This window comes from Peromyscus eremicus, chromosome X (genome assembly GCF_949786415.1).
Source record: "Peromyscus eremicus chromosome X, PerEre_H2_v1, whole genome shotgun sequence".
Classification (NCBI taxonomy): Eukaryota; Metazoa; Chordata; class Mammalia; order Rodentia; family Cricetidae; genus Peromyscus; species Peromyscus eremicus.
Window position 1 is genome coordinate 100,901,642 of NC_081439.1, and position 72,089 is coordinate 100,973,730.

Here is a 72,089-nt window from a genome sequence, read left to right on the forward strand (position 1 = left end):
TTCACAGACCCCAGGCATGTACATGGTGCACATACCTATATGCAGTGAAAACACTCTTACACATGAAATAGGACAAATCTTTTTTTAAAAAAAAAAGATGCTGATGTTTATTCTATTGATTTTGAAACAAATGTAAAAAGATGGCCAACTGTGAATGAGCCTGAATTGTTCCATGTTGATAAAGGGAATCAAAGGTTCAGGGAAATTGGAATGCTGGCATCGATTTGTCCTCTAACACAGACTTCTGCATACAGGGAAGGCCCTGAAGATTGTTTGTGAGGAATACTACAGAAAACGGACTTGTGAACCAGTATGACTGAAGAGATCTGTCATTGCTGTTCTCTATACGCCACACTTCACAGTGGAAGTCAGAGGTCACAACTGGATAAATCAAATACAACAAGTCTACTTGTATCCCAGAGTAACAAGGGCCACGTGGCAGCACTGAATCCCCAAAGGCAGGGAAGTGGTCAACAGAGACAAAGTAATGGTTACAGTAGAGAGATGTGTGTAGACCTATCGTGCTGGCACGTGCATCCAGTGTTTCCAGAAGTGAAACACATAGAAAGCTCATAAATTACCCTGTCCGTACAAACAGTGATGCTCTAGAGCAATAAGGGTCTACCCAGTAAATGGGCAAAGGGCAGCCTTGTCAGATTGCCAAGGCTTAGTAAGAGACAGTGCAGCATGCCTGGCTGAAGCCCTGACTAGTGTCATGTAATCAGGCGTGAGAATCATACCCTCATCTTGTACATAGGGAAAATAAAACAGAGGTCACGTGACTTTCTCTAAATCACGCAGCAGGCTGAGAAGGAAATACAGCAGACCTGTAACTGTAAGGAATGTGTAACTCAAAAGAATGTGGACTATCAGAGGGTATGGATGACACCAGGAGAACCAGACTCACTGAATCAACTAAGCAGGACTCACATGGGCTCATAAAGACTGGAGCTGCAAGCAGGGGTCTACAAGGGTCTGGACAAAGTCCTCTGTATTTTGTTATGGCTGTTAGCTTGGTGTTTTGTGGGACGCCTAATAATGGGACCGGGTCACTCTGACTCTTTTGTCTTCTCTTGGGACCCGTTTCCTCCTACTGGGTTGCCTTGTCCAGCCTTGATATGAGGGCTTTTGCCTTGTCTCATTGTATCTTGTTTTGTCCTGTCTGGCTGTCCTCTCTTGGAGGCCTGCTCTTTTCTGAGGAGGAAATGGAGGGGAGTGGATCTGTGGGAGAGGATAGGTGGAAGGGGTAGGGAGCGGAGGAAGAAGAAACTGTGGTCAGGATGTATTGTATGAAAGAAGAATCTATTTTCAATAAAAATTTTAAAAAGAACATGGATTGCACCTGAAAAATTACACCAAAAGCTACGCTTATTCTCCACATCCATTGAGCATACCCATAAATGAACTCACACCAACAACCTACATCCATGCACATGAACATGCACCTACATATAAAAATAACATTTCACATCCAATAGTTTATTCAGTTCTCCAAGTTCAGTTTACCTTAGACACCTCCCAACTTTCCATCATTTTCTTGTAGTATTTATATTGGTATCAGCTTCTCTAATGTACAATTTGCCTGAGTGATTTTCTGGCTTCTTTGGCATGGATGAAAATTCATGGAGAGTTCAGAGACTGAACAGAGGAGACAAGCGTCTTCAACAAAGGCCTCCCAGGATTTCTGTGTATCCTTTCTTCCACACTTCCCCAATCTCCATGAAGGACACTCTCCCGGAAGAAGTTTGCTGCTGGGCCCTCTTCTTGCCCTGAAGCTTCAAGCCAGATTTACAAGATCAGATTTATTTCTATTCATCAACAGCAAAGAAGCAGGGACAGACAGAGGACAAGGAAACTTTGGGAACAATAGGATACAGGAGGAAAAGAGAACAAGATTCCCTAAAATCATATCCCAGGCCACCTCAAGAACTGCAAAAGTCACAGCAAGGGGCAGAGGACACTGTCAATCCAGATGACTCAGGCAGCATGATCTGCTGTCCAGAAAGCCCAATGCCACGTGACATACACAAGGCAAAAGGAAGCTTAGCCGATGACCATGACCCCTAACTGAAGCTGTAGGAGTGAGGACCTGTAAATCAGTATCCTAGTCCCCTCTATCACCTCCAGGCTGTTTCGTCTTACAAAATAGGGGTTCACTTACTGGGGTACATCACTAGTGCACAAAGCTCCTGTCCCACCTATGATGTCAGGGTAGCCACAGCATATTTGCTGCAGTTCTGGCTCAGCTATCTCAAGTCCTGTGTCTTGTCTTCTATTTCTGTCTGAAGCCCTGGGACTTGGGGGAACCTCTTCTAAAAGCAAGATGAGAAAGGACGTGAACACTTATCACCCTTCCCACTTTCTTCCTGGTCCTCAGTGCTCTTTTTGTTCTCCCCGCAGGAGATGTTAAAGGACACTGAGAGAAGACGTACAGATGGAAAGGATGGGGCCACATCCTCCCATTGGCTCCACCCCACCCCAGAAAGGCAGCAGGAGGACAGGAAAGCTAGGCTTCCAAGTTCAGCAACACTAGCAGCTTCTCTTCCTGCTCAGGCTTCCCACCAATGGGACCAGAGTCACAAGAAGTGGGAAAAGGCACTGGACACTCAGGACACACCCCAGCCTTGGTAGAGCATCTCCATTTAGTCCACTGGTCTGTGAGTACACTCTCACCCTGGAGGGCTTCAATGGGGGTTGGGGAAGGAGTAACAGAGAGAGGCACCTGTTCTCTGATGGTGGACTCCGAGCCTGAGGAGGTCACTGTTTGCAGTGTTACTCAGGTAATGTGCCCTATGACTGGGGAGGAAGAGCTATAACTACAACAGGGAACCTCCTAAGGCTTGCTGTGTGTGTGCTGCAAGCAGTTCTTTTTTTGATTTGGCCCATTCGGCCTTGTTGTACCCCATCTCGTCCTCCAGAGGGAGACAAATGCTGCTGGCTTGGTCTCCTAGGCCTGCTTCTGAGGTTCCCATGCAGTCAGCTGTCTGGCCCAGACCTCCCTGCAGAATTTCTCCAGGCTTTGGCCCTTCATGGGACCCCTCGTGGAACTTCTGCATAGGTGCAGTAGGGTGCGTGGGCCTTAAAGACGCATTCAACGGGAAGCAGGTGGCAGTTTAAGGTTCCCCGTTCTTCAGTGACCACATTGGGGACAGCTGCTGCAGGAGATGTTCTGGGGTTACCTTAGATGAAGAAACCAAGCAAACACGGAGGGTAGGTCTTGGAGGTGGCCAGAGGGAAGTGGTCTGGAGGAACTTCCTCAGACAGGGGAGGATCTCTGGTTACATGATCTCTCCAACAAGGGCCCCCGAAGGGCCAGGTTGCCCCAAGGGCTGGTGGTACTTGAACCCTCTGCTTCTAGATATTTCATTGAAGTTATTTTTCCAAGACCACATTTCGTGGACTCATATACATAAATGTGAGAGATTGAATTTCCTATTTGAGTTGTGTGCTGCCTTGAGAGGTGGTTTCCAGTCTGGGTTAGGATGTGATTTTGAACTTCCAGAAAACTTTATTACTCCGCTCTTCTCCGAGTAGCTGAGAGGGAGGAACACTAATGACTGTTTCCTGACCCAGAACCACCTGCTCTAATATTGGACATTATTACTTCTGCCACTTGCACAAGCCTCATTTCATCACAGCATCACACATATGGACTTTTATCATGTGAACATAGAGGATAAAGTCAGTCAAGAGATGTTAGTGGGGTAAACAGAGCCAGGACCAACTTACATTGTAAATGCTTATAAAATGGTAGGGAGTGAAAAGCGTTCAAGAGGGAAATTAATCTTTAAATCACACAGTCCGGACCCTTTCTAAAGCTGCCTGGTGCTTCAGAGCCCATTTATACTCTTGCAGTCCGTTTCCTAAATATCAATGTAGTGGACAGGAAGAGACTTACAACATCCAATACACAGAAGGAACCAAAATACCACGCTAGCAATTGGACAATTGGGTGCAGGATCAAGTTGCTGTGCAGGCAACTAATTCACACAGGCTTCTAGATTTCCAAGTCCAAAGCATTGTTGTGTTTCTCTGTCTGAGGGGGCTACTGAGGTATTCTTTCAGCAAAGTGATAGAGGCTAATGGTTCTGAAGGGTCCGTTCTGTGTGACTCTGTGCCCCAGACATCACTCCACACCCTCTTTAACCTTCTCTACCCTTGGATGGTTAATCCTCAGGAGGATTCCATATGCGACCTCTAGCTACTCAAGAAGAAACTTTTCCTATGACTTCAGTTTGATGCTGTGGAATGTTCTGGTTTCTGTGCCTAAGAGCAAGGCCTCTTTCCAAGGCTGCTAAGCCCAATACAAGAGTCTTTCCTGAGGTGGAAAAAACGGAAGCTCTGTCCAGTCTGAGAAAGTAACTTTTCTGTTCACTCCTGAACTTGCCATGCACAACTGTCCAAAGCAGAAGAACCTATGCAAACAAAACCATACAGATCCAGCAGGTTTATCACAGGGTTTGGGGCCTGGGGTCAGACTCTAGGTATGTGTCTAATAAAGTTGTGGAAAACCTGTCTCCAAGTTCTGTCCCTTACCTGTGCATCTCCTGAAGTCCCTGCTCAAGAATAGATCACATCGCCCCAAGCCTCTTCCTGAGACTTAGAGGCCGGCCCCCAGCTCCCATCTTGCCCCGGACTTCCCTTCTGGAGCACAGGTGAGTGCCCTAGCTCGCCCGGACCCCATCCCTGGGCACCAGCCACTCCGGGGAAGACCTGCCCAATTTGGCCCCAGGTTCTGGCCACTGAGCAGGTTCCCTTCTAGCCCCACCGGGAAGGATCCTCTTCTCCAAGACCCCCGGTAGACCCTGTAATCTCCACACCCTGCCCCCACGCCCATCCGCCCGAGCCCCCAGCCTCTTCCTGAGACTTAGAGGCCGGCCCCCAGCCCCCATCCTGCCCTGAACTTCCCTTCTGGAGGAGAGAGAGAGAGAGAGAGAGAGAGAGAGAGAGAGAGAGAGAGAGAGAGAGAGAGAGAAGAGCTCCCATCCTGCCCCAGACTTCCCTTCTGGACAAGAGCTCCGATCCTGCCCCAGACTTCCAATTTGGACAAGAGAGCTCCCATCTGGACAAGAGAGAGAGACTTCCTGAATCTGTCAGTTCTGTCTGAACCAAGTGTGTGGATAAGGCCAAGAATGAACCACGAGGAGATGGGCAGACGTCAAGGCAGAAACACATACAACAAAATGAATAGCAATACAGCATCACCAGGACCTAGCCCTCCTCCAACACCTAGACCTGAACATCAGAAATTGGAAGAAGCAGAAGAAAACAGCCTTATGAATGACATCATGAAGAAGCTAGAGGCTTGTGTAGAGGAAAAGACAAAAAAATGGGAAGAACGCTGTAAACAACTAGAGGAAAGGGCAAACAAATTAGAAGAAATCAATAAAGTCCTGGAAGAAAACAATAAAGTACTGAAAGAAAATCAAGAAAAATCAATGAAACAAATGAAGGAAACAGTCCAAGTCCTGAAAAGGGAAATAGAAAAAATGAAGAAGACAGAAACAGAGGGAATGCTGGAAATAGAAAATCTGAGTAAACGATTGGGAACTTCAGATGCAAGTATAATCAACAGAATGCAAGAGATGGAAGAGAGGATCTTTGGCATTGAAGATACAGTAGAAGAATTAGATTCATCAGTCAAAGAAAACACTAAAGCCAACAAAGTCATGAACCAAAATGTCCAAGAAATTTGGAACACCATGAAAAGACCAAACCTACAAATAATAGGGGTAGAAGAAGGAGAAGAATACCAACTCAAGGGCACAGAAAATATATTCAACAAGATCATAGAAGAAAACTTTCCCAACTTAAAGAAGGAAATGCCTATGAAGATACAAGAAGCCTATAGAACACCAAACAGACTAGACCCCCAAAAAAAGTCCCCTCGCCACATAATAATTAAATAACTAAACGTACAGAATAAAGAAAGAATATTAAGAGTAGCAAAGGAAAAAGGCCAAGTGACATATAAAGGCAACTCAATCAGAATAACACCCGATTTCTCAATGGAGATTTTGAAAGCCAGAAGGACCTGGACAGATGTAATGCAGACACTAAGAGACCATGGATGCCAGCCTAGACTAATATACCCAGCAAAACTTTCAATCATCACAGATGGAGTGAACAAGACATTCCATGACAAAGCCAGATTTAAACAATACTTATCCACAAACCCAGCCCTACAGAAAGCACTAGAAGGAAAATTCCAACCTAAGGAAGTCAGATACACCCTTGAAAACACAGGCAATAGATAAAGCCACAGCAGTAAACCCCAACGAAGAGAAGTACACACACATCACCACCAAAAAATAACAGGAATGAACAATCACTGGTCATTAATATCCCTCAATATCAATGGACTTAATTCACCTATAAAAAGACATAAGCTTACAGAATGGATACGAAAGCAGGACCCATCTTTCTGCTGCATACAAGAAACACATCTCAAATTCAAAGATAGACACTACCTAAAAATAAAAGGCTGGGAAAAGACTTTCCAATCAAATGGTCTTAAGAAACAAGCGGGTGTAGTCATCCTGATATCCAGCAAAATAGACTTCAAACTAAAATCAATCAAAAGAGATCAAGAAGGGCATTACGTACTCATCACAGGAAAGATCCACTAAGATGAAGTCTCAATTCTGAACATTTATGCCCCAAACACAAGGGCACCCACATATGTAAAAGAAACATTACTAAAGCTTAAATCACATATAAAACCCCACACATTAATAGTGGGAGACCTCAACACCCCACTTTCACCACTGGACAGATCTCCCAAATCGAAACTTAACAGAGAAATAAAGGACTTAACTGATGTCATGACTCAAATGGACTTAATCAACATCTACAGAATATTCCATCCTAACAAAAAAGAATATACCTTCTTCTCAGCACCCCATGGAACCTTCTCTAAAACCGACCACATACTTGGCCACAAAACAAATCTAAACAGATACAAAACAATTGGAATAACCTCCTGTGTTCTATCAGACCACCATGGTCTAAAGTTGGATTTCAACAACAACAAAAACTACAGAAAACCTACAATCTCATGGAAACTGAATAATACCCAACTGAATCACCAATGGGTTAAGGAAGAAATAAAGAAAGAAATTAAAGTCTTCCTAGAGATCAACAAAAATGAAGACACCACATATCCAAACCTATGGGATACTATGAAAGCAGTACTAAGAGGGAAATTCATAGCACTAAATGCCCACATAAATAAGTTGGAGAAATCTCACACTAGTGACTTAACAGCACACCTGAAAGCTCTAGAACAAGAAGAAACAAAGTCTCCCAGGAAAAATAGATGCCAGGAAATTATCAAAGTGAGAGCTGAAATCAATAAAATAGAAACAAAGAGAATAATAGAAAAAAATTAATGAAACAAAGAGTTGGTTCTTTGAGAAAATCAACAAGATAGACAAGCCCTTATCCAAACTAACCAAAAGACAGAGAGAGAGAGCATCCAAATCAACAAAATCAGAAATGAAAAGGGGGACATAACAATAGACATTGAGGAAATCCAGAGAATCATCAGGTCATACTTCAAAAACCTCTATTCTACAAAACTGGAAAACCTAAAAGAAATGGATAACTTTCTGGATAGGTACCACATACCTAAGTTAAATCAAGACCAGTTAAACTATTTAAATAGTCCAATAACCCCTAAGGAAATAGAAACAGTCATTAAAAGTCTCCCAACCAAAAAAAGCCCAGGACCAGATGGTTTCAGCGCAGAATTCAACCAGATCTTCAAAGAAGAGTTAATACCAATACTCTCTAAATTGTTCCACACAATAGAAACAGAAAGAACATTACCAAACTCCTTCTATGAGGCTACAATTACCCTGATTCCTAAACCAAACAAGGATACAACAAAGAAAGAGAACTACAGACCGATCTCCCTCATGAACATTGATGCAAAAATACTCAATAAAATACTGGCAAACAGACTCTAAGAACACATCAAAACAATTATCCACCATGATCAAGTAGGCTTCATTCCAGGGATGCAAGGATGGTTCAACATACGAAAGTCTGTAAATGTGATACACCATATAAACAAACTCAAAGGAAAAAAAACACATGATCATCTCACTAGATGCTGAAAAGGCATTTGACAAAATCCAACACCCCTTCATGATAAAGGTCTTGGAGCGATCAGGAATACAGGGAACATACCTAAACTTCATAAAGGCAATTTACAGCAAGCCAACAGCCAACATCAAATTAAATGGAGAGAAACTCAAAGCAATTCCACTAAAATCAGGAACGAGGCAAGGCTGTCTGCTCTCCCCATACTTATTCAATATAGTACTTGAAGTTCTAGCCAGAGCAATAAGACAACATAAGGAGATTAAGGGGATACAAATTGGAAAGGAAGAAGTCAAGCTTTCCCTATTTGCAGATGACATGATAGTATACTTGAGTGACCACAAAGATTCCACCAAGGAACTGATACAGCTTATAAACACGTTCAGCAACATAGCAGGATACAAGACCAACTCAAAAAAATCAGTAGCCCTCCTATATACAATGGACAAAGAAGTAGAGAAGGAAATCAGAGATACATCACCCTTTACTATAGCCACAAATGACATAAAATACCTTGGGGTAACACTAACCAAGCAAGTGAAGAACCTATATGACAAGAACTTTAAGTCCCTGAAAAAAGAAATTGAAGAAGATGTCACAAAATGGAAAGATCTCCCATGCTCATGAATAGGCAGGACTAACATAGTAAAAATGGCAATCTTACCAAAAGCAATCTACAGATTCAATGCAATCCCCATTAAAATACCAACACAATTCTTCACAGACCTGGAAAGAATAATACTCAACTTCATATGGAAAAACAAAAAACCCAGGATAGCCAAAAGAATCCTGTACAATAACACAACCTCTGGAGGCATCACGATCCCTGACTTCAAGCTCTACTATAGAGCTACAGTAATAAAAACAGCTTGGTACTGGCATAAAAACTGACATGTGGACCAATGGAATCGAATTGAAGACCCTGACATTAATCCGCACACCTATGAACAAATAATTTTTGACAAAGAAGCCAAAAGTGCACAATGGAAAAAAGAAAGCATCTTCAACAAATGGTGCTGGCAAAACTGGATATCAACATGTAGAAGGCTGCAAATAGATCCATATCTATCACCGTGCACAAAACTTAAGTCCAAGTGGATCAAGGACCTCAACATAAATCCAGCTACTCTGAACCTGCTAGAAGAGAAAGTAGGAAGTAGTCTTGAACGCATTGGCATAGGAGACCACTTCCTAAATAGAACACCAGTAGCACAGACACTGAGAGAAACAATCAATCAATGGGACCTCTTGAAACTGAGAAGCTTTTGTAGAGCAAAGGATATGGTCAACAAGGCAAAGCGACAGCCTAGAGAATGGGAAAAGATCTTCACCAACCCCACATCTGACAGAGGACTGATATCCAGAATATATAAGGAACTCAAGAAATTAGACATCAAAATGCCCAACAGTCCAATTAAGAAATGGGCTATAGAACTAAACAGAGAATTCTCAACAGAGGAAACTCAAATGGCTGAAAGACATTTAAGGAATTGCTCAACATCCCTAATCATCAGGGAAATGCAAATCAAAACAACTCTGAGATATCAGCTTACGCCTGTCAGAATGGCTAAGATCAAAAACACTGAAGACACCTTATGCTGGAGAGGATGTGGAGCTAGGGGAACTCTCCTCCACTGCTGGTGGGAATGCAAGCTTGTACAACCACTTTGGAAATCAATATGGCGCTTTCTTACAAAATTGGGAATCCATCTCCCCATAGATCCAGCTATACCACTCTTGGGCATATACTCAAGGAATGCTCAACCACACCACAAGAGCACTTGTTCAGCTATGTTCATATCAGCATTGTTTGTAACAGCCAGAACCTGGAAACAACCTAGATGCCCTTCAACTGAATGAAGAATGGATAAACAAAATGTGGTACATATACACAATGGAATACTACTCAGCAGAGAAAAACAATGACATCATGAGGTTTGCAGACAAATGGATGGATCTAGAAAAAAATCATCCTGAGTGAGGTAACCCAGACTCAGAAAGACAAACATGGTATGTACTCACTCATAGGAGGATACTAGATGTGGAACAAGGATGACTGGACTGCTACTCACATCACCAGGGAGGCTACCTGGAGAACAACACCCCAAGAAAGACACGGGGATCACCCAATGACAGAGAAATGGAATGAGATCTACATGAACAGCCTGGACATGAGTGGGGGTAGTGAAGGGCGAGGGTCGAGGGAAAGAGAGCTTGGGGGAGCGGGAGATCCCAGCTGGATCAACAACAGAGAGGGAGAACAAGGAATAGGAGACCATGGTAAATGAAGACCACATGAGAATAGGAAGAAGCAAAGTGCTAGAGAGGCCCACAGAAATCCACAAAGATACCCCCACAACAGACTGCTGGCAATGGTCGAGAGACAGCCCGAACTGACCTACTCTGGTGATGGGATGGCCAAACACCCTAATTGTCGTGCTAGAAACCTCATCCAACTACTGAGGGATCTGGATGCAGAGATCCATGACTAGGCCCCTGGTGGATCTCTGGGAGTCCAATTAGCGAGAATGAGGAGGGTTTATATGAGCGAGAATTGTTGAGACCAAGGTTGGATAAAGCACAGGGACAAATAGCCAAACGAATGGAAACACATGAACTATGAACCAATGGCTGAGGGGCCACCAACTGGATCAGGCCCTCTGAATGGGTGAGTCAGTTGATTGGCTTGATCTGTTTGGGAGGCATCCAGGCAGTGGGACCGGGTCCTGTGCTCATTGCATGAGTTGGCTATTTGAAACCTGGGGCCTATGCAGGATCGCTTGGCTCGGCCTGGGAGGAGGGGTCTGGACCTACCTGGACTGAGTCTACCAGGTTGATCTCAGTCCGCGGGGAAGGCTTTGCCCTGGAGGAGGTGGGAATGGGGGGTGGGCTGGGGGGAAGGTGAGGGGGGCGGCAGGGGGGAGAACAAGGGAATCCGTGGCTGATATGTAGAACTGAATTGTATTACAAAATAAAAAATAAAAGAATAGATCACATCATCCTCAGCACAGCACCTGATACACCTGAATGGGAAAAGGACATAGGGCAGAAAAAGCTGTGTAACAAAACAAGTGTTTGTAACTGTTTGGGGTGCTACCTGGGTGCGTGCACATATGTAGAGGAAGTGCTCGGCATGTATTTTTCTCCTGGAACCCTCTTGAATCACAGGTAGATATATATTCATGGACTAATTCCAAAAGGTACAATTGTTCAAGCTCGTTGTAAATCAAACAATGGCACATCAAATTTACAATTGTAGTTCTACTAGAGAACCATTAAGGTATATTTAAAATAGAGGTAAACAGTTAATGCATGGTGTTAAAACTGAGCCTCAGTATATAGCCCAGGCTGACCGGGTACTCTAGACTATCTGCCTCAGGATCCCAAACGCTGGTACCACAGGAATGTGCCACTACAGACAAAGATTATTCTTTGATGTGATTCTCCATACATTATTAGAGACATATTTATGCTAAAAAGAATTATGTGAGGGGGTGGAGAGATGGCTCAGAGTAAAGAGTACTGGCTGTTCAAGAAGATCTGGGTTCATCATTCACATAGTAGCTCATATGAATCTGTAACCCCACTTCCAGAGGGATACACCACGCCATTCTGACTTCCATAGGTACCAGGCACACACATGGTATACGCACATGCATGCAAGCAAAGCATTCATACACATAAAATAAAATAAGTGTGAAGGTAAAATTTAAAAGAATTTCTTATTTGTAGCTAAAATTTACCTTACTATCTAGCATATCCTTGCAATGACTTATTCCTTCCCATACTCCAACATTTCAGGAATGGAAAAATGCATTTTTGCTGTTCTCCAGAATTTTTTTCAATCACTCTGCAGTTGTAGGCACAAAAAGTGTCACCTGTCAATGTTAAAGCCAAAGAAAGGTGCTCACTAAAACCAAAAGAGGAAAGAACAAATGCATCACCATTGTATTGGGAAGAAATAACCAGAGTGGAGGTGACATACACCCCCACAGCCATCTCTGTGAAATCTGCAGCCAGAAGGGAAGCAGGATGCATGCCTGCAGAGAGGGCACTGGGTGATACAGAAGCGTCGGATTTTAACTGAAGAAGATTTGAAAATGGGATATAGGAGGGAGTGCGAAATTAGACAATTATTTAATCACAGGAGATGTCGCTGCCATGAGATGCTGATTGTTGCTCTGGGCAGCCCTGACTTCACCAGACAGTTACCTTATGAGGTAGTTTTCTTGAGGTGCCCTCAGGCTACGTGCATGTGTTGTGTGACAAGATTTTTCCTGAGGAGACGAAACACACTCATCTACTCACTCCAGACAGGGAGCCCATGATAGACCAAAGTGCAGATACCACCAAAGTCCAACTTGGTGAATGAATGGGTTTTACTGGGGTTACTTAGAGGATATAGGTGGGGGGATACAGGAGCAGAAATGACTCAGACAGTTGCATCACCAAAGCCGACCCCAGCATGGGTGACAGCTCAGAAAACCTGGGAATCTGGAGTACACTGCACAGCCTGCAGGCAGCTCAACAGGTTGGAACGTGTCCTTTCCAGGTGCCTCAGCTGATTTAAACCTCTTCTAGGCTGCTTAGCTGGGCTTGTTTCTTCTAGGCAGCTGGTCTTGTCTCAGTCTTGTCTGCTTCTTTTGACCTCTAAGAGTCTTCTTAGCAGCTCAGCTTTTCTTCCTCTGACAGGGACTCTCAGCTTTCACTGTTGACTCTGGCAGGAAGGGGCCTAGTGAACCTGGTCAGTATCAGGGAGTTCTTAGAATTATTTGGAGTTATCTCTCTGGTTAAGGAGGTCCCAAGCCTGCATGGTGCAATGTTTCCATCTCAGAGGAAACTGTTACACAACAATGGGCCATCAGCATGGGCCAGAAAGAAGGTTCAGGCCAGCAGTGCCCTGAAGCCACAGCGTCACTGTAAGACCTCCTGTCTTGGATCCCTGTGTTAGTGGTGTTCAAAGGTCAGGGTTTTGAGATCACATCTGGGTGAACAGAGGAAAGACGTCATCTCAGCAGATCTATGAGAGTCACAGCCATGAGGCCCAGCACGTACAGGAGGATAATAAAGCACTACCTGAAGCTGTTGTGAGTTAGCAAAGATCAAACTGGAAGGAACAGAACTTGCTGGAAATCTGATCTCTCTAATCCAGGCCTCCTAGTGCTTGGCTGCTGTGTGGGCCTTGACAAAGCTGGGGAAGGGAGGCAGATGCTTTCCCCTGGGAATCAGGAAAATAGATACTCTTAATTGATACCTTCTTTAAAGTCTGAAACCTGTGCTTGTCCAATGACAATATTTAAACTTTCTCCATGGAACTAGACATTAAATCAGGACCTAGTGCAAGCTAGGCAATCTCTACCGTGCAGCAAATGAATTATTGTATGTAGAGGCACTATTAGTCATTACTATTTTGTTATTATTATTATTATTATTATTATTACTATTCATTTATTGGGGTGACCCTTCCCAGTGTGGAGATAAGAGGACAACTTGCAGGGTCTGATTCTCTCCTTCCACCATGTAAATCCTGGGGATGAACTTCAGGTCAGCTGTCTTGGTGACAAGCACTTTACCTTCTATGATGTTTTGCTTTAATTGTCAACTTGACACGACTTACAATCACTTGAGAAGAGAGTCTCAATGATAAACTATCTACGTTGGTTGACCTGTGGGAAATTGTCTCAAGTGAGTTGTTATAGGAAGATCTAGTCCACTTTTGGGGCATCATTCCCTAGCCAGGGGATCTTGAACTGCATAAAAATGAATACATTTCCATGAGTGAAAACAAGCAAGTAAGCAGGAATGCATTCACTTCTCTCTTCTCCTGACTGTGAAAGTAAAGTGTCCAGCTATTTTAAGTTCCTTACTATAATGGTCTATAACCTGGAATTGTGAGCTGAAATAACCCCTTTCTCCCATGAATTACTGAAAGGGAAAAAATCAGTACCCCTCTTAAGAGATGCTCCCTCCCCACCTCCTCTAAAGGTATTTGCTGACCAGAGTTTTATAGCTGACCAGAAATTAAACTCATTGGAAAATAGGACCAAAACAATAAATTTTAATGTATATATCCTGGGCTCAGCAAAAACAGGTTATAGGGAGTAAAAAACTTACGTTTCTGTCGATACCCTGCATCCTGTTAGCCATTAGTAACCTCACGCTTATAGGTCAGCCAGTAACTTCAAAGAACAACCTCACCCCGAGCCCCCTCGTGCAATCCTGAGATATGTAACCCTCTGCGCATAAACTTTTCCTATATAAACCCCTTGAAGTGGGTGCTCAGGGCTCTCCTCCATCCACTGTGCTGAGTGTTGGACATGGATCAAGCCTGGGCTTGTTTTGCTATTAACAAACCCCTGTGTGCTTGCATTGGATATTGGCTCCATGGTGGTCTTGCTTGGGGGTCTTGTGACACGGGCACAACGTTACTTTTTGTCAGGGTATTTTGTCACAGCAACAGAAATGAAACACCTGCTGAACTTCCTAACCAGCCATGTTCCTATTCAGATACATGCATCAAAAACACCTTGCACTAGGCATATGCTGATGGTGGCAGGAACAAGAAGGATCCTGGGACACAAAGATTCATGGCTGAAGATCTGTTGTCTGGAACTCTCAATCTGGACTTTCTTTTTGAAATCTTATTTTTAATTATGAGCACGAGTCTGTGTATGTATGCAAACAGGTGCCTGTATAGGCCAGAGGAGGGTGTCATATCCCCTGAAGCTCGAGTTACAGGAGGTTATGAGCCAACATAGGTGCTGGGAAATGAACCATAAAGAGTATGACTGGGTCCATAATTGCTGTGCCATCTCTCTATGCCCTTATTCTGGACTTTTCCCCAAGAGATGTGTGTCATGTTTTGTCGTGGGGTCCTGGGAATGGCACTCTCTGGATAAGGAACACAGATCACAATGAGGTCACCTTCCCATTTGTATATTGACTACATATACTTTCCCCTCCCCTGGTATGTGGAGCTGTGGGTGCTCACTCTGGTCCCACACCAGAACCTGTTTTTATTAATGGGCCCCTTCCTCATTGTTCATTGATCTCTATGGAAAGAAGCTTTCTCTGCATTTGTTGGGCCTTCATCCACTAGGCCCACTTTGTGTGGCCAGTCACTTTCCAATTCTCAGGACTCTACTAAGAACCTGTCTGCATTCTGTGGTAGTAGACCCCAGGGAGTCTTTCTCACTGTCTCCACCTCACACACCCCACCTCTGCCTGCAAAGGCATCTGTCTACTGTTCCCTTTCCTTCTAGGTCTTGCACATGTCCCTAAATCCAGCATCCACCCTGGTGCTTATAACTCCAGTATCAGTGCTCCCAGCCCAGCTTGGAGTGGAAGGGTGTTGTCTTGGTCATGGTTTCTGTTGCTGTGACAAAACACCACGACCAAAAGGCAAATTGGGACAAAATGGTATTTGGCTTACACTTCAACATTGCTGTTCATCACTGAAGGAAGTTACGACAAGAACTCAAACAGGGCAGGATCCTGGAGACAGGAGCTGATGTAGAGGCCATGGATGGATGCTGATTACTGGCTTGCTTAGCCTTTTTCTTTCTTTCTTTCTTTCTTTCTTTCTTTCTTTCTTTCTTTCTTTCTTTCTTTCTTTCTTTCTTTCTATCTTTCTTTCTTTCTCTTTCTTTCTGGTTTTTCAAGACAGGGTTTCTCTGTGTAGTTTTGGTGCCTGTCCTGGATCTCGCTCTGTAGACCAGGCTGGCCTTGAACTCACAGCAATCCACTTGGCTCTGCCTCCCAAGTGCTGGGATTAAAGGCTTGCACCACCACTGCAAGGACCACCATCTCAGGGATGGTCCCACCCACTGTGGGCTGAGTATTTGCTCACTGATCACTAATGCCTTACAGTTGGATCTCAACTGGGGCTCATTCCTCTCTGATGACTCTAGCTTGTGTCAAGTTGGCACACAAAACCAGCCAGTACACATGTTATCTGGCTTCTAGACACCCTGCTGTGTGGATCCATGTCTTTCATCTTTCCCCAATGCCTCTACCATCCATAAACTTCCCTAAATACAAGGCTGTACTTACTCTATCTGCCCCTCCTCTGTCACACCAGAATTCTAGATGTGTGTCTACTGAGTAAACAGCCCTCTTTACCCATCTTCTCTATTCAAGATTCCAGATTCCCCCTTACCTGTGGTCAGTTTCCAAAGAGGCTTTCAACACATGCTGCTGGACCCCTCTTTTTTAGAGTCTGTCACAGCTCACAAATAGTCACAGCATCAAAATCATCTCATGTCGTGGCCACATTCTTACAGGACCATTATCTCTACTTCCCATGCCATACACTGCCATACTAATGTCCCTACACCGCTGTACTAACGCCCCTTTGATGTGTCCTCGTGCTGGAACTCAGGCATAAGCCTCTCTATACACTTCTCACACTGCCTCTCCTCCAATTACCCTTGGGCTAACACAGACAATTGTTCCCTGCATGTCCCAAACCCTATATCCAATGTCTCCCCCTAACCTGGGCTGGTGCATCTACTGAGAAACCTTTGCCTCTCTGGTCTGACCTGAGAGGAATGGGTCAATATGCATCTTGTGCATAGAGGTGGGAGAAGAGAGGAAACTTCCTTCGAGTCAGCATGGGATGGGCTCTTGTGTTTTCTTTGAAACAGTAGGACCTGAGGCAGAATGACTCCTAGTACCATGACTGAGCCATTGAAAGGAAGGACAGTGAACAGACCTGGGGGCAGCCTGGGTGATTGTTCACACTCCTCCTCCCATGAATGTTCAGAATCTCCTCTTTGTATATTTGGTGCAGATAAGAGTGAACTCCTAAGTATTGGTGGAACTCAGCTGTCTTTGTGAACAATCTTCTCACTGATGATTTGTCCTGTTCCTGTTTTTATGTGTTTGCTCATGTATACAGGGTCAACCATTAAGGTGAGGATAGCACAATGTGACAACAGAGAAGACTATGTGTCTGAGTGAGGGTCTCTGTGGCTCCTGAGAAACTTTGTGATTTATGGAGTAATAAAGATGACTCAGGGTTTGTCACCTCTCTTTGTCTTTCAAACATGATATTTTCTCAATAATTGACACCCACAACTTAATGCCCCCTCCAAAAAAAACCATGAAACATATTGAATACACATCTCTTTGTTGCTGAAGGGATAAGGTTTCACAGCCATTATGAGCGCTTGTCAGTGACACCAGAATATCCTGTCTTCATCCAGTGCTGGGACAAGATGATGCTTCAGGACTCCTCCAAAAGCTTTACTGCAAGGTGTTCTGCCCGTCAGCAGATTCACACTTGAGCATTTGAGACTGCTGAGTTTTCCTGTACTTGGCTCTTCTTCTCTTAAACCAACTCTGCAATAACATGGAGAAAGAGATGCCTTTAGAATATTCAACAGTCAATAACACAACTGGAAAAAAAAAACCTCTGTATGCCAGTGAGGCTTTAGACCGAATAGAACAATCTCATACATATGGGTTTTTTCTTTAAAATTATTATATAGAATATATTTGATCATTTCCTCTCCTGAACACTTCTCCCATTCTCTATACCTCCTAACCCACCCAACTTCATTTTCTCTCTCTCAAAAAATAAGACAACGACAAAAGAAAAAAATCAAAAGAAACTGAAAAAAAGACAAAACAAAAACAAAAAAAGAAAAGAAACAGAAATTCTTCAGAAAACATGGCGTCAACCAGAATTATTCCTGGGTATGGGACCTGCCGCAGAGTATGGTTGCTATACCCAGTAACACTCCATGCAGAAAACTCATGTTCCCTTTACAATCAGGTATCAACCACAAGGAGCTTCTTGGTTAGGGGTGGGACTTTGTGCCCACTTCCCCTTCTCAGTGCTGGAATTTTGTCTGGTTTTAACCCTTGCAGGTCTTGCACCTGAAAGTGAGAGACTTTGTGCCAGGGCAAGACAACAAAAAGGTTCCTCCATTTTGTATTCTTGCTGAGGCCACTTCAGATTTAACTGGAATGTGATCTCCTTGTTGGAAAACCCAGAACAAATTATCCAACTCTATTATTCTGGGGACCAGAGGTCAAGATGTCCTAGCTACCTAATCTTAGCTTCTGTTAAACTACCTGCTTGTGCAGAACACTCCCTCCAGCTAACGACTTAATTTGTCTTCTATTAAAACTGCTTGTTTCAAAGTACTTACTCTGCAAAGCCCCCCTGCAGCTGCCGAGTGTGATGCCAGGGTATTTTCTGCCTTTAAAATCCCCATGCTCTGTACTATTGGAGCTACACCTAGGTCCCCAAATAGTGTGGATGTGATCCCAGCCAGCTGGAGTAAATACTTTCAATTGGCTATAAATTGTTTGAGTGGCCATCTCTGATGGGCTACGGGTAAAATTTTGGAGGTCCCTCTGAGATCCCAGAGATTGGACTCAGACACTTAGATCTTTGGGACCCCCAGGAACAGTGAAGAGTGCACCAGCTGGAGAGGACACTTAGGGGATGTGCTCGGCCTGAGACGGTCCAGGATCCCAAGAAAATCATCTCTGAGCCATTGCTGCTGAGCACTCTGGAGGCACCCAGTATTGGTCACCACCCAAAAGAGAAACAAACAAAAAAGGTAAAACAGAAGTCATCTGCTCTGAACACCTCTGGAGGTAAGTTTGGTCTGCAAGGGGTGCCATCTGGTTAGGACACAAGAGGAGAGGTCAGGCTCGACCATAGATCCTGTGTCTGGGATCTGTGCGATATCACTGGATTGTTGATCTGCAGGTGTATGAACATGTGGTAGCCACCCCTAATTGTCATTTGTCTTTTCTATGTGTCTCTCAGCATGACTGTGTCTCCCTGTGTGTTTCTGTCAGTTCTGTTGGCTGAAGAAACAGATTGAAAATGAAAGGGGGGGCTGGAGAGATGGCTCAGCATTTAGGAGCACTGGCTGTTCTTCCAGAGGTCCTGAGTTCAATTCCCAGCAACCACATGGTGGCTCACAACCATCCGTAATGAGATCTGGCACCCTCTTCTGGCACACAGGTAGAACACTGTATACATAGTAAATAAATAAATCTTTAAAAAAAAGAAAATGAAAGGGGGAGTAAGTCATCTAAGACCACAGCTAGAGCTGCCCCTAGGCAGTGCACAATTTCCTGCAAGCTCATCGGCAATGCCAGGCAGCAGCTGTGGCTGTGCCTCGTGGCAGCTGGCTCCACTACTGCTATGACTATCTGGGTGCTTCCAAGCCTCATCTGTAATCACCAGTTCCCATGTAATAACCAATGGCTTCCTCTGATGCAAGGCACCTCACCTTGGCTTAAGACCTGTGTCCTCTCCTTAGAAACCAGAATCCTTTGGCCCTAACCGAGTAACTCAGAGAAACCCCAAACTTCTGCCTGTTCCCTCAGCTGGGAGACAGGAATAATTCCCAGAGCCAGGTGCTGGTTGCTCAGAGGAAGGAGAAAGTTGAAGGGACTCTAGCCAGCTTGAGCATGGCAAACATGGCTCTGGCAGGCATTATCCATCTCCCCATTCCCTCTGCCTTGCTAAAAACTGTTAGATTACATTCCTAAAGCTAGCCACCAAGGTCTGTTCCCTTATTTCGCAACTTCCTTCCCCTGATGCTCACTACCAAGTTCTGTATCAGAGTATTGAAGTCCAGGAATCAAAATACCCTTGTGGCTGCCCTAGTTAACACGTCCAATCAAAATGAAACACCTCATCCTAACGTGAAGTTTCCCCCTTTACCTTTATTGTCACTTATAGGGTTAGGGAAACAAGACCAATTTAGACAAATCATTCAGGTATCTTGGCTGATAAGCAACTCCTGCTTCCATGGAGTTCAGGTGATGGGGGAAGCTGCTGTCAACTATGGACTTCTTGCCCTCTTAGGTTTTCTGGGCTCAGGACAAAGGCAATGTTCTCAATGAGAGTTGCAGCATGAAGATATTGATGCCCTACTTCCTGCCCGACATGAAGGGCATCCTGAGCCCTAATATTCTTCCAGGACATCCAAATCCTGAAGGCAGAGCCTTAAGGTTTAACCTCAACTCAGGAAAGTGATCTGACACAGAGTGGAGAACATTTAACAGAACTGCCTCCTCCTCAATACATTGTCTAGCTATGGAAATACAGTCACAGTTAACTGTTAGATGTCACCATCCTCTCAGGCTCCTAGTGACTGAGGGTCCATTGTATTGGGAAGTTCTCAAACTGTACATTTGTGACTCCATGTACTTTCTCTCCCTGCCTTGGGAAAGTCACACTGAAGAGTGTGCAAAGAGAACATGGGTGTTTTCTCTTGTGTCCTGTGTCCAGCTTCTCTCTACAGCTGCAGTGTATCAGTCTCAAGAGCTGTAGTGCATCAGCACCTCTAGAGCTGCAGTGCAACAACCTCTCTAGAGTTGCAGTGCATCAGCCTTTCTAGAGCTGAAGTGCTTCAGCCTCTCTAGAGCTGCAGTGCATCAGTCTCTAGAGCTACAGTGTGTCAGCCTCTCTAGAGCTCCAGTGCATCATCCTCTCTAGAGCTGCAGTGATTCAGCCTCTCTAGATCTGTAGTGCATCAATCTCTAGAGCTGCAGTGATTCAGCCTCTCTAGAGCTGCAGTGCATTTATACCTAGAGCTGCAGTGCAGTGGCCTGTCAGCTCTGAGAGGGGAAAAATCCCTCACACCTTCATCTTTTCTTTTCCTCTCACTCTTCCTCTCCACCTTGGGGAAAACCACTCTTCATTCCTCCAACTTCTCCCACCTGAGCCTAGTTCTACTGTAGCATATATCTCGTGGTATTAGGACATATGCACTCAGGAGCCTGCTATTTGGGACTTCTGTTCTGCACAACCTACTGCAGGTAGGGCAGCATGCTTACATCATGACTGCCCTGATGCATGCTGAAGTGAGCATTAACAGCATTCTGCGCTTTGTCCTTTCTGATTTGGCATGGAGTATTCAGTTTCTTTGGGCTCATGGCCTCAGCTTTTTATCTCATGAGCTAAACATTAGTCTTTACTGTCTGAAGGAAAGAAATTCGTTTAAAAATAAGATCGCTACAACTCTACCTTCAAGTGAGCTCTAGCCTTTCCAAATTTTCAAAAAACCTGTATCTTCAACACAGTCTCCTTTAAAGGAAAAGGTACCTTTTCTGTTTTCAAGTTATGCAACAGAAGACTTACTTGTCTGTGGCTTGGCAACCTTTACTTTTTATGTGGATGGCGCATGATGTGCATGTGTGTCCATGTGCACATGCACACTCGTGATTGCAGAGGACTGAGATCAGAGTCAAGCATCTTCCTAGCTTGTTCCCCACATGATTTATGGAGGCAGGGTCTATCCCTGAACCTAAGCTCAGCAACTAAGCTAGTCTCAATCATCCTCAGAACCCACAGTCTCTGCCTCCTGAACCTGAGCTTATGATGCATGTGAGCTGACATACCTGCTAAGCTTTTATGTGGGTGCTGAGGATCCAACTCATGTGGGAAGTACTTTATCCACTGAGCTCTCTCCTCAGCCCCAACCTGCATTTTGACTTTGCTAATTTCCCCTGAACACGTCCTCCATATTAGATTAACTGAAATTAATTCAATCCGACTCTTTTTTAGCACAGATTTCCAAAGCTATCAACCCTAGACCTCTCCAAACACTAATGAGACTATTTTGGCAATGTTTTAGATAACCTAAACAAAACATGGGAGAACATGTAAATTTGACCTTGCTGTTGTCTATATCACCTTTTCCACAAACTTACAAAGGTGGAGGGCCAACCACATGGACTTTTAAAGTGTCTTCCCACATGACTCTTCACTAAACTAAACACAGGTGAGTTATTGAAAAAGTGTGTTTCTTGGAAGCATTTCTCCCTTGTCTCAATTAACTCATGCTTTTAAGTAAATGTATATTTGTTGCAACTGAACCCCTTTTTATCCCTGCTGCTTGCTACATCAATTAGAGGTCCCCAAGGTCATTTAGAGCCCTACTATGATCCTAGATGTAAGTGCCCTGAAATGACCTGAGTGTCAGGACTTCACTATTAATCACTGCAGACATACCAGTAAACATTTATGTCTTCCTATATGCGTGGCATTATAATATTCAATGGTGTCTATACATCTGATGTCCACACACTGATTATAAGTAGTCTGCCTTTTCAGTTTTTTTTTTTCAATTAAGAGATCATGCTGCCTCCAGTAATGGGAAAGGACCATAAGCTGCTGGGTATGCATTCCATTCTTACCTCTGGAAAACTGCAAGACTCAATGCTTGATTGCCATTATAAAACAGACAAGGGCACCTCCCACCCTTGATCACTTTTCATTATGGCTACAAGAAAATCAACCACAGCCTGAAGCAGAGTGTCCTACCCAAAGCCTTTTCAGATTTACTGACCCGCACTCTGGATTCTCCCAGGAACAAGCGCTTTGCAAGGTCCCTCCTGTGGAAATAAGATGGAAAAGTGGAGCTGTTAGAGGAATACAGATTTCAACTTGGCAAGATGAAGAGACTTCTGGAGATGGGTCACATACCAACACAAAAATATGTAAAGATGGTGCTCTCTAAAGTATAAAAGTGGCTTTTCATTTATCTCTACTTTACTACAATAAATAAATGTGTTAATTAATTAACACATGGGAGATATAATATAGTAGTAGTTGGATTGCCTAGAAACCCCAAGGTCTTGAGTACAATTTCCATTACAAAAGGAGGGAAGGAAGCATGAAGAAGAAGAGGAGGAAAGGAAACATAAACACTAGGAAAACTGTTTGAAGGAATTGAGAGGCACCAACCAGTTTTAGAATCAATCTATATCAATATTGCATGGAAATATTGACTCTGACATCACAAATCCCTTCCCATTAATGAAACAGGTAAAGACCTCCATGCCTTGGGGCTCAAATCAGATAGGGGCCACAGTGTGGAGAACACACCTCCAAATGAGAAGCTGAAAGTTGGGAGGTGGGATTGGCTGCTGAAACAAGCCACATACCTTGTGGCCTCATCAGGGTACTTAGTTTGTTGAAAAACTTTTTCCAGTTCACTCAGCTGCCTGGGTGTGAGACCCAACTGGATCCGTGGCCTTCTGCGCCGTAACTGTGGAACTCTGGCAGCAGCCAAGTTCTCCTGCTTCTCCAACTGTGGGTGTCCAGACCCTTGGTGGCTCCCATGGCTCTCATCTTTGATGTCATCACCAATGTAGTGGATCACATCATCCTTTTGGTCTGGGATGCCCTGGTTCTTTAATTTGTCTGGACCATTTAGAGAACCTTCAAAGTTACCATTTTCTGCTGCTACAGTGGTCTCTTGTTCAGCCTCAAGGCTCACCTCGATCTCATTTTCCTCCATCTTGTAGAAATCGGGGTCTACATGTTGGAATTGAAGAGCCATGGTGGACCTAAAAGAGAATAAGTAGTGTCATCTATACAAATGTTCTGTGGATTGAATGGTATTGCAGTGCCTGGAGTTTTTGCAAGTTTCACATCTGTCTTTTTCATCCCATGATCCCTATAGGAGATTATTGCTCAATGGAAGTGGCTCTAGGTAGCATGTACAGAATGTACCCAACTTGGAATCCAACCAAGCCCATCAAAACCTCGAGAAGAGGGACTTCAGGAGCAAGCAAGCTGTTGCAGTGCACAAGCAAGGACGAGGACAAGAATTTACACTGAGCACATGGCCCCTGAGTGAACCTCTGGAGAACTTCTAGCCTCTATATCTCACTGGGTGCACATTGCAGGAACTAGGAATTAAGTGCTCATGGTTATCTCAGTTTGTGTTTGTTCCAAATTTCTGTAAGGACACTGAAAACAGCCAATCACTGTCCTCCATCAGCAGCAGTGGCATGTTTGTGGAGCCAGGTATGTGCAGCATTCTGGTGGACAAGACACTGCAAAAAAATTGATGTCATCAGTGAAAAAAAATTCACATACTCCAGATTGTTGTAAAAAAATCTCCATCAGAGTCGTATAGTGTCCTGCCCAGTGCTTCTTGTGTCTGCAAATGCTGACACTGCATGGTTAAGTGCCCTTTTTGTAGTGTCAATAAACCACTTAAGGTTGAGCGTGCATTGGAACAGTACCTGGGTTGATTAAACACCATATATGCATTAAGGAAATGAAAAGGAAAGAATGTCAGGCCCAGTTCTTTTCAAGGAGTTAATAGTCTCAAAGAAGTGTTTTCAGTGTACTGAAATGTTGGAAAATATCAAGAGGATCTCATTAAGAAAATGTAATCCTTCACCCAGCCACTGATAGAAACAGATGCAGAGACCCACAGCCAAACATTAGGTGGACCTCAGGGAATCCTGTAGAAGAGGTAGAGGAAGGATTATGGTAGCCAGAGGAGCCAAGGAAACCACAAGAAAACCAACAGAATCAACTAATCTGGGCTCATAGGCGCTCACAGAGACTGAATAGCCAGCAAGAGAGCTTACATAGGTCTGAACTATGCCCTCTGCACATATTTTACAGATGTATAGCTTGATCTTCTTGTGGGGCTTCTAACAGTGGAAACAGGGGCTGTCTCTGACTCTGTGAGACCCTTTCCTCCTACTAGATTGCCTTGTCTAGCCTTAACAGGAGAGGAGGTGCCTAGTCTTACTGCAACTTGATAAACTATGGCTGGTGGATACATAAGGGAGGCCTGTCCTTTTCTGAAGAGAAAAAGGAGGAGTGAATGGGGGAAGAGGAAAGGTTAGTAGGAAGGTCTGAAAGGAGAGGAAGGAGGGAGGGGAAATGTGATTGGGCTGGGAAAATAATTAATATATTAATGAAAAAGAAAAACTAGAGTTCAATATTTCTTTTAAAAATTAATACTGAATTTACTAAAGTTACAGATTAAGAAACCTAAAAACATAATTCCTTTTTAAAAAGATGATTATTTGTTTGTATGCACATGCTTGTGGGTGCCTACAGGGAGCACTGGAGGCCCTAAAGCTCAACTTATAGATAGGTGGTTATGAGGACCTGAGGTCATGCTGGGAACTGGACTCTGGTCCTCTGAAAGAACAACAAAAGTTCTTAACCATTTAGCCATCTTCCAGTCCCCTCACACAAATGCAAACTTGTTCTTTCTTCCTTTCAGTTGTAGATTCCTAGAGTTTTGTGATACTAGGGCAGCAAGTAAGATGCCTAAGAAAGTTGTAGTGCAAATAATTTGACTTGCAAATGTGAAAATCAATGTCCTTAAATACAAAAGCCTTGTCAAATACCCATAGAGTTGGTAGCTGAGTAGATTAGGAATCCTTTTAATTGTTGAATTTATTTGTTATGTGTGTATGGACCTGTACCATGGAGTGCAGGCCACAGCACACATTGGATGTGAGAAGACAACTTGGGAGAATCAATTCTCTCTTTCTACATGTGCATCCCAGGGATCAGGCTCAGGTAATCAGGCTTGTCAGCAAACATCTTTACCCACTGAAACATCACAGAAGACCTCACGCCCCACACAAAGATTCATTTTTGTGTACAAGGGGTATGGTCCAGGCAAAGTCCCATAAGAGTATGCCTGCTCAATTTATCAAACAACATTTAGAATGCCTTTGGATATTCAGCTTACTGGACTTTGAGTCCTACATACACTACAGGGTCTCATAAATCCTAATAGTATTTCCCCCAGAACTCCTGACCCAAGTAAATACCATCAAATTCCTCCTAAACATCCTATCAGGAGAAAGAGTAGAATATCCTTTCTGAAGAGAATACTATCTTTTCTGAAGTTGTATTAGACCCCATTCAATGTATTGTGTGTTTTATAAAGATTAGTTCTTTGGTTGTTAGCAGGTTTGGGTAGTATAGAATAAGAAGCAGAGCCTCTGAGACTGCAACCTACTAATGCTAGAAGCTGAGGTCTTCATGGTGATGCTGAACATAAAAAACCCCTGATATTTCCGTCATGTGAGCATCAGCAGGACAGGACACAGTCACCTTCCCTTTCCACTCACTGCTAGGAAGTCCTTTGATTCTAACACTCGAGGAGGAAGAGAGGAGGAAAAGAAGTAAGAATGAGCAGAAAAGGAATGGAAAAGGCATGCTGCTGTGAAGCAAGGTGGTGATCAGCAGTGTAAGGTGGCACGTGGGTGCCCAGGTCCAAATCCTGAGCTTTATGTCTTAGGACCCTCGATGACTGTGTCTAATTCTCAGTTATATTAGCCTCCTGTATTGCTGCTTCACCTATTCCTTTTGCCTCCTGGGAACATTTTACACTCAGCTGCTGTTGCAAAACACACATTTTCTAGGGAAACAACACACGTTTACTCACTACAGAAAGGGATCCCCCCACAGACAGAAGTAACGATTGTACCAATGTCCAACTAGGTGAACCAGTGGATTTTACCAGAGTTACAGGACTACGGGCGAGGGGTTGCTTACAGGAGCAGAAATGACTCAAAGTCACCTTTGTCACCAAATCCTACCTCAGCTCGAGCGATGGCTCTCCAGATCTGGAAACCCCAAGCACTCTATACAGCCTGCGGGCAGAAAAACAAGTTGCAGTCTTTCCAGGTGGCTGTCAGTCTGAGTCTCTCCCAGGCAGCTCAACCGGTCGTTGCTCCTTCTGAACAGTTCTGCTGGTCTCTTCCCGGCTGCTCCACTGGTCTGAGAAAGACTCTCAGCTGTCTTAACTATTTATACAGTCTTGGGGAGGGCGGGGCCCACTGAATGAAGTCAGTTTCAGAAATTTCCTGAAGGTATTTCAGTTGTTTACTCCTTTTACCCCCCTACCTGGACCTGAGGACCGAACCCAGGGCCTTGTGCTTGGTAGGCAAGCACTCTACCACTGAGCTAAATCCGCAATCCCTGTTTACTCCTTCTTAAGGGGCTTTTCTGTGGAATTGAATGTTTCAATCCAGGAGGAAACTGCTCTACAACAGCAGTAAAAAGAATCAATGATAAAAATGTGCACTTGAGCCTGTCATGCTCCTTGTTATACCCTCCCAGAGAAGGCACATAATACTTGGAAATTAATATGGCATCATAACTTTCAGCTACCTACTAATATAGTATAGTAGGCCACAGAAGAAACCCTATCATCCTCATTAAACATACATGTTTCTGACACATTTTGGCTATAACACAGCTTGTTGTTACTCCTGGGCAATAGATCAGTTTATATTTACAAAACAAGACTGTTGAGGGGCAGAAGAATGACACAGGGGTAGGCCTACACCCAGCCAGGTACACAGCAGGATCCCAGGTCACAGAACACTCAAGCTTGTGGAGAGGACATGCAACAGAGAGCATCAGGCTACACCACAGCTCAGAACACATGTGTCACCTGATACTTGAGAGTGCATGCACTGGGTACTTTGTTGAATACAGATAATACTGGCCAAGGATTCAGACTTTCCCAAAAGGCCATGTTTTAGGAATTTTGCTATCAGAACTGTGGTATAGGGTGACTGCAATGCCACTGAGTCCATCTGACTTGGCTCAGAGGGAGCAGCCTTCTATAAGATTCTAAATCAGTGGTTTTCAACCTTCTTAATGCTTCAAACTTTTAACATAGTTCCTCATGTTGAGGTGACACCACACACCATAAAATTATTTCATTGCTACTTCGTAACTGTAATTTTGCTGTTGTTATGAATCGTAACACAAATATCTGACATGCAGGATATCTGATAAGCAACCCCAAGTGGGTCACAACCCACAGGTTGAGAACCATTGTTCTAAACAAAGGTGACTGTAGACAGCACAGGGTCTGATGTGGAAAAGAAGCAGTATGGCAGGGTAGGACAGATGGAGAAGGGAAGGGTTTACAAGGCACACATTAAGTGGTTCAAGACCAGAGAAAAAAAGATTGAAGATGACTAGAGAGAGGAGGAGGACAGAAACAGAGAACAGAACCTGGTATATCCAATGAGGTGACTTCCATATCCCAAATACTGCAATGAATGTTCAAGTAACCTTCATCAAAATTCTGTCAGAAAGTAGGGGTTCAAGAATAGGGTTCCACTCAGATGAGATCTTCATACGATGTAATATAGCAGAAAGACCCATTTGTTACCAAGAAAAACCTTCCTAGCCCACGGAATCTGGGAATAATGCCCACACAAGATGAAGCTTAAAAAAAAAGTCTTCCAAACAGATCAAGCCAATCAACTGTCTCACCCATTCAGAGGGCCTGATCCAGTTGGTGACCCCTCAGCCATTGGTTCATAGTTCATGTGTTTCCATTTGTTTGGCTATTTGTCCCTGTGCTTTATCCAACCTTGGTCTCAACAATTCTCGCTAATTGGACTCCCAGAGATCCACCTGGATCTGTTTGGGAGGCATCCAGGCAGTGGGACCGGGTCCTGTGCTCATTGCATGAGTCGGCTGTTTGAAACCTGGGACCTATGCAGGATCGTTTGGCTCGGCCTGGGAGGAGGGGACTGGACCTACCTGGACTGAGTCTACCAGGTTGATCTCAGTCCGCGTGGGAGGCTTGGCCCTGGAGGAGGTGGGAATGGGGGGTGGGCTGGGGGGAAGGTGAGGGGGGCGGGAGGGGAGAGAGCAAGGGAATCCATGGCTGATATGTAGAACTGAATTGTATTGAAAAATAAAAATTAAAAAATTTTTAAAAAAGTCTTTGCACCTAGGAGGAGTCTTTTAAAAGAAGCTCAGGACTCTAACCATCATTAGAGTCAGCCTCAGAGTAGACTTAAACCTCAGGAGTTAAGTCCATCCTAACCAGCTTTCTTAGAAGCTGCCTGAAGCAATGCTTCTGCAATATGATTCATAAGCAGATGTCAAGTATATAGGTCAGGAGTGAAGGCTCAACACTGAAGTATGAATACCTGGGGTCCCAGATGAGAGGTCCAGGAGCTCAGGGATGTCAATGTTACAGCATCACAACGACAAACGGAAAACATTTACTGAACTGTTCAACAGTACAAAGGGAGACTGTTCCAGGGGAGCCTCAAGACAGCTATAGGGAAAGGAGCTAAGCTCAGATTCAGGTGTGGGCCACAGTCAAGACAGCTTGTAGTCAAGTCTCTTCTTCGGCCTAAACACTGACCTACCAGGGCTGTGACCCCGACTGTGGAGGAGAAAGATAATTTTAGTTACTTCTTCAGTGAATTTAGGGCCAAAACTGAGGTCACTGTCACTAAAATGAAGCCTGGTTGGGACTAGAGAGATGGCTCAGTGGTTAAGACACTTGGTGCTCTTGCAGAGGACCTGGGTTCAGATATCACTACCCACATGGTGGCCCACAACTATCCATAACCCCATTTGCAGGGTATCTGATACCCTCTTTTATACATACATGCAGGTAAAAGAGTCATGCGCATAAACTAAAATAAATAAATCTAATAAAATAAATAAATGGCAGCCTGGGAATGTGGCAATTCCCAGCTTCAGAGCAGAGGGTAGAGTAGTGGATGGAAATCTACTCACACAAATCCTTTGTAGGAAGGCGTAATTCTGGATGAATAAAGATAATAAGACTTTGTGTAAGTCAGGTCAGGGTGCCCAGACTTCTGTTGGGTGTGTGCAAGGATGAGGATGCAGAGCAGACATCAGGAGTGCTAGGCTATGCAGGACAGCTCAACTGACTGAGCAGGAGCTTTGCTAAACTCGGACCAGGCAGACAAAATGTCCTAAGTTCAGAGTCTGGGCTCAGAGCTCAGGAGAGACTGGATGGCAGGCTCCTCCCCTCCATGACCTCAGGGTAAGTAGCAGGGGAACAAAAGCATACTACTCAGTGAAAATAGTGGAAAATTCCATGAGTCTGAGGTACCAGCCCTGTCTACTTGAGACAGGAGATATACGGGAAAGCCGCAGGACCACGACCCTTTGTGAAGGGAGAGGAGAAGCTGAGAATGTAAAGGAGTAGGTTGAAGAAAGGGCTGCACCCCGGAAGGTGTGAAGGAAGGCACGGAAAGGGGCACAAGGCAGGCAGGGAGGCAAATGACAAGACTCAGAAACATGGTGTCAGAAGCATGAAATGAGCCTAGGAGTGGGGAATGAGGCCTGAGCACAGCCCTTGCTCAGGCCATTGAGCATGGCGCTTAACCCACAGTCACATAGGGACTAGGAATACTTAGGGAAATATTCTCTCAGCTCTGGAATCACAAGGTGAAAGCATGGAAGTCCCAGGGCTTCTGGACGGACCCCAAGAATCAGAGACCCTTTGTCAACACACTCAGGAGTCCCATAAACACTAAACTGAATTCAGAGGATTGGTGTAGACCCATGTAGGTCCTGTGCTTGTTGCTACAATCTCTGACAGTTCAGATGAGCTTTGCTCAGTTGATTTGGAGGGACTTGTTCTCCTGGTGTCCTCCATCCCCTCTGGCTCTTACACTCTTTCTGCCTCCTCTTCTTTGGGGGTCCCTGAGCCCTGAGGGGAGGGATTTGATGGAGACATCCTGTTTAGAGCTGAGTGTGAGATGCACTGGATTGTTATAGGCAGCTTGATTGGGCTATTTACAGTAAATCAGAAGTCAGAGGCTTCCATGCTGACAAAGGCTCTGGAAGCCCTGTCTTATGGCTGAGATTATGCTTTTCAGGGGAAGTAAACTGTAGTTACTGGTACACTGGTTTTGTGAAGTTGAAGTAAAAGGATGTCAAACTGTGCAAGTAACTCAATGAACCCTGATGGTATCCCTGTCCTGTGCCATTGGTATTATCTCCATTGCATGGTTAAGGAAGCTATGAACAAGGCATTTCATTCAGGGTCCCAAGATATATGGAACTCAGGCTTCGGGATTTAGCTAAATAGAGCTGACACCGCCCATCCTATTTTCTTTTTTCTCAGCTGCTTCTTTCTTTACCTTCTGCTCTCTTCCTCCTCTGAATTTATGATGCAGAGATCTCCTAGAAATTGTGTGGCAGTCAGTGAGAGGGAAAACTGTCCTCTGAGGCCCAAGTACAAATGTCAAGTGCCAAGCCGGGTGGTGGTGGTGCACACCTTTAATCCCAGCACTTGGGAGACAGAGTCAAGTGGATCTCTGTGAGTTTGAGGCCAGCCTGAATTACATAGTGAGTCCCAGGAAAGGCGCAAAGCTGCACAGAGAAACCTTGTCTTGAAAAACCAAAAAAGAAAAAAAAACAAACAAACAAAAAACAAATGTCAAGTGCCTTTCCTTGGCTCCGCATCCACCATAAAGACCCCAGCTTCCTGCATTAGCGTGCTGCAGCCTCAGGGTCTCAGTCTCTTTATCTACACTGACAAACCCATGGACAGCCAAGTAGTCAACTTTTAGAAACACACAAAATACATTGTAAGGCATATGGGAATCTGTCAGGAAGAGGGTTACTGACCCTTCCCCACTTTCGACGGTGGTTAACTCAGGCACCTATTATTTTTTCTGAAAAGGTGTCATATGCCTTATTTTGTGTCTACACCCACACACATGTACAAATACAAACAAGTGAACAATAATACATACACATAAAGAAAAAGAAAAAGAAACCTTAAAAAATTGAACTGAATTTTTAATCCTGACCCTCCCCAAACTTCCAAGGGGGGGGGGCCCTAGGGTTGTGTTAAGTGTCTGGAGAGAAGAGCAGAAACAAACATTTAGGAAAACATGAAATTTTATATGTGATATAATAATAGGCCAATTTACTCTTTTTCTTGGGACATTTTTTCTGGATGATTTGTCACTTTTCTTGAGATGTCCCATTTGTCCAGTATTCTTCAGATTCCTTAGCCTTCATTCTCTTGAAAGACAAAAACAAAATCCCTTCTCCAAGCCTAACTTTGGGGAGGTCCCTTTTTGGCAAGTTACATCTGATTAAATGAAAAGGATTTGTTAGTGATATAAGTTAATTTTAATTGGATGATTATGCTGGTCGATGAACTATCACCTCTTCTAATTAAGAGGTCTTTCTTGTTTAAATCGAACCTTTATTAATTTTGATGGTATCCACAGCTTATCTTCTCCTGTAGAAACAAAAGCAAAACCTCATCCCCAATGTAACACATATCCTGGTTCCCATTCTGAGGTCAGCACATCTTTAAAGTATATAGGCTGATTTAACTCAGTAGTTTTTTCTATTATCCAATGTCACTCCGCAGCTATTGTTCCTTTCTCATTAGCATTGAGAAAATTCAAAGTTAGTAAAGCATTATGTAATCTATTTCTGGGTTTTTTGTTACTCCTTTCTGTTTATTTAGCATATCCTTTAGAGTTCTATTTGTTCTTATTTGATTATGTGGTATGCCTGTAATATGCTTTATATTGTAATAAGCAAAAATCTATTTCATTGTACCAAAGACATATGCTGGAGCATTGTTAATTTTAATTTGTGCAGGTATACCCATGATGACCATAACTTCGAGCAAATGCGTGATTATAGATTCAGCTCTTTCAGATCTCAAAGCAGTTTCCCATTGAAATCCTGAATAAGTATCAATAGTGTGGTGTACATATTTTAATTTTCCAAAATCTACAAAGTGAAACACATCCATCTGCCAGATTTCATTCCTCTGAGTACTCCTTGAGTTACATCCTGCTGGTAGTGGATTCTGATTGTTAAAAGAATAAGTAGGACATTTTCTTATAATTTCCTTGGCTTGTTGCCAGGTTACGGAAAAAAATCTTTTTTAAACCTTTAATATTAACATGATGGTTTTTTTAATGAAATTCTGAGACCTTGAGCACATTTCCTATCAATAGTTTATCAATCTCATCATTAGCTTGTGCTAGAGGGCTTGGCAGACCCATATGGAGTCAGATGTGAGTTATATGTAAGGGATGTTTCCTATTCCTGATTATATCATGTAACTGAATAAATAACAAAGTTAATTCTGACTCATCAGGGGTAAATTCTGCAGTCTCAATATGTAATACCACTTTTTCAGCATACTGAGAGTCAGTAAGTATGTTGAGAGGTTCCAAAAAATCCATTAATACCAACAGAATACCATACAATTCTGATTTTTGAACTGAATTATACAGACTTTGAACCACTTTACTTAAATTTTCTGAATTGTGACCTGCCTTTCCTTGTTTGTTTGCATCTGTATAAAATGTACACGCTCCAGATATGGGGATTTCCCATACAATATGAGGCAGAATCCAATCAGTTCTCTTTATAAGTTGAATTCTATCACTTTTGGGATATTTGCTGTTAATCTCTCCCCAAAAATTAATGCAAGCTCTTTGCCAAGTTTCACTTTCCACCCATAATTTTTCAATGTCATCCTTAGTTAAAGGTACTACAGTTTCTGCCTGGTCTATTCTTGCTAATTGACAAAGTCTCAATTTTCCCTTTAAAATCGAGTCAGAGATCTATTCTACATAAGATTTTAATTTTTTACTCTGTTTATTTGGTAGAAATATCCATTCCAATATAATAGCTTCCCTCTGCATTAAAATTCCTGTAGGAGAATGCTTAGAGGGTAAAATAACCAAAATGCAGTCAAGCTTTGGATCCACATGCTGTGGGATGTTCTGTATGGCAAAAGTGTTGCTCTGATTGGTCAATAAATAAATCACTGATTGGCCAGTGGCCAGGCAGGAAGTATAGGCAGGACAAGGAGGAGAATAAAGCTGGGAAGTGGAAGGCTGAGTCAGAGACACTGCCAGCCGCCACGATGACAAACAACATGTGAAGATGCTGGTAAGCCACAAGCCATGTGGTAAGGTATAGATTAATGGAAATGGATTAATTTAAGCTGTAAGAACAGTTAGCAAGAAGCCTGCCACGGCCATACAGTTTGTAACCAATATAAGTCTCTGTGTTTACTTGGTTGGGTCTGAGGGCCTGTGGGACTGGCAGGTGAGAGAGATTTGTCCTGACTGTGGGCCAGGCAGGAAAACTCTAGCTACATCCACATGTCCTTCCTGTACTTTTTTTTCCATCAAGGCCAATTCTCTCTCAACTTCAGCAGATAATTCTTTTGGACTATTTAAGTCCTTGTCACCTTCTAAGGTTTTGAACAAATTACTCAATTCATCATTTTTTACCCCAGCAACAGTTTGTAGATGGGAAATGTCTCCAAATAATCTGTGAAAGTTATTAAGAATCCGTAATTCATCTTTCTTAATTTGCACCTTTTGGGGTCCAATTTTTTGTAGACCTATTTTATATCCTAAATAATTAATTAATTTGTAATTAATTAATTTGTAATCCTGAACAAGTCAATTTTTTCTTTACTTCTGGGAATCTGTCAGGAAGGGTGGTACTGACCCTCCCCACTTCCAACAGTGTCTAACTCAGGCACCTATTATTTTTCTGAAAAGGTGTATATGCCATATGTCACATGCCAAATATTGTTTTAAACACTGCCTGAATATTTATGTATTTACCGTCCATCCAATAGAATAAGGGACTGCATCAACATCCTCAGTGATAAGAACTGAGGCAAATATTACATGTGGAATTTAACAGAGATTATAAATTTATTATAATCTGAGGTAATTATTTCTCAAGCAGATCATTTTTCTTTTTAGAGGAGGGGGTGTCTTTTGTTTGGTTTTCAACAGTGTCATTAACTAGAATTATATTCAAACCCAGTCCCAAGATGTTGATGTTGAGCTTGAAGAACAATGGTTAGCCAGCATTCAGTGTACTAACAGGCACTCTTGAACTAGCAGCCACTAATCTGATCATGTCCACTTAGTTCTAAGCCCATTCTCTGAGCAGCAGTGGTAGGTTGAGGGTGAGGTCCACAGAAATTTTCTACACGTTCACACAAGGGTCCTATGGTCTGTGTGTGTTCCCACCTTTCTCCCATACTCTATTCCCCAATTATCTTGCAATGCTACACAATTCACTTTCAGTGTTATCTCTACAACCTAGAAGGAACAGGCAGCATGCACATGCGCGCAGATGCAAGCTAAAACTCATTCTACACACATGCCCTGGGAGCAAGGTTTAACTTCACATGACCTTTTACAACCCTGTTCACAATGGCTCCCTCGTTCCTCATCTTTTGGGCCACACTCACCATTTGTGCAACAAAGCAAATATCACCTACCTCAGCAAGAGGTCAAAAAGCCCAGAGCAGTCAGTCAGGGAGGGAAAAGCCTATAGCGCCCATCTGGAGAGGAGCGGGTTGACGTCAACCGTGAGGAACATGGAGAAGCATGGAGCATGCGCAGAAGGACACGTTGACGTCACCCTTTCCTCAGGCCTTCTCTTGACTCCTCATTGGTAGTAGAGACTGACCAAACAATAGGCCTTGAGGCTGGTCATTCCTGGAGCCCCACTTCTCTCTGTGGCTTCGGACCACTACTAGTCATGGCCCGCAAGGTCCAATGGCAATATATATACATTGTGAGGAATGAGAATGGTGAGGAGATAGCTGAGGTCTCTACCTTAGAGGCTGCCTTGGCGATGGTGGGTGACAACCCTAGTGGAGGTGACGCGGGCTGTGTAATGGAACTAAATAACGGGGTCAGCCATGTCCGTGAGAGCCAAAACGGCTCCGAGGAGAGCAGTAGGGACGCGAACTCCTCTTCCTCGGGGCCTCACCAGGAGGAGCCAAGACCCTCAGCTGAGCCTGTGATTCGGATTCCGAGGCGCCGTTCCTCATGAAGGCGGCGGCAAACCACATTGAAGTTCACACTGGGGCAGGTTGAGGAAATGGAAAAATTGTTCAAAGAAGCCCAGTACCCAGATGCGCTTGCCAGGTATGTGTCTTGCACCAGGAGCTATCCCCAACCTCCCTGTTGTCTCAGGTTGAGGTGTCCTTTTGTTCTTCCAGGCCCTGGTTTCCTGTCATCCCTCCCTAAGCCACTGCTGTCTTCTCCCTAGGTGGTGGGTACAGGAGGGTGCCTTGTGTAGGGGTAAAAGTCAGTATTAGCGTGTAGTGTTGACCCCAAACATGTGTACATAGTCAACACCACTCATTTTGAGTCATTTTTTAATTTCTGTAAAATATAGGGACATGAGTATAGTGTGTCAAAATACTCACTAGTGTAAAGTTCACCAGTGTTAAGGATTTACACTTTGTTGGGTGACCTCCTCACCAGTAGTCTCGTCATCTTTTCAGGGACTGTGTACCTATCCATCAACTCCTTTCAGTTTCCCTTTCCCTTACCCTGGTGCTGTTTTTTAATTTAGTATAATTTGCTCAGCATACACTTTGGCATTTATTTTTAATTTTTAATAGTGTGTTAAAATTATTCATCTCTGTTGTTTAGAAACTTTTGTAAGAGGTGAAACCATTTCAAAAGCAAGACTAGTTCTGAGAATGAAAGTTAAATGGGGGACTGAGGGAAGATAGCAATATTAAAAAAGCATAGAAATCATTTATGACTTTGCAGTTCATGCAAACCACGGCACGCTAAACTTTGTGGTTTTCTTTCCACAGGAAAGAACTTGCACAAGCTTTGAATATTCCTGAAGTCAAAGTGAAGGTCAGTAAATCCAAGCAAAGACATTGAACAGTCAATCTGCAGCCTTCCTCAGGTCTTGGGAAGACTTGTCCTAGGCACTTTTTTTTTTAATTCAAGATTTTTTTCATTTTACATACCAACCACAGTTCCCCCCTTCCCCATCTCCTGCTCTCATCCCCACCCCACCCCATTCCCACATCTACTCTTCATAGAGTGTAAGGCCTCCATTGTGAGTCAACAAAGCCTGGTACATTCAGTTGGGGCAGGACCACGCCCCTCCCCGCTTCATCAAGGCTGACCAAGGCATCCCACCATAGGGAATCGGCTCTAAAATACCAGTTCATGTACCCAGGATTAGTCCTGGTCCCACTGTCAGGGACCCCACAAACAGATCAAGCCACACAGCTGTCACCCACATTCAGAGGGTCTAGTTTGGTCCCATGCAAGCTCCCCAGCTGTCAGTCCAGAGTCCGTGAGCTCCCACTAACTCGGGTCAGCTGTCTTTGTGGTTTTTCCCATCATGGTCTTGATGCCCCTTGCTCATATAATCCCTCCTCCCTCTCTTCAACTGAACTCCAGGATCTCAGCCAAGTGCTTGGCTGTGGATCTCTACATCTGCTTTCACCAGTCACTGTAAGTGGGTTCTAGATGACAATTAGGGTAGTCACCCATCTCACTACAGGAGAAGGCTAGTTAAGGTACCCTCTCCACCATTGCTAGGAGTATAAGCTGGAGTCATCCTTGTGGGTTCTTGGGGATTTCCCTAGCACCAGGTTTCTCCCTAACCCCATAATGGCTCTCTCAAGATATCTCTTTCATTGCTCTCCCTTTCCATCCCTCCTCCAACCTGACCATCCAGATCCCTCATGTTCCCATCCCCCATCCCCACCCTTCTACCCCCTTCCCAGTTTACTCAGGAGATCTTAAACATTTTCCCTTCCTGGGGTAATCCATGCATATTTGTCTTAGGTTCCTCCTCTTTACCTAACTTCTCTTGGGTTGTGGGTTGTAGCCTGGTTATCCTTTGCTAGAGAGGCTGATGCACTGCAGCTCTAGAGACTGATGCACTGCAACTCTAGAGAGGCTGATGCACTGCAACTCTAGAGAGGCTGATGCACTGCAGCTCTAGTGAGGCTGATGCACTGCAGCTCTAGCGAGGCTGATGCACTGCAGCTCTAGAGAGGCTGTGCACTGTAGCTCTAGAGAGGCTGGTGCACTGCAGCTCTAGAGGCTGATGCACTGCAGCTCCAGATAGACTGATACACTGCAGCTCTAGAGGCTGATGCACTGCAGCTCTAGAGAGGCTGATGCATTGCAGCTCTAGAGAGGCTGGTGCACTACAGCTCTAGAGGCTGATGCACTGCAGCTCCAGATAGACTGATATACTGCAGCTCTAGAGGCTGATGCACTGTAGCTCTAGAGGCTGATGCACTGTAGCTCTACAGAGGCTGATGCACTGTAGCTCTACAGAGGCTGATGCACTGCAGGTCTAGAGAGGCTGATGCACTGCAGCTCTAGAGGCTGATGCACTGCGGCTCTAGAGAGGCTGGTGCACTGCAGCTCTAGAGGCTGATGCACTGCAGCTCCAGATAGACTGATACACTGCAGCTCTAGAGGCTGATGCACTGCAGCTCTAGAGAGGCTGGTGCACTGCAGCTCTAGAGAGGTTGATGCACTGCAACTGCAGAGAGGCTGATGCACTGCAGCTCTAGAGAGGCTGATGCACTGCAGCTCTAGAGGCTGATGCACTATAGCTCTAGAGATGTTGATGCACTGCAGCTCTAGAGAGGCTGATGCACTGCAGCTCTAGTGAGGCTGATGCACTGCAGCTCTAGAGAGGCTGTGCAATGTAGCTCTAGAGAGGCTGGTGCACTGCAGCTCTAGAGAGGCTGATGCACTGCAGCTCTAGAGGCTGATGCACTATAGCTCTAGAGATGTTGATGCACTGCGGCTCCAGATAGACTGATACACTGCAGCTTTAGAGGCTGATGCACTGCGGCTCTAGAGAGGCTGATGCATTGCAGCTCTAGAGAGGCTGGTGCACTACAGCTCTAGAGGCTGATGCACTGCAGCTCCAGATAGACTGATACACTGCAGCTCTAGAGGCTGATGCACTGTAGCTCTAGAGGCTGATGCACTGTAGCTCTACAGAGGCTGATGCACTGCAGCTCTAGAGAGGCTGATGCACTGCAGCTCTAGAGAGGCTGGTGCACTGCAGCTCTAGAGGCTGATGCACTGCAGCTCCAGATAGACTGATATACTGCCGCTCTAGAGGCTGATGCACTGCAGCTCTAGAGGCTGGTGCACTGCAGCTCTAGAGGCTGATGCACTGTAGCTCTAGAGAGACTGATGCACTGCAGCTCTAGAAATGCTGGTGCACTGCAGCTCTAGAGAGGCTGATGCACTGCAGCTCTAGAGGCTGATGCATTGCAGCTCTAGAGAGACTGATGCACTGCAGCTCTAGAAAGGCTGGTGCACTGCAGCTCTAGAGGCTGATGCACTATAGCTCTAGAGATGTTGATGCACTATAGCTCTAGAGATGTTGATGCACTGCAGCTCTAGAAAGGCTGATGCACTGCAACTGTAGAGAGGCTGATGCACTGCAGCTCTAGAAAGGCTGATGCACTGCACCTCTAGAGAGGCTGATGCACTGCAGCTCTAGAGAGGCTGATGCACTATAGCTCTAGAGAAGCTGATGCACTGCAGCTCTAGAAGCAGATGCACTGGAGAATGATGCACTGCATTTCTAGACAGACTGATGCACTGCAGCTCTAGGGATAATGTTGCACTGCAGCTCTAGCGAGGCTGATGCACTGCAGCTCTAGACAGACTGATGCACTGCAGCTCTAGACAGACTGATGTAATGCAGCTCTAGAGACGTTGATGCACTGTAGCTCTAGAGAGCCTGATACACTATATCTCTAGAGAGGCTGATGCACTGCAGCTCTAGAGGCTGATGCACTATAGCTCTAGAGAGGCTGATGTGCTGCAGCTCTAGAAGCTGATGCACTGGAGAATGATGCACTGCAGCTCTAGACAGACTCATGCACTGCAGCTCTAGAGAGAATGTTGCACTGCAGCTCTAGAGATAATGTTGCACTGCAGCTCTAGAGACTGATGCAATGCAGCTCTAGACAGACTGATGCACTGCAGCTCTAGACAGACTGATGCAATGCAGCTCTAGAGACGTTGATGCACTGTAGCTCTAGAGAGCCTGGTGCACTATAGCTCTAGAGAGGCTGATGCACTGCAGCTCTAGCGAGCCTGATGCACTGCAGCTACAGAGAGAAGGTGGACATAAAACACAAGAGAAAACACCCATGGTCTCCTGTTTGGACACTCTTCAGTGTAACTTTCCAAAAGCCTCATTTCTGATTTCCCCTTTCCTCTTACAAACGTAATAGATAGGCTTTAGGAATCAAACACGGGGAATTCTGACTTAATGTGAGACCACATGAGTTAGCCACTGGGGCTTTATTTGAGTTCATGGAGGCATCATGATGGAAGTAGGGCTTCCTTTGGTTGGTCTTCTTTAGACTATACATCCACATAATAGGTAGGGAGAGAAAGTACATGGAGTCATGAATGTGCAGTTTGAGAACTTCTCAATAAAATGGACCCTCATTCACTAGGAGCCTGAGAGGATGGTGACATTTAACAGTTAATTGTGACTATATTTCCACAGCTAGACAATATTTAGGAAGAACTGATTCATGACTACTTTCCCCACGCTGTTGTGGACCATCTTACTCTTTGTCTTTTGAAGAATGATGGGCTTTAGATGTCCTGATGAAGATGTCCTAGTGTGCCCTCTGTACTGGACAGGATTCTAGAAATATAGCTGAAGCAGAGATATTATTCTTCGTCCTCATCATGGAGAACTTTGTATAACATGAAAGAATATACTGTTCAGATTTACTGTGAACATATACTGTTCATGAAAGAACATATGCTGTTCAGATTAACCATGGGTGGAAGTTACCCTTTCTGCTGAACTCCTGGAGATGGCAAAGGTTTCAGTGTCCTGTATGTCATTTAGGTTAAATTTGTCAACTTTCACAAACACTGGAGGCTGTGATGTCAAACCATTGTCCATGCCATCTCTTCCTACCACCTGTTTGCTCTCCTGAAATTTCAAGCACCAACAATCCCATTGGCACTCTTGAAGGCTATTTTCTTTCTAAAAATCTCCCACACTTGTTTCTGTTGATTAATTACTTCATACTGAAGATTACTTTTACAAACAGAAAGCTGTTCTCCTCCATAGGCCTTTAAAATATGCTAACATTTGGTGATCTACAATCTCTGCCCAAACAAGAGGAATGTATCACTAGTGAGGAGGGTATTCTACAGCTGATGGTCAAATGTCAGAATGAAGACTTTCCTTTACCCAGTTACCATATATTGAATTAATATCAAGGAACTGGAACAAGTTGTAATCTAAGTTTCCATCCATTAGAAAAGAAACCACTGAAGTGTTTATACTGTTGGAAAAAAGACAAAATCATGGCCTATTGCAGAAGTTGACACACAGCTGGTATTTGCTTTTATGAGCTGAATAGAAAGTCAGTGTTATGTATCTTAAAGTGGTTTTTATCTCTTGGCTCTGGGGTGGAAGCCAATGCTAAATCCAATCCTGTCCTCCTCTGATTTTAGACATGGTTCGTCCATCGGAGAGCAGAAGAGAGGAAGAGTCAGAGGCGTGTAGTAGTACAGAGCACACTTCCTCGTATTGAAAAGGTCCTTCTCATTATCGATACGGACGACTATCCCTAGAGTGCAATCTTTGTTCAGGAGCTAGAGGGAAATCTGGTAACACATGTACTCAATGTCCAGCTTAACTAAAATTCAGCACTCATGTTAACAATAAAATCATGAATTTCCAAGTTATTTAATTTCATATGCTTTCTGGGGTTTTGTAGTATATAGATGTACACTCTTCAGGAAATGCCATTTAAAAAAATGACAAGTTCTGTTTTTTGGGGTGACATTTCTAAGTCATGAGTATTGTTTTCACAGATGACTATTCCCTATACATGGTAATTGTGAAACAGTGGATCACTTAAGCCTTTTTGATTCAGGATCATTTGATCCTTTGAACAAGGGATTCAATAGTAACCCTGCAAATGGGGAATCTAAGAAGAAGGTGGGCACAGAAAGTATTGATGGTGATTACTTTTTATTTGCGGGGGGAGGTCATACCAATTCTTTGTTCTTTTAATGAAAATAGATTTTTCTGTCACATAATAATCCTGATTATGGTTTCCCTTCCCCCTACTCCCCCCCAGTTCCTCCCCACTTACCCTCCCATCTGGATATATCCGCTTTTCTGTCTCTCACTAGAAAACAGCTCAGGTGGGTGGAAGCCACCCTCAGGCCAACCTGGGTCCTCAAGGCCTGGGCTGCCTAAAGACATTGACAGGGGGAGGGTGCCATTACGATGAGCAAATGTGTGGTGGAGAAATGAGAGAAAATGAGAGGCAGAATGTTTCGTGCGCTGTGGAAAGAGGTGGAACAGAAGAATCGAAGGTGGTGAGGAGCCGGCTAAGGTAGGTGACCTGCTTGTCATCCAGGAAAGTGATGACACCCAGGCCTGGACTGCTGCAAAGGGCCATGTTTAGGTCCGTGGTCCTACTGTAGCCAGGGTCTGAGTTGATGTCCATGGCATCTGTTGCCACCAAGGGCCATGAAGATGCCCAGGGTCTGGTTAGTCACCTCAGACAATTTTGTTGTCTGAGAGCCGTGCTGCTGTTGGCGCCAGACTGATCTCAGTGACCTGAGCTGCCACAGCGGACATGGTGACATCTGGGCCGTGGTGCTCTGAAGGGCCATGTCTAGATCTGTGGTCCTGCTACAACTGGGGTCTGTGTTGATGTCTGTGGGCCATGTTACCATAGGCCATGCATGATGAAATCCAAGAGCGGTGCTGAGTTGGCCCTGCCCTTTGTTGGCCCTAGGAAAGCTGGCCCTGCCCCTCACTAGACACTGCTGCAAGAGTGCTGACCTTGACCCTCACAGGAGAGCTGGCCTCAATGACTCTGGCTTGGAGAGCTGGCCCCCTGTACTTAGGTGAGTTGGCTCCACCTCTCAACACAGGCGTGAGAGAGATGGCCCTGATGCCATGGGCATAGGAGAGCTGGTTCCACCTCCACCTGAGTGTCAGCTCAAGTATCCAGGACTGACCAGATCAACTACCACCCAGGTCCATATCCAGGGCCTTGGATTGGCCCACCCTAACATCTACCCCATCTAGGACCTGCTAGAGCATGTGAAAGGACTGGTTCTGCAGATCTCAATGACTAGGGTCAGCCATGGGATATCAGAGAGGAGTTTCAGTGAGGATCAAGTGATGACGGTGTACCAGAAACCAGAGGCCTTGAACCAGACCAATGACTCATTGCAATTTTCATTTTCAGGTGGGGCTGATTGAACAAAAGAGTATACTGCAGGACACACCGAGGATCCCAGTGCCAATAAAATGAATGAAGAGATGTTGAAGAGGCAGGAAAGACAGAGGAAAGAAGTGGGATTTTTGTTTGTTTGTTTGGTTGGTTGGTTGGTTGGTTGAGTTTGGTTTTTTGTTTAATTTTCTTTGGGGGGAGGGACTCTGCAAGGGTGAAGGGAGGATATGGAGGGACTGGGAAATGAGCAGAATTGGGGTGCATGATGTGAAATTCCCAAAGAATCAATAAAGAAATTGTGTGTGTGTGTGTGTGTGTGTGTGTGTGTGTGTGTGTGTGTGTGTGTATGAAAACATACAGGCTTCTAAGGGGTAATAATAAATAAACTATAGCCAAACTGTTGTGGTACACACCTTTAATCCCAGCACTCGTGATGCAAATGCAGGCGGATTTCTGTGAGTTTGAGGCCAGCCTGGTCTACAGAGTGAGTTCCAAGACAGCCAGAACTACACAGAGGTACCCTGTCTTGAAAAACCCAAGATAAATAAATAAATTATAATGTAATAAGTAAAACAAAAACTAATATGTTAGAGTTGAATGAAATGTCATGGGTCTGGGGTCACTCAGAGATTCACTGTGACGATGAATAGATTTTAACAAGAAGAGGCTTTATTAAATAAGTACTGGTGTCAGATGCTCATGACAACAAGACTGCAACTGAGATTGCTCCCAAGTTGTAGCCCCTGGTCATATTAATCCAAGGCTTATAAAGTCAAAACCACAAAATTACATGTATTCTGTCTACATGTAAGCATGGTCTAATTTTAACATATATGTCTTGCAGTTGTCCCAGTCATTGAGCAGAGTAAGCAAGTTTGATTACAAAAGCAGAAATAGTAGTTAGTCCTATGACCTATTGTCTTGCTAGAACAGCAGATTTTACAGGATCAGTCAGTTTAAGAACAGTCTTCAATGTCTTGGACAATCGGGGGGAGGGTGAGCTGCTAGGGCACAGCTTGTACAAGCTAGGGGCTTGCATGTTCCAGGCATTTTTTGCTTTTGGGTCTCTCAAGCATAGTAAATCTAAACTTTAAATGTAATGTTAACTTTCACAAAAATGAACAGGAGGAAAGGAGCCCAAGAGATGACACAAGAATCAGAGACCCATTTGTTCACACACTGAGGAGTCTCATAGAAAACACTAACCTGGAAGCAATAATATATATGCAGAGGACTGGTGCAGACCCATGCAGGCCCTGTGCATGCTGCCTCAGTCTCTGAGTCCATATGAGCTTTGCTCATGTTGATTTAGGCTGCCTTGTTTCCTTGGTGTCCTCTCTCCCTCTGGCTCCTACACTCTTTCCACCTCCTCTTCAGCAGGGTTCCCTGAGTCCCGAGGAGAGGGACTTGAGGATACAGCCCCTTGAATGTCTGTAACCCAATCCTAGGACTGGAAGCTTCACTTGGTGACAAAAGATAGACTGTTGGTGTTCTGTTTTCCTCATTGTTTGATGATTTCAGTTAGATCACTTCATATATGTATATATTTTAGGGAACTTCTGCTGTACCCCTCAAATGGCCCTTAATTTCTCCCTTACCCCCTCCCTCCCCCTCCCAACTTTATCCTCCCTTAGCTATCTATTCTATTTCCCTTTCCTTACTCTATACCTACTCTCTGTGGTCCTACAGATTGTAGCGCTAATGTCCACATATAAGCAAATATATACCATATTTGTCTTTCTGCATCTGGATTACCTCACTCAGGATGTTTTGGGGTTTTTGTTTGTTTGATTGGTGAGTTTTGTTTTGTTTTTGTTTCTATCCATTTACCTTTGACTCTCACAATTTCATTTTTTAACAGCTGAATAATATTATATTGTGTAAATACACCACATTTTCTCTATCTATTCTTCTGTTGAGTGACATCTAGGTTGTTTCCAGTTTCTGGATAATATGAACATATCAGTGCTGTGGGATGTATGGCAAATGTGTTGCTAATTAATCAATAAAACACTGATTGGCCGTTGGCTAGGCAGGAAGTATAGGCGGGGCAAGGAGGAGAATAAAGCTGGGAAGTGGAAGGCTGAGTCAGAGAGACACTGCCAGCCGCCACGATGACAAACAGCATGGGAAGATACCGGTAAGCCACAAGCCATGTGGCAAGGTATAGATTAATAGAAATGGGTTAATTCGTGATAGAAGAAGTAGATAACAAGAAGCCTGCCACGGCCATACAGTTTGAAAGCAACATAAGTCTCTGTGTTTACTTGGTCGGGTCTGAGAGGCTGTGGGACTGGCAGGTGAAAGAGATTTGCCCTGACTGTGGGCCAGGCAGGAAAACTCCAGCTACATATCAGCAATGAACATGGCTAAGCAAGTGTCTCTGTGGTAGGGTGGAGCATCCTTTGAATATATACCCAAGAGTGGGATAGCCGGATATTAAGGTAGATTCATTCCCAATTTTCTGAGGAACCACTATATTGATTTCCATAGTAGCTGTACAAGTTTGCACTCCCACCAGCAATGGAGGAGTGTTCCCCTTGCTCCACATTCTTGCCAGCATGAGCTGTCACTTGATTTATTGATCTTAGCCATTCTGGTGGATTTAAAGATGACATCTCAAAGTAGTTTTGATTTGCACTTCCCTGATGGCTAAAGATGTTGAACATTTCTTTGTTTCTCAGTCATTTGAGTTTTCCTTCTTGAGAATTCTCTGTTTAGATCTGTACCCTACTTTTAATTGAATTATTTGTTTTTGTGATATCTAGCTTCTTGAGGTTTTTTTTTTATTTTTGGAGATTAGCCCTCTATTGGATGTGTAGTTGGAAAAAAAAACTTTTCCCATTCTGTAAGCTGCCATTTTGTCCAGATGATGGTGTCCTTTGCCATGCAGAAGCTTTTCAATTTCATGAGGTCCTATTTATTAATTTTTGGTCTTAGTGCTTGTGCTAACAGTGTTCTGTACAGAAAAGTCTTTTCCTGTGCCAATGAGTTCAAGGTTATTTCCCACTTTCTTTTCTATCAAGTTTAGTGTATCTGTTTTTATGTTGCAGTCTTTGATCTATTTGGAGTTAATTTTTGTGCAGGGTGATAAGTATGATTTATTTTGATTTTTCTACATATAGCCATCCTGTTTGACCAGCACCATTTATTGAAGATGCTGTCTTTTATCCAGAGTGTATTACTGACCTCTTTATCAAAAATCAGATATCCATAGTTGTGTGGATTTAGAGACAGGAAAACTTAATCAAAAAGCTAAAGACCCATGAGAGACCCTGTCTCAAATAAATAGCTAATGAATGAATGAATAAATAAAAAATAAATAAATAAATAAGTGGTAGAAGGTTTGGGAGAAATTACCCCCAGAAACTGACCTCTGCTTTCACATGCATATGCACACCCATACACATGTCAAATACACACACACAAAGAAAAATGGTTTATTAATTTTTGCCTTGATCCATTTTTCCATCAGTAGTGAGTTGTTCAGTTTCCATGAGTTTGTCAGGTTTCATGTTGTTTCTATTGTTGAAATTCAGCTTTAATCCAGGGGTTCAAATAAGATACAGGGGGTTATTTCAATTTTCTTACATCTGTTGAGACTTTGTGTTCAAATACATGGTCAGTTTGGACCAAGTTCCACGAGGTACTCTCAAAAGAAGGTATGTTTTCATAAAAGAAAGTACATTCTTTTGTGTGTGGGTGAAATGTTCTGTAAATACTTGTTAGGTCCATTTGGTTTACAACGTCAGTTAGCACCAGCATGTCTCCATTTAGTTTTTGTCTGGACAACCTGTCTATTGGCAAGACTGGGATATTAAAGTCTCCCACTATCAGTGTGTGAGGATAAATATGTGATTTAACCTGTAATAGTGTTTCTTTTATGAATTTGGGTACCCTTGTGTTTGGTACATAGACGTTGAGAATTGCGAAGTCTTCTTGATGGATTTCCCCTTTGATGAGTATGTAATGTTCTTCCTCATGTCTCCTGATTAGTTTTGGTTGTCTATCCTTGATGTTGAGGTGTGTTTCTTAGATGCACCAGAAGGATGGGTCCTGTTTTCACATCTATTCTGTTAGTCTGTGTGTCTTTTTATTAAGGAATTGAGACCATCAATATTGAGAGATACCAATGAGCAGTGTTTGTTGATTCCTCTTATTTATTTATTTTGTTATTGTTGCTGGTGGTGGTGGTGGTGGTGGTGTTGGTGGTGGTGGTGATGGTGGTGGTGGTAGTGATGGTAATGGTGGTGGCAGTGTGTGTGTGTGTGTGTGTGTGTGTGTGTGTGTGTGTGTGTTTCCCCACTTTTGATTTGCTGTCCTGAGATTCCCTGTATTTTCTTGGGAGTGGCCAATTTCTTTTTTGTTGAAGTTTTCCTTCTAGATTCTCCTGCGGAAATGGATTTGTAGATATTGCCTAATTTTGGTTTTATCATGAAATGTCTTTATTTTTTGTGATTAAAAGTTTTGCTGGGTATAGTAGTTTGAGCTGGCATCTGTGGTCCTTTAGAGTTTGTAGAACATGCCCTTCTGGCTTTTAGAGTCTCCATTGAGAAGTCAGGTGTAATTCTAATAGGTCTGTTCTTATATGTTACTTGGTCTTTTTCCCTTGCGGCTTTTTATATTCTGCTTTTGTTTTGTATGTTCAGTGTTTTAATTATTATGTGCTGAGGGGACTTTCTTTTCTGGTCTTTTCTGGTCCAGTCTATTTGATGTTCTGTATGATTCTTGTACCTTTATAGGCATCTCCTTCTTTAGATTAGGAAATTTTTCTTCTATGAGTTTATCAAGAATAAATTGCCGGGCGGTGGTGGCGCACGCCTTTAATCCCAGCACTCGGGAGGCAGAGCCAGGCGGATCTCTGTGAGTTCGAGGCCAGTCTGGGCTACCAAGTGAGTTCCAGAAAAGGTGCAAAGCTACACAGAGAAACCCTGTCTCGAAAAACCAAAAAAAAAAAAAAAGAATAAATTATTGTTCTATGATTTTGTTCAGAATATTTTCTGTGCCTTTGAGCTGGATTTCTTCTTCCTCTATTCCTAGATTTGGTCTTTTCATAGTATCCCAGATTTCCTGAATGTTTTGTGCCAAGAATTTTTTAAATTTAATGTTGTAATGACAGAAATATCTATTTCTTCTATCGATTCTCCAGTGCCTGAGATTCTTTCTCCCATATGTTGGTGAGGCTTGACGCTGAGGTTCCTGTTGGACTTCTTAAGTTTTTCATTTCCAAATTTCCCTCAGTTTAGGTTTTATTTATTGATTCTAGCTCCACTTTTAGGTTTTGAACTGTTTTATTCATTTCTTTCCACTGTTTGCGTTTTCATAGATTTCTTTAAGAGATTTATTCATTTTCTCTTTAAGGACCTCTATCATGTTCATAAAGGCTATTTTAATGTCTTTATCTTGTGTTTCAGCTATGTTGCAATACTTAGGGGCTGCTCTGTTACTGTTTCTGGGCTTTAGGGGAGACATATTGTCCTGGCTGTTATTGTGTTTTTACACTGGTGTCTAAGCACCTGGGTTTTTGTGTAAGATTGTAATTCTAAGTGCTGGTATCTGATCTTGTCGTTTTTGAGTGGGTATTTTATTCCTTGGTTTCTATTGCCCTCTCTGGTTCTTAGGAGAGTGAGGTGGCTCTGTGTTGCCTTGTAGAAAATTCTTCTGAATTTCTGATACGTGTGGCCACTATAGGTTCCAGATAAAATGTCTTTCTAGGTACCAGGAGCTAACACTTAGGAATTAGGATGAGTTGGGAAGTGGGGAGAGGGGTACTGACGGCACTCACAGTGTGGAGGAGGAGGATATTCCACCAGGATCTGCTTAGTGTCACTAAGCATGGAGGTAGAGAGTGAGAAGAGGCTGCAACAAGTGGTCTGCTACAGAACTGGGGATGAGGCTGAAGGAATGAACTAGGAGGAGAAATAGGTTAAGATCTGCAATTATCCTGCCCACTTCCCTGGCTCTAGTGGCCCCTGGGTTCCCAGAGAATATGATAATGATTATTATTATTGCCACCTGCAACACAGCCATTTCTCTACAGCTTCATAAACATTGTATTTCATAATTCTACATAAAAAAAATCAATCTTGTCTAGGTAGGTTTTAGTAGAATACAAGAAGCTAGTCTTCCATCAGTGATCAAGGATTACAAATCAGTATGAATGGAATAGTGTCCAGGAGGGAAATTAACTTTTAGAGTACATGATTTGAGCCCTTTCATAAACACAATAGTGCTTAAAAGCTGTCTTTTCTCTTGTGGTCCATTTCTCAGTTATCAGTGTAATTGATAAGAAAGAACAAAAAGCATCTAATACACATGGAGTATAAAACTCCTCCTTAACAACTGCTATTGCCTTCAGTATCAAGTTTCTGTGAAACCAACTCAAAAACTTAGCACTTTACCAAAGGCTTTTGGTGTATGTGTTTAAATTGAGAGGTTACTGCAGTGTTCTTTGGACAAACTGGCAGGGGCTAAGGAGTGTGGTGGGTTCACACTGCCTGGCTCTATTCTGTAGATGCAGACATTGATGCCTTTTTACACTTTCCTCTCTCCAATTGGGGATGGATATCCTTGGTGGACTCCTTCTCTGGGAAGATGATGCTGTTCTCCATGTGCTATCAAAGGAAAGAAAAGGCTTGGCTTTGATTTCAAGGTGATGCTCTGGGATTTTCTCATCCCTGGGCTTATAAAGGGCCTTTTATAAGTGCTGCTGACTCCTATGCTATGATAAAAGTGTACTCTGTCTAGTTTAGGACAGTTCCTTTTCCTTTAATGTCAAGACATGCCATGTGCAACAAGCCAAAGCTAAGGAAACTTTGGAATTAGTTCTGGACACATCTAGAAAGGTCTTTTCAGAATGTGGGGTGCTTTATGGATCAGAGCATGGTCACAGGTGCTGACATGCCTGTAAAGAACAATTTCCTCATTTTCCAGTTCCCTGTGAGCAAGTTGTAGCTAAATAATAGAGCATTTCATTTCTAATCAGGAGTCTGATATACGTGAAAGGAAGGGTACATGGGGCAGGGTACAGCTGTATAACATCAGAAAGATGTCTCCCTGTCTTTTAGGGGCTGTGTGTGAAAGACAAGGGAGTATGGTCTGTTGTACTGTACAGAAAGGACTCAATACAATTTTATCAGGAAAATGTAAACGGAATAGGAAGAAAGGGGGCTATTGTTTAATCTAGTTCCAAAATGATGGTGTATTTATTTCATCCTTGTAAAGCTTAACAAAAAATTCCAATGCTGTGGACCAACAAAATGGCATAATGGGTAAAGCTGTTTGCTGCTAAGCCTGATTGATGATCACAGTTAAATCCATGGGACATTTGTGGTACCATTCCCTGGGCAGGTAGTCATGGGCTGTGTATGGAAGCTAGATAACTAAGCATGAGCCTGAATAAGTGAGCCAACCATCAGCATTCCTCCATGGTTTTTGCTTTAAATTTCTGCTTGAGTTCCTGCTCTGACTTCCTTCCATGATGGACTGTAACCTGTAAGTTCCAAAGTCTTCCATATTCCTCCGAAAAACAGCATGGTCAGGCCTGTCACAGCAATAGCCCACTTCCCATACCAACTTCTCTCTTAATTACTTTTCTATTACTGTGATAAGATACCATGACCAAAGCAACCTCTAAAAAAAAATAGCTTATTTGGGAGCTACAGTTTGAGAGTCCATGGCCATCATAGCAGGAAACATGGCCACAGGCAGGCAGGCATGGCACTGGAGCAGTCTCTGAAAGCTTATATCTTGATCCACAAGGATGAAGTAAAATGAGCTAACAGAAAATGCTGTGCACTTTTGAAACCTCAAAGCTTTCCCCCAGTGACACACCTCCTCCAACAAGGACACACTACCTAATCCTTCCCAAACAGTTCCACCAACTGGGGACCAAGCATTCAAATACATGAGCCTATGAAGCCATTCTCCTTCAAACCACTATATACATAGTCTGCTGTCAGTGAGTGGACTTCTGTATATGTCTATCTATTATGTCTGGTTTTATAATGTTGTTTGGCTTGTCTACTTCTTTACTGATCTTCTTTATACATGTTGTGTTATTGGAGTAAGAATTGAAATTCCCAACTACTATTCTAAAGCTACATTCTTTTCAATTTTGTTAGATTATTACATATGATTTGGCAATGTTTTTTGCTGCATATACATTTATGATTGCTAACTTGATATGGGAGAAATTAGGAGTGAAAAATTAATGTTATAAAGCAGTGGTTCTCAGCCTGCAGATCATAAGCTCTTTCGGGGGGTCACATATCAGATATCCTGCAGTTATTTACATTACAATTCATAATGGTAGCAAAATTATAGTTATGCAATAACAATGAAATTATTTTATGGTTGGGGGTCACCACAACATGAGTAAATGTACTAAAGGATTGCAGCATTAGGAAGGTTGATAACCACTGTTATGAAGGATCTACTAATAAACTTGCTTAGGAAATACTAAGTTACACACAGTAAAATTCAGGTAAAGGAGCACTGCCTCTAATATAACTCAAGGTTGAGTAGTATACTGATTAGACTTGTTAGAAACTGTAGGAAGGAAAATTTTGTACATCTAAAAAATGTTTCCATTAGCTGGCCATGGTGGTGCATGCCTTTAATCCCAGGTACAGGCAGGCATATCTCTGTGAGTATGAAGCCACCCTGATCTAAAGAGTGAGTTCCAGGACAGTCAGGGCTGTTACACAGAGAAACCCTGTCTCAACACCCCCCCCCATTTGTTTCTGTTAAGATGTGTTCACCAAGATTCCTCCAGTTAGACTCCATTTCCCATGACAAAAAAGGGACAACCCTCATTTACAACCAGCTACCAGGCCCATTCACACATCAAAGAACATGTCTTAAGTGGGTGGCACCGGTAACAGCTATCATTAAGTCCTGGTCTGCCGTCTATCAGGTCCGGGTTCTCTTATCGGGAAGGCATAATTCTACCAGGTGTGTATGATGACCCTGGTAACAACTATTTGAAGAGAACAACACTGGTGTACTTCAAAAGTAATAGCGACACCAGTTGGTGGGGATCGGGGTGGCTGCGTCTGGCTCATAGGTCGTGAGTGTGGGAGAGCTGGCCACACTTGCCTGTCATGCAGTATGTGGGTGAGGAAGTGATGCCCACCCCCCTGCCCCTCACTTCTCGCCACCTGCAACATGCAGGAGAGCTGGCCCAAGGACATGAGAGTGGGAGTGCTGGCCCTGGTGGTGTGGGTATGGGTGACCAGGCCCCAAGGATGTGAGAACAGGAGAACTGGCCTAGCCCCTTGCTGCCTTGAGTGAGCTAGCAGGGGCAGTGCTGGAGAGCTTGCTGTGCTGGTGAGGGTGAGGGGCAGCTGATAGGCTGACCAACTCTGCGACCACCCAGGCTCAGAACCAGGGCTATGAGTTGCCTCTCGCCAACATCCACCCCATCTATGAACTGCTGGAGCATGTGAAGGGGCCAGACCTGCAGACCCAAAGCTACAGGATCTCCATGACACGGGGCAACATCAGGATATCCAAGAGGAGTTCCGTGAGGGCCCAGCATCGATAGTGCAGCAGAAACCAGAGGCCTCGAACTAGACCAATGACTCACTGCAATGAACACTTACAAGTAAAGATGTACGGACTAAAGGGTGACTCACTGTGTGACTCACTGTGTGACTCACTGTGTCACACTACAGCTTCCCTGATGAGATTTTGGAGGGAGGGGGATTGCAAAGGCAGAAGGAGGAGGCGAAGGGACAGGGTGATGAAAGGGATCTGGATGCATAATGTGAAATCCACAAAGAATCAATAAAAAAGTTTTAAAAAGTAATCACAACCATGTTTTTGTTGTGTAAATCTCTCTTATTTGTCCAAATTATCTCCTGTCTCCATTTGAATTGCTCAAAGTGTAACTTGAAAGAGATTTAAAGGTAACAACATTTGTGAAATGCTTAAGCCTAAGGTTTCCTTTTAAACTGGAAAATTTTTCTGTTGAAGGCTTGTTTCTCTTTGGGCATTAGGCAGAACTGGAAGAGTGCTATTAAAAAGGTTTTTTTCCTATTTCCTGAGTGTTTAGAGTGAATTTTCACTGGGTCAGGGGTGGGGGGGGGGCATTTCATGTGTTGCATTAACCTTATAAACTAATCTATACTTTAATCAACTGTAATGTCTTTATTTGTCTCTTGTAATATGTTAGTTACATGCTTTACCTAATACTAGGACATCTTTTGTTCTATTTCAGTTACTAAATGCAAAGGACATTCTATTTGCAATATATTTCTATATTGACATCTGAGTCTCACCTCTTTGTTTATTCAAATCTATCATCCAAGTCTTTCATTTCATATTTGGACATAGCTCACACACCTGTCAGTGGCAGAAAGCTAGGTCTCTCTAGCGCATTTTCTGTGCATATGTCCTGAACATGCATAGTGCATTCCATTTTTGCAAATCTTTAATTTCCAAGAAACTTCCTATTGTGGGGATTTATTAAGGCAACTCCATGTAGTTAAAAATGAGGTTTATTTTGGGGTAACTTGCAGTCAATAAAGGGGTTGGTTACAGGATCTGGGAGAGGTGAGGTGCAGTCCAGCGGGTTCTCTGGAGAACTCTACTCAGTCTACCATCCAGCATCGAGGATCACAAGGAATCAAAAGAGGCGGCACATCTGGATCTCGGGTCTTAAGGGCACCCATCTCTGCCCTGCCTCAGAGGCTGGTCTTAGGTAGGTGGCACAGTTACCTGAAGCCTCACTGGGGGTAGTACTTCCAGGTCAAAGCTGGAACAACTGCCCACTACAACTTCCTCCTCACCTTTTTCCTTCCCAGGATTTTGAGTCTGTTTGCTGTTTTCCCTATCTATTGTCCTTGCTTGTCTCTAATAGGTATGGGCAGTGTGTGTCTGTGAAACCCCTCAAACATGCCTGCTCTGGAGAATGTACCACCAGCCTAGAGGGGAGGAAACAGAACTCAGCCCTTGAGCAGACCTCTCAGGAAACTATCAAACATCAAAAGGAAGAAGCTTTGATTTAGAAAACAAGGCTTATAGTAGTGGTGGTCCATCTTCTGTATTCATTTCTCTCTTGATGGGTACCTAGTTAGTTCCATAGAGATGTCACTGGAGAACATGTCTGGGCCACCATGAAAGAGGCTCCTGAGTTCCTGCAGCCAGAGGTCTTTTGGCTCTACTACTGAGAGACCCAGGCCTCAGCTGAATTGCAAGCATAGCAAAGGAACAGGAGCAGGAAGCCCTCCCACTCCTGACCTCTTGAATGCCTCTGACCTTTTTCTCTAGCTACACAGAGAGAGCCATGAATTCTTCACTCCACAGGGAGGGCCCAATCAGAGGCAGCAACTGCCTCTTACCTTTTGCCTTAGCTAACACCCTGCACCGCCCCCCCCCAACACCTGGGAGGGCCAATCAGAAGCAGACAGACAACTCCAGGTGCTCAAGCTACAATGTTGCAATTCCCTAGACCCAAGAGAGCCAATCAGCTCAGCCAGGTACTCCTAACCAGGGTGTGAGTAGGTCCCAGGTCTGTAGCTAGGCCGTCTGGAAACTCCCCAAGTGTCCCACACCCTTGCCTCTATAAAAAAAAAATAAAAATAAAAATAATAAAAAAAAAACCTTTGCCCTGTGCTGCTCTAGGTCTCTCTCCTGCTCTGCTGCTGCTTCAGTTGGACCTAGAGGCCTGAGGTAACTCCTACTAAAGACTATTTTTGAATCGGATTCAGTCTCTTGGTGATTTTTTTTTGGGGATCCGGACTTTGGGCACAACACTATGAGGGAGTGACAACAGTCTGATTGTTCTTTGCTTTATATCTAGTATCCACTTATGAGTGAGTACATACCATGATTGTCCTTCTGGGTTTGGGTTACCTCACTCAGGATGATATTTTCTAGTTCCATCCATTTGCCTGCAAATTTCATGATGTCATTGTTTTTTACTGCTAAATAGTACTCTATTGTGTATATGTGCCACATTTTCTTTATCCATTCTTCAATTGAAGGGCATCTAGGTTGTTTCCAGGTTCTGGCTATTACGAATAGTGCTGCTATGAACATAGTTGAGCATGCAACCCACAGAACCAGGGAGGCTACATAGCAGGGGGGACTCTAGGATGACTGTGGCTTGTAATAAGTTCTGGTTTTACTCAATCACTGGGCAAGCCTCAGTGAAACATTTCACTATTAGGATAAGAATTTGTACTGTATCAAGCTGATAATAGAAAAATAAATAAATAAAAATAAAAAAAGAACGGTCTGCACTGAAATTGTGAGCAGGAATCAGATTTATAGGGCTCTTTTTCCTTTTTATAAAATGCTGCTTCTATTGTTGATTGATCCTCATCAAACCACTTAAGATCAGGTCTGTCAGTCCATGATACAACCTGGATCTTAAATGAAAAAAAATAATAATAACTTTCTGAGAGAGAAAAGGAGGTTAATGAGAAAAATAGCAAAAATTGACCCTCAAAGTAGTGTAAAATAATCATTGGGCGCCATCTTCTGGATTTGTCTGGCCAAGGGCCCTTTTTTTTCCTTTTAGTTTTTGACACAGGGTTTCCCCGTAGCTTTGGAGCCTTTTTTGGAACTCACTTTGTAGACCAGGCTGGCCTTGAACTCACAGAGTCTGTCTCTGCCTCCCAAGTGCTGGGATTAAAAGCATGTGCCACCACTGCTGGCTCCAAAGGCCCTTTCAAAGAGATCTAGGGATCTGATTGCTTTGTAGCCATACCTCCGAGGAGATTGATGCATTCCTACAGGGAGGTGTAGTTTTAATAAGTGTCCCATTGCATATCTGCATGGTAATGCTGCCCCCATATGGCCTGTGGATTTGGAGATAAATTGGACTTTTTTTTTTTTTTTTTTTTTTTTTGGTTTTTCGAGACAGTGTTTCTCTGTGTAGCTTTGCGCCTTTCCTGGAACTCACTTTGGAGACCAGGCTAGCCTCGAACTCACAGAGATCCGCCTGCCTCTGCCTCCCGAGTGCTGGGATTAAAGGCGTGCGCCACCACCGCCCGGCTAAATTGGACTTTTATTCAGACAATTTGAATTGCAGAATTAAACAAGATAGTAGGAGGGAATTGCATTCTTGGACTTCTATATGCCACGACACAGGTGACTCTGATCCCTATACTCCCTGTCATCAAGACAGATGGAAAATACATAGTTTTCTGTAATTTAGGAAACCTATTAGCCTTCATTATTACGGTTCTCTGTGCTGAATGAAATGCTATTTATGTGTACCCCCACTGGCTTGTATCTCTAAGGCATGACTGTTGGTTTTTAGGGTGCTCTTGCCCCAAAGGAAAAGTTACAACACAAGACAGAATCCACTAACAAAAGTTTTATCAAGACCAAGAGAAAGGGATAGATGTGATCAGGCCTGTGGAAAGACACGTGCGAGAAAGAGAGACCAGGGGAACATGGTGCCACCTTATAAAGGCCAGGTCGCACCTCTGCACACAGGCCCATGCACAGAGATCACGTGGTCATGTCTGCAAGACTATGTGACCATGTAACCATGGAGCGTGGATCAAGCAGGACTTATGACCTGGAAATGGACTAAGCAGAGATGACTAAGTGCCCCCCAGGCATGCGTGACCATGCCTGACCGTGGGGGTGTGGTGGGAATTTTTATCATCTTGGAGTCTTTGGTTTTATTTTTAAAAAAAATGGCGGATGAGTGGGTATGGAACGTCATTTCTCTCAAAAACTGCTTCCAGCTGACTTGGTGAGCATAGGTCGGCTCTTGAGGGGGAATAGGGAGGGAAGCTTCTGAAGTTCTGGGATGATGGGCTGTCTGTTGTCCATTGCTCTAGAGTTGTTTATCCTTTGTGGCTGGGAAACTTTTGTCTGACAGGATACGGGTGACACAGAAAAATCTTAGAGAGAAAAGAATCATTATTATTTTATTTTATTTGGAGTGTTCCCAGACCAGGGGAGTTGGCACTTATCTGAGGTAGAGCCGGCCTGTCCAGATGGATTTAAGCTGGTTTCTGGAGCTTGGGAAAAAATTTTGAACATGTTAAGGGGCAGCCATGAGAAAATTAGTGACCATAGCAATGTTTAGTACTCTGCTTAATTTTTACCTGAGACAAGCTTATTTAGAGGTAGATTATTTAAGGCACCTGTTTTCTTTATTAATTTAGCATCCAGGAAACACAGGTGATCAATTGCTGAGCATTCAAAAGTGATAGACTGTGGTGGTATTGTGTTCCCCAAAATATTGTGTACCCTAATAAACTTATCTGGGGTCAGAGAACAGAAAAGCCACTAGATACTTAGGATAGGCAGTGGTAGCACACGCCTTTAATCCTAGCATTCCAGAGGCAGAAATCCATGTGTTCAAGGATACAGCCAAGCATGGTGACTCACACCTTTAATCCCAGAAAGCGAGCCTTTAATCCCAGGAAGTGATGGTAGAAAGCAGAAAGGTATATAAGGCGTGAGGACCAGAAACTAGAAGCATTTGGCTGGTTAAGCATTTGGCTGGTTAAGCTTTTAGGTTTTGAGCAGCACAGTTCAGCTGAGAGCCATTTGGATATGAGGACACACAGGCTTCCAGTCTGAGAAAACAGGATCAGCTGAGAAGTTGGCCAGGTGAGGTTAGCTGTGGCTTGTTCTGTCTCTCTGATCTTCCAGCGTTCACCCCAATACCTGGCTCAGGTTTGATTTTATTAATAAGACTCTCTAAGATTCATGCTATAATAGACTGTTACATTAGAGTCTGTATTTGCAAAGCCCAGACACTTTTGGGTCTAGGAATGTAAATATCTGTTGATTATTACTGTGTTTTTTCCTTACCACCTGGATATTTTTGATGGTCCTTTTGCCTCCAGCTCTCTGTGGCCCTAATCAGGAAAGGAAGAGCTTATGGGGTGATACCTCATTTGTCTGGAATAGGTGACAAGGCCACTGCCTTGATGTCCTCTGAAGCTTGAGAGAACAGGGCCCTGTCCATGTCACTGTATATGAAGAGAGATTTTTCTGGGATGGAGGTGAGATAAAAGGTTTCAGATGAGACAGGTGGACCCAGTGAGGAAAGCCCTCGAGTTTAGCAGCTGTGGGAGTGACAAGAATTACCTTGAAGGGTCCCTGACATTTAGGGGAAAGGGGTAAATGGCACTGGCCTGGAGGAGAAAGAAGAACCTGATCCCTGATGTGGATTGGGGGTGGGCAAGGACTGTCACATGGCTGAGGTAAGGAATGATCTGCGTAGCTCCACAGGATAGACCTTAGGTGACATAGCAGGGGAGTTAACATCCTGTCTGGAATGGTTAAAGGGTTGGATAAAAGACCTGGTGTTAGAACCTGCCTTCCATACATTAGTTCAAACGGAGAAATTGAAAGAGGCTTTTTAGGAAGAGCCCTGAGCCTGAAAGAGCTAGAGGCAATAATGTTACCCAGTCGAGGTGAAGTGCCTGTGACATCTTAGTAAGAATAGTTTTTAAAGACCAGTTGGTGCACTCCACCTTTCCTGAGGATTGAGGACTGTATGGGATATGAAAATGCCAAGGAATGTTAAGAGCCTTAGCTAGTGTCTGGGAAATCTGAGAGGTGAACTCTGGGCCATTGTCAGACTGAAGAGAAGCAGTAACCCCAAACCGAGGAATAATTTCTTGGACAAGGAGGTCTGCAACTATCTGAGCCCACTTATTAGAAACCGGGTATGCCTCCACCCAATTTGAAAATGAGTCCACCATCACAAGAAGATATTTAATTTTCCTGATGGTGGCCATATGGGTAAAATCAAGCTGCCAGTCAGTCCCTGGAAGGGAACCTCTAGCCTGGTGGGTGGGAAAAGGTTGACTTCTGTACTTGGTATTGGGATCTGTTTCTTGGCAGATCTCACAAGAGGCAGTAATAGTTCTTAAGAACTGTAAGTCCTCAGAGGTGGGCTGCAGATGGGCTTCTACAAATTGAGACAGAGCAAGGTTATTAGGGTGAAAAAGCCTGTGTAGATAGGAAAGAATTTGCCTAGTGTCAGGGGTTCCCTGTGAGGGTATGAGCTACACTGTATGGATTCCCTGTGGTGGGTGGGGTGAGACTTGGCCCTGGAGGGCCGCTGTCCTGGCTACCTGGTCAGCCCCGTTGTTTCCCTTAGAGATGATGGAGCTATTGGTCTGATGAGACTGGCAGTGGACAATTCCTATAGCCTTTGGGAGGTGGGGAGCCTTTTAGCATGGTCATTATTTGGCCTGAGATGGATATGGATCCCCATTTTGCTGTGTGGAGGCCACGCTCCCTCCAAATAGCAGCATGTGACAGGAGGATATGAAAAGCATATTTGGATTCTGTAAACATTTAGAGATTGTCCCTGTGCCAATTGGAAGGCACAGGTGGGTGAGAGCTATCAGCTCAGCCTGTTGGTTAGCGGTGTGTGTGGGTAATGCCTGTGCTTCTATTGCCTCAGTATCTGACGCTATGACAAAGCCTGCTTTATGGGTCCCTTCATGTAAAAAGGAGCTGCCATCTGTGTACCAGGTATAAGTAGCCTTAGGCAATGTGCCCTCCTGTATGTGTGAAGGATGGGGCAATAGTTCCTCCAAGGTTTCAGTGCAGGAATGAGAAGGAGAATAGTCAGCATTAGGTTGAGGGAGGAGGCTTGAAATATTAAGGGGTGGACAGGTCTGGAAAGTAAGTGTGGCATCTTCTAGTAATGCCACCTGGAGAGAAAGAACTCGGGAAGGAGGTAAAGTTTGTAAGCCTTTGTAAGTTAAGAGATGGGACAGGTTATGGTGAGAGAAGACAGGAATAGGTGACCCAAAGGTTAGCTTCTTTGATTCCTGAATAAGGAACTCAGCAGCTGCCAAGGCACAGATGCAAGGTGCTGAGCCCCGACTGGTAAGGTCTAACTTCTTTGACAGATAGGCTAGAGGTGCAAAGGAGGGTACCAGCTGATGCCCTAGAGTTCCCAAGGCAAATCCCTCCTTCTCTGCTACATAGAGGGAGAAGGGATGGATTAGGTCTTGGAGGTGAAGCTCTGGGGCCTGGAGAAGAGCCTGTTGGAGCTTCTGGAAAGGTTTAGTAATGGGGTGAAGGGGGGCTCATGTGGAGAGCCCTGGCTGCCTCGTATAAGGGGCGATCAAGGAGAAAAAAAGATGAAACCCAAGATCGTAGGAAGCCAGCTATTCCTAGAAAAGACAGAATCTCCTGTTTAGTAGAAGGGACTACAAGAGACTGGATTAGATGCTTTCTATCTACAGTAATAGCCTTGTGGGTTGTAGTAATTAGTCCCAAATAGGTAACCTGGGGAGTAGACAGCTGAACTTTAGAAGGGCATAGCCTGTGACCTCAGCTGGATAAGAAATTTAGGAGAGCCGAGGTGTTAGTTTGGCTAACCTGTAAGGATGGGCTACAGAGTAAAATATCATCTACATACTGTATTAGTTTAGAGCCAGGGAGAGACAGAGAAAGCATATCAGAGGCCAGAGCCTGACCAAATAGGTGTGGACTGTCCCTGAGTCCTTGTGGCAGGACAGTCCAGGTCAGTTGTGTGGACAGGTGAGTGTCAGGGTCAGTCCAGGTGAAAGCAAAGATATTTTGAGACTGAGATCTGAGAGGAATAGAAAAGAAGGCATCGTTGAGATCTAGAACTGAGAAATGAGAGGTTCCTGAAGGGACAGTGGACAGGAGAGTATAAGGGTTAGACACTACTGGATGGAGGGGGACCACTGCAGAGTTAATGAGCCGGAGGTCTTGAACCAGGCGGTAGGTTCCATTAGACTTTTTAACTGCAAGTATGGGGGTATTGAAAAGCGAAGAGGTTGTGTGGAGCACCTTTTTCTGAGAACGTCAGAAATGATAGGCTTAAGTCCTCTTAGGCCCTAGAGTGAGAGAGGGTACTGAGCTTGGGTAATGTATCTAGTAGGGTCCTGTAACTGGATAGTAATAGGCTGATGGTGTCTAGAGATGGAAGGGTTCTGGATGTCCCAGACTTCTGGGTCTACCTGAGAGTTTGGCAAGGGAAAAGAATTGTTAGAGTCAGTAGAGTGAGTGGCTAGGAAAAGAAGAAGAGGAGCTGTTGGCGTGTCTGGGGTGAGGTGAATGTGGGGAGCAAAAGAAATGGACACTCCTACCTTAGCTAGAAGATCCCTTTCCATTAGAGGCACAAGGCAGGTTGGCACCACTGAGAATGTGTGTGTGAGAGGGATGCTTCTGAAAATACAATTAAGTGGTGGGGTCTGGTGAGGTAGATAAGACTGTCCCCCTACCTGGACAATAGGGAGATGAGAAGAAGTAGCCCCCCCCCAAACTCTCTCAGGACAGAATAGATAGCTCTGGTATCCAGAAGGAGCAAGATGGGGCTCCCAACTATTGTTATCACCGCCCTAAGTTCCCTGTGTGAGATGGGAGTGGCCGGGGCAGGAACTGGACAGCATCAGTTGTTGCTGTAGGCCAAGCCTACAAAGTCATCCATAGGGTGGTCTTCATCTGGCGTTCCTATGCTGCTAGGAGCATTAGGACAGTCAGCTGACCCATGACCCTTTTGGCAACATTTTGGGCCAGGCCCTATTGGTGCCCTTTGTGGGGCAGTGGTGCAAGCCCGGGGCCCTATGGCCGTCTTTCCTGCACTTGAAACAAGGACCAAGTGGCTTTTGGGGAGCTGGTCAGATAGTGTGCCAGCATCTGGCATTTATTTTGGGGGGTTTTCTCATCTCTCCCATGGTATACCTTGAATGCTACCACTAAGACATCTGCCTGTGGGGTCAGAGGGCCATTCTCTAAACGTTTAAGTTTCACCCTTATGTCGAGGAAGCTCTGTGAGACAAAGTGGGTCATTAGGAACTGCCTGCCCTCAGAGCTTTCAGGATCTAAGCTAGTGAATTGAAGGAGGGCCTTAGTGAGCCATTCCAGGAAGTGAGACAGATTTTCGTCCTTATCTTGAATTATCATTTTTAGTTTTCCATAGTTTACTGGTTTTAGGGCATCCTTATGGAGGCCTGTCAGGAGACAGGTAATAAATCTATTTCTGGCTAGAGACCTGCCCTGGGTGTTATAATCCCAATGTGGGTCCTGATCAGGAACCGCCTCAGTTCCTGGAGGGTGTGCAGGGTTAGTTTGGTGAAACTCATCTGCATGCATCCTAGCCTGCTCCCACACCTGCCTACACTCCTCAGGAAGCAGATTATTAGCAAGTTTCATATATATGTCATGAAAGGTGAGACTATAAGATTGAATTATATATTGAAACTGTTTAATAAAGGAAGCAGAATTAGAGGTATAAGAACCCAGTTTCTTTTCTATCTGAGAGAGTTCTGTGAGAGTAAATGGTACATGGACCTTAATCAGTCCATCGACTCCGGCCACTTCTTGCAAAGGGAGAATGGTTGGCAGGTTTGAATGGCTAGGCTCAGGCCCTTTAGCAGTCTGAGAGCAGGTAGCAAGAGGCATAAAGGTTGGAGCCAGGGCCGGGCCTTTGGAAATGGCTGCTGCTGCTGCTGCTGCTACTGCTGAAGAGGAGGGGGAAGCCAGAGGAACCAGCACCCTGAGGGCAGGTTTGGGAGCAGAAAGCCAGAGAGGCAGAGGTTCATTTGCAGGATCTAGGGCCAGAGATTCCAGAGTCAGAGAATCGTCCAGTTCAGGCATAGCTAAGAGCATATGAGCAGGAGAGAAGTAATCCAGAAGAGATGGTTTAGCACTTAGATAGAAGAAAGCTATGATATAGGGCGACTCTTTCCATTTGCCTGCTTACTGGCAGAAGTTAGATAATTACTGTAAATTATCAGGATCTAAGGAACCGCTCGGCAGCCATTTTTTTGTTATTATCTAAGGCATATTTGGGCCATTTCTTAGTACAGAGATGGACAAGCTTAGGAATCTTTAAGCAAGGCATTAAGGTGAGAGGTTTTAAAGCTTCAAGAAGGCATCCTTGGGGAGAGGTGGGACTGATGGGATTGGAAGCCTTATTTCCCATGTCTACAGCAGAGAGGCAGACAATAAAAAAATAAAATAAAATGTGATCCTGAGCCAAGGCCCCAGGTGTCCCTAAGGCCAAGGATGGATCTGTACCAGGCACAAGCTGCCAGATGACTCGTCAGCCTTAAGGCAGGGGCCTAAGACCTGTGAAGGCAAGGAGACTCCAGGAATCCAGACAGCATTTTCTGCTTCATCAAGCCAGAAAAATGTGTCGGCCTTACACAGCCTGATGATGCACCTGAAGGTGGGGGTCTGACCACGAGGAATATCTCAAATTGCAGACGTGGGAGATGGCTAGAAATTCAAGCTTGCAATAGGGCTGAACGTAGCCAGTGAAGACCATGGTCAGGGGTTCTCCCAGTTTTAAGAATACTGGAAGGATGCCGGACACTCAACGGTCATTCCCACAGATCCAGGAGACTTTACACTGGCTGAAAAGCAGGGGACTCACCAATTGAAGCAGCAGTGTTGCGTGCAGGATCCTGAAGCCAGGCAAATGGACAGTGGGGTGTCACAGACAGAGCAGACTCCCCGGTTTACAGATTTACAGGTGCAGAGTGCATGGAAGTGCCCATTGGGCCACTGCATCAGATGTTGGTTTTTATGGCACTGTTGCCCCAAAGGAAAAGTCACGACACATGACAGAATCCACTAACAAGAGTTTTTCAAGACAAAGAGAAAGGGATAGATGTAATCAGGCCTGTGGAAAGACACATGCGAGAAAGAGACCAGGGGAACATGGCGCCACCTTATAAAGGTGAGGATGCACCTCCACATACAGGCCCATGTGCAGAGATCACACGGTCACCACTGCATGACTACATGACCACATAACCATGGGGCGTGGGTCACGCAGGACTTATAACCCAGAAATGACTAGGCAGAGATGATGCCAGGCATGTGTGACCATGCCCGACCATGGGGGCATGGTGGGAATTTTTATCAATGACACAAATTGCAATGAATTCATCTGATGACCAACATGTAGAACCACTTCATGTTAGCTTCCTGGAGTACAAAAAAATCACCATTATGGCTATAGTTAAGATAGTGTGTGCTGGGCAATGGTGGCACACGCCTTTAATCCTAGCACTTAATAGGCAGAGGTAGGAGGATCTCTATGAATTCAAGGCCAGCCTTGTCTACAGAGCAAGTTCTAGGACAGCCAGGGCTACATGGAGCAACCCTGTCTCAAAAAAACTGAAAATAAATAAATAAATAAATAAATAAATAAATAAATAAATAAATAAATAAATAAATAAATAAATTGTATAAAAGGAAGATAACGTGTTCTATGGAACTATTTTTCCATACCAAGGTACAATATTGCCCATGCAATAAGACCATGGGAATTTTCGGGCTTACTGTTGATTGATTTGGCACCAACAATACAAGATAGTTGGTCTATTATCAAAGACATTGCTCAAGGTAAGAAAATTTAGTGTGCAGCAATTGATGTTGCAAATGCATACCTCTCCACCCAGATGATGGTCAGCCTGCATTATGTGTCATGGATTATAAAATGATGTGGTGATTTCAATGAGCTATTCCCCACAGTCTCAAGCTCTTCAGTTGATGGAGCTTTTGGGGAGGTTTTGCGAGGCATACAGGCTTGTTGAAAGAAGTGTGTCACTGTGGACAGGCTTTGGGATTGCATAGTGTCACACCATTCCTAGTGCATGCTCTCTGTTGCCTGCTTGTAGTTCAAGATGTGGTCGGTCCCTCAGCATCCTGCTCCTGCTGCAATGCCTCTTGCAATGAAGAACTCTTATCCTCAAATGAACTCTTTCTTCTATAAGTTGCCTTGATCATGGTATTTTATCACAGCAAAAAAAAAAAAAAATAGGGAACCATAATTGAAAAAATGCCTCTGTAAGACTGGCTTATAGGTAAGTGTGTGGAGCATTTCCTTGATTAATGACTGATGTGAAAGTGCCCAGGCCACTGTGGGTGGTGCCAACCCTAAGCAGGTGGGACTGGGGTATAAAAAATAGCAGGTTTTACAAGCCATGAGGAAGAAGCTGGTAAGTGACCAGTGCAGAAGGAAAGAAAGAAGTAAAGAAGGGAGAGTAGTGGAGTCAGAAGGTCAGAAGCAACCTCGACAAGCAGAGAGGATGGAGATTCAAAAAGATGAACCAAGGTCCAGGGGCATGCGAGAAGAGGACAGCCACAGCTCAGTGCCATGCCTTTTGGCCTGTGTGGGCAGAAATCAACCACGAGCCTCTGGTGCCATGTGGTTGGGCACCATTATCTTGAGCAAATACAGGGTGGGGAAATGAGAGAGGCAGAATGGTTCATGGGCTTGGAAGAGAGGCAGAACTGAAGATTCAAGGGCTTTGAGGAACGGGCTGACATGAATGGCCTGCTTGCCTCCTGGGTCCAAGGTGATGAATGTCTGAGCCTGGGCTGTTGCTGAAGGGCATGTCTTGGTCTAAGACCCTGTCAAAGCTGTGGGGGTCCATGTTGATGTCTGTGGCTCCTGTTGCCACCAAGGGCCATGCAGAGGCCTGTAGTCTGGGCCAACACCTGAGGCCATATTGGTATTTGATGGTCAAGGTGCAGCCTGGGCCATATAAAACTGGGTGGCATGTGCCAACATCCTGGGCCATAGTGTCATCTGGATCAAACTTCAGTCAAGGGCCATGTCTGGGTCCATGGCCCTACTGCAGACAGGGTCTGTGTTGACATCCATGACTCCTGTTACCATCAAAGGCTGAGTGGATGCCCGGGATCTGGTTTGCCACCTGGGCCCATATTGCCATTTGGGGGCCACACTGCCACTGAAGCCATGCTGATCCGGGTAACCTGTGATGCCAATTAAGGCCACAATGACATCCAGGCCCAGGCTGTTGCTGGACCAAGCTAAGCCTGTGGTTCTACCACAACCTGAGTCTGTGTTGATGTCTGTGGTCTGTGTTGCCACCAAAGGCCACATGGATGCCCAGGATCTGGCCTGCCACCTGTAGCCACGTTGGTGTCCAAGGGCTGTGCTGCTGCCAGGCCCATATAGACCTGAGTAACATACACTGTCACCAGGGGCCATGGTATCTTACTGGCCCAGGCTGCTACCAAGGACCATATGTGGGTCTATGGTCCAACCTCAGCTAGAATCTGTGTTGATATCCTTGGCCCGTGTTGCCACCAAGGGCCATGTGGTCATCAGGTGGGCCACTACCGAGGGCCATGCTAGTGTCTGAGGGTTGTCCCTCTGTTGGAGCCATAGAGATCTAAGTGGCCTGCACTGTTCCCTGGAGCCATGGTGTCGTCCAGGGCCATGTCTGGGTTGCTGGCCCTATTGCATTCATGGTCTGTATTAATGTCCATAGCTCCTTTATCCATCGAAGGAAGTGAGGATAGGGTTGCACAGAGTTGGTCCCACCCCTCAGTGGCTGCAACACTAGGGAGAAATGGCCCTGCACCTTGCCCAGGCTGCACAGTATGGCTGGCCCTATTGATGGGGCTGCAAATGATCTGGCCCCATGAATGTGCATGGGAGATCTGGTCCACCCTTCATCTGCTATATGGTGGAGTGGGTGAAGGAGAGACCTCCCCATTCCCCCACCCCTCACCACCTGTGGTAGGTGAGAGAGCTGGTCCTGAAGTCTTGAGAGTGAGAGAGCTGGTACTGCCCCTTACCAGCTACAGCACTCGGGAGAGAAGACCATACACCTCCCCTAGGCAGCACACTAGAGCTAATGTTGATGGCAAGGGCACAGGTGAGTCAGCCCTGAGGGCATGATAGCAGGAGAGATGACTCCACTCAGCCCCCTCATATGCCCCCTTCAGCAACTGGGAGAGTGGGCCCTGCACCTCTCCTGGACAAAACAGTAGAGCTGGCCCTGGTGGTGTGAGTGTGGGTGAGCAGGACACGAGGGTCTGAGAACAGGAGAACTGGCCCCACCCCTTGCTGTAGGCTGCATTAAATGAGCTAGCTTGGGCAGTGCTGGAGAGCTCACCTGGGTAGTGAGAGAAATCTGGTAGGCTGACTAACCCAGCTACCACCCAGGCCCAGAAGTAGGGCTATGAGTTAACCCACCACAACATCCACCTCATCTATAAACTACTGGAGCTTGTGAAGGGACTGGACCTGCAGATCCAAAGCTACTGGATCTCCACAACACAGGACAACAGGATATCCAAAGGGAGCTTCAGTGAGGACCCATTATCCATAGTGCAGCAGAAGCCAGAGTCCTTGAACCAGACCAATGACTCATGGCAATGAATAATTGCATGTAAAGATGTATGAACTAAAGGGTAAACTGTGTGACTCACTGGGCCATACCACAGCTTCCATGAGATGATGATTGTTTTTCTCCTTCTCATCCTTCTTCTTCTATGGTTGTTGTTGTTATTTGTTTGGTTGGCTGTAGGTAGAGTTTTCCTGCCTGGCCCACAGTCAGGGCAAATCTCTCTCACCTACCAGTCCCACAGCCTCAGACCCAACCAAGTAAACACAGAGACTTATATTGGTTACAAACTGTATGGCCGTGGCAGGCTTCTTGCTAACTGTTCTTACAGCTTAAATTAATCCATTTCCATTAATCTATACCTTGCCACATGTCTCGTGGCTTACCGGCATCTTCACATGCTGTTTCTCATCATGGCGGCTGGCAGTGTCTCTCTGACTCAGCCTTCCACTTCCCAGCTTTATCCTCCTCCTTGTCCCGCCTACACTTCCTGCCTAGCCAACGGCCAATCAGTGTTTTATTGACCAATCAGCAACACATTTGCCATACAGAACATCCCACAGCAGTTGGCTTTGGGTTTTTTTTTAATTTTGTTTTGTTTTGTGAGGGAGGTTTCAAGGGCAGAGGGCAGATGAAAGGAGATGGGGTGATAAGTGAGATCTGGATGCATGATGTGAAATCCACACAGAATCAATAAAAAGATTTTTTAAAAAGATGAACCATGATAATACTTAGATGAGAGGGTTCAGGGCAAAGGGAACAAGTTGAAAGAGCCCAAAGTCAAGGTGGGAACATATTTGCGGTTGAGAACCAACAACACGCAAGTATGGCTGAAGAAAAAAAGGTGAAAGGAAAGGAAGAAAGTAGTAGATAAGAGCTTCAAAATTCTAAACGGTGGGGAGATTCACTTTGGGGTTGCAGGCGATTATCAAGACTTTGGTTTTTCCTTTCAATTTACTATATGAACACAGAGTTTTCTAGGCTCAAATTTTCCCTCTCTGTGCTCTATTCTAGTCTGAGTCCAGGAGCACAGACTACAGCATGCAGGGATCTTTGCAGACCTAAATGGAGACACATTCCAAAGCAAAAGGCCCAGGATTCATTTGCACCATTCATGCCCAGAATGCTGTAGACACCCCTCTTACTGGAAATCCCTAATGGTGCCTCCTGGCACACAGAGTGAGGGTAGGAAGTCATCAGGCTTCCCTACTTCCCCCAGGGAGAACGGCTGGACAGAGTGGCCAGGGTCTAAGAAACTGCCCCGGGGACTGTAGGATTGGATGGGCTGGCCAGAGTGACACAAACAGCTGGAAACACCCAGGGCTAGCTGATCTACCAAATTTACCTCACCTCTGTTCAGAGAAAATACAGTGAAAAGGATTTGAAGCTGTTCTTCTTTATGCACAGCACCCTTTTATGATTATGCAAATCAGCCTGGAGTCTATTCCCAAACTGTAGAAGCCACACAAAGGAATTAGAGCCAGACACGTGGGGAAGAGTCTGGGAGTTGCAAACATGAACTTCTGACTGTGTGATCAACGTACTACAAAACAAAAACAAAATAAAAATGTCTTTTGACCCATTCATGTTGATATGAGCATATTAGATCTGTTGATAGAAAATTCTTTTGGTAGGAGATGCTCCCTCTTTAGACCAGAGATTCTCATGTAACACTTCAATCTGAGCAAAATGTTTAGTAGGGAATGTAAGTCTCAGAAAACAAAACAAAACATAGAGTTAAAATATTAACATTGGAAACTAGGACTGGTTCTCACCTCCATGGACTACTGTCACGTCGTTTTTAGAAGTCAGAAACGGACTTGTTCAAGTCATTTTGAACATTATCTCCTAGTGCATCTATACTTCAAACTTGATTTTTACATTGTACTGGAGACTCACTTCAGAGCCTTGGGCATGCCAGATAAGAACTCTTGAAGTGAAATACACCACTAGTCCTCATACATCAGTTTTTTAAATCAAACTAGAAAAAAAATGTTGCTATTATTGTTGTTAACTGTGGCATACCAAACTGGAATGGTCAACTTCCTGAAATAAATTTCTCAGCTTTCCTAGGACCTAATTCTATCATGTCATGTCATATATGAACCACTTTCCGTTTCCGCCGAGGGTTGTGCATCTCTAGAGCACACTCTTGGGCAGAAAACTCTTTAAGCTGTGCTAATTGTTCTTTGCATATCACCTAATTTCTTGTTTCTGCTCCTTTGGATTATAAAAGGCAACAAAACTTGAAAATAAAGCAACAACAATAAAAGATGGCAGACTAAAACTCAAGAGTGCAGATTCATCTCTCTGTTTTGGATTTTTATGTTGTCTTCTTTAAGAAGCTCCACCCATAAAGTCTCAGCGATATGACAGCCTTAGCATGATCCAAACAAGAACAACAGCAACAAAAGTGGACAGGAGAAAGTTCACAGGCCTCTACCCTACCCAAAGAACCACAGGTAATGGAGAAAAGCTGAGAGCAAGAGAAATCATCTTCCCCAGGGAAGAGCACACCCACTAATTATCCAACACCAGATGGTGAGACCTGAACACATATATTCAAGTAATAGTATACAGACTGTGCAGGTTATATTTATGAATATGCATGTATATACATAGACATATATGCATATTCATATAGTAAAAATTAATGAAAAAAGAGACCATGACTTTTAAGGAAAATGGGGAGAATTATGTAGGAGGATTTGGAGGGAGGAGAGTGAAGGGAGAAATACTGTGATTATAACCTCAAAAATAAAACAAATAAAAAAGAAACGTATTGAAATAACTATAAGAAACCACAGCTGCCAAGTTAATTCTTATGATTTGTTTATATTAAAGAAAAAAACAGGAGCTGGGACAAGATGATTGTGTGAGGCTCTTCCAGGCTACATAGTCAGTTTCAAGCCAGCCTGGACTCTCCTTCAAACACAATAAAAGTTCAATTAATTTCAATAATAAAATTAAAATTTTAAAGATTTATTTTATTTTATGTGTACGAGTGTTTTGCCTGCATGTATGTATGTGCACCTCAAATGTGCCTGGAGCCTGGGGAGGCCAGAAGAGGACACCAGATTCCTTGGAACTGGAGTTATAAATGGTTGTGAGCCATCATTCATGTGCTGGGAATTGAACTCAGGACCTCTGGAAGGGCAGCAGCCAGTGCTCTTAACTGCTGAGCCATCTCTCCAGCCACAGTGAAATTAATTTCATAAAGTTTAGTGACCTGGTTTTAATTTGGGAGTTTTGTGACATATTGATAACTTTGTTTTTATTTCAGTGATGATCCCATTTTCTAGAATGTTATCTTTGTAAAATTATACTAGTACCTCTTAGTTCACTGATCGTCATAGTCTGCAATTATCGACTTTAGGGTTTCTGCTGCTGCTGCTGCTGCTGCTGTTGTTGTTGTTGTTGTTGTTGTTATTGTTGTTGTTGTTGTTGTTGTTTTGAGGCAAGGTCTCACTGCATTGCCCAGGTTAGCTCAGGCAGCCTTGAACTCATTATCCTCCTGTTTCAGAACCCCAAAGTCCTGGTGTTAGAAATATCTACCCCCAGGTGTGACTTAATAATTTGTTTTGTATAGGAAAGATGCTTGCTAATGATTTCTGTCAGAGGGATTTGATAAAAAAAAAAAGAGATGATTTCTGGAAAGAACCATCACTGCATATCAAAAGCAAGATGACCCTATTGCTACGGAGCTTTCAGCGTTGAGGTGCTGGAGCACTCATATGCCTGTAAGAGTATAGTAGAGCCAGGATCCCTCCTGCCACCCTCACCACAAACCTCCACTATTAGACCTCTGTCCTCCACATACACTGCACACACTAGCACACATCGACACAGTCATGTCCATAACACACAAGTGCACACGTACACACACACACACACACACACACACACACAGAGAGAGAGAGAGAGACAGACAGACAGACAGACAGACAGACACAGAGACAGAGGAAGAGAGAGAAGAGGAGGGAGAAGGAGAGAGGGAGGGAGGGAGGAAGGAAGGGAGGAAAAGAGGAAGGGAGGAGAGAGTGTGTGCAGGTGCAGGTAGCATGGGTTTTGCCAGAATATGACTTAGTAACACAGCAACCTCACAGGCTAAACCTCCTCTTTCCCAAGCTGCATGTTACTCACGCCTACCCAACAGGCTTCGAATCACTTTACAGATCTACACAACCCCACTAATGGTAGAATGTGACCATTTGTAGAAAGCAGGAACAGAAAGGGCTGTGTGAGAGAGTCTGACTGCAACCAGGAGGAGCGGGCCAGAGGCAGCACAGCCACAACTCTGCAGCAGAGGGCGCCCCAAGAGCTCCACATGAGGACGCTCCTGGCATGAACAGCCTCCCTATCTGTGTTAATTTCTTGACAGGTAGTAAGCCAATGGAAACAGGCACTACTTTCCTGAGAAACAAACTACTCTTCTTCTTGCTCTCTTCTTAGTTCACTATGCTTCCCAATAAGAATATTTTAGATGAAGCCAGATGGTGGTGGTGCACACCTTTAATCCCAGCACTCAGGAGGCAGAGACAGGTGGGTCTGTGTGATCTGGAGGGCAGCCTGGTCTACAGAGTGAGTTCTAGGACCGCCAAGGCTACACAGAGAACCCTGTCTTGAAAAAACAAGCATATTTTAGATGATTCTGTGGATATCTGTTTTTAAAAAGCTAGTTATCATCATTATTTTCATTAATCAGGTATATAGGTAATTTTAAAAATTGATGCCAAGAATCTTGCAGAAGGGCAGGAGTGGAGACTGAAGAGTCTTCTTCTGCTTCTGTTTTTGCTTGCATTGTGGGGTATGATGTTTCAACACTATTTGTCTGTTTGGTGTACTGATTAAAACATCTCTTTCAGGGAAATGACCCTTTTTCAGAGTGATCAGACACTTTTTGGCTGAAATGAATTAGCTTTTCTTTCTCAAAAGATTTATGGAAAGGAAATAGTGGGAATAGCAATTTTGCATATTAAAGAAAAACAGATAAATTATGAAGAGACCATTTATCACATTCAAATCCTCATACACCATTAAAAGCAGGGGAATGTATCACAAATTAGATGTATTAGGCCAAAGAATATTAGCGCTGGAAAGATGTTTCAAATCTAAGCTACATTCTTATAATTATGTTCACGTAACTGCAAGATCTGATGATAAGTGGCTTGACTAAGGTCACAATGCTCAGAGCACAGCCAGAACTGATTCCTCACCACTTTGTGGTAATTTCAAAACAACAAAACATCCCTTTCTGCTAAATTATAATAACAGA

At 44.1% G+C, this 72,089-nt stretch overlaps 1 protein-coding gene and 1 long non-coding RNA gene across 2 annotated transcripts; one reads left to right on the top strand and one right to left on the bottom strand.

Moving 5' to 3' along the window:
• Positions 1-17,254: 17,254 nt before the first annotated feature.
• On the bottom strand, positions 17,255-35,190 carry LOC131899138 (rhox homeobox family member 1-like). The gene is made up of 4 exons (XM_059250527.1): positions 34,959-35,190; positions 23,032-23,436; positions 22,434-22,479; positions 17,255-17,448 (listed from the first exon to the last, which is right to left on the bottom strand). Exons 2-4 carry the CDS (start codon positions 23,427-23,429, stop codon positions 17,353-17,355), a joined length of 540 nt encoding a protein of 179 aa, XP_059106510.1. The 5' UTR covers positions 23,430-23,436; positions 34,959-35,190; the 3' UTR covers positions 17,255-17,352.
• Positions 35,029-41,211, top strand: LOC131899140 (uncharacterized). The gene is made up of 3 exons (XR_009376060.1): positions 35,029-35,613; positions 36,297-36,342; positions 40,978-41,211. It is a non-coding gene; the product is annotated as an uncharacterized LOC131899140 (long non-coding RNA).
• Positions 41,212-72,089: the final 30,878 nt, after the last annotated feature.

Coding starts and splice junctions, on each gene's coding strand:
- LOC131899138 (XM_059250527.1), bottom strand. CDS start 23,429: ATGGCTCTTCAATTCCAACATGTAGACCCCGATTTCTACAAGATGGAG. Junction 22,480..23,031: donor TACCCTGATGAGGCCACAAG/GTATGTGGCTTG, acceptor TTATTTCCACAG/GAGGGACCTTGCAAAGCGCT. Junction 17,449..22,433: donor TGGGAGAATCCAGAGTGCGG/GTCAGTAAATCT, acceptor ATGTTATTGCAG/AGTTGGTTTAAGAGAAGAAG.